This window comes from Schistocerca serialis, chromosome 7 (genome assembly GCF_023864345.2).
Source record: "Schistocerca serialis cubense isolate TAMUIC-IGC-003099 chromosome 7, iqSchSeri2.2, whole genome shotgun sequence".
In the NCBI taxonomy this organism is placed as follows: domain Eukaryota; kingdom Metazoa; phylum Arthropoda; class Insecta; order Orthoptera; family Acrididae; genus Schistocerca; species Schistocerca serialis.
Window position 1 is genome coordinate 69,757,903 of NC_064644.1, and position 72,089 is coordinate 69,829,991.

Below are 72,089 nucleotides of genomic sequence, written 5' to 3' on the forward strand. Positions count from 1 at the left end.
TATTAGCAGCTGAGAACCCAGCGTTGCCTAGGTAGGTATTTATTCCGATTTTCTATTAGTCCATCTCTTCCTTCCTCCCCTCTCTCTATTTCCTCCTCTCCCATCTCTCTGTCAGTCTCCTTCTTTTCCCTTTCTATCCATTCCCTCCTCCCCTCTCTGCCCATGTTTTTCTACCATCTGTGTCCATCTCGTCCCTTCCCCTCCCCATACTCTCTTCACGTTATCACTTCCACGAATAGGAAATAGCTAGAGCATATCCCCACAATATTTATTTCTAAATAGTAATATGTGTACCAAATTTGGTTGACATTGACCCAGGGGTTTAGGGGCAGCTGTATATACATCGCTTTATCCGCATATACGCATCTCACATACATTTCACATACGTTTGACATATTTCACATATACTTATACATGTATCCACCTGCACCTGTAGCGAATTCCACTCTGAACTTGCGTTTTCACGCAGTTCAATGTTTATGATGTCATTTCTCCTAACATGTGCGTTGTACGACGGTATTATTTTGCAGGTACATCCAGTAGTATATGTAGTACACTCTGTTGTCTTATGTATGGGGTCAGCAGTAAATGTACCAAAGAAAATCGACATTTTAACCAGCTTCAAGTAATTTTTTGCCGAAGGTTCGTGGTGAAACTCTGAAAACTCGTACATGGTTTCGGCTGCTGTGGTCCTTCTATTCATCAGTCAGTCGGAAGCCCTACAAACTTATGGTGCGGTCTTTCTGGAAGGGCCTGTGGCACTCTTCATGGAGCCATTGCATTACAACCAACTGTCCCTGTGATCTCGCAGTATGATTCTCCCGTGAACCTCAAGCAAACGATTCGATCTTTCTAGAAAACCGAAAGATGGTGGCTAGCTGCACGACCACTTTCTCTGAGCTTGTTGCGTTGCGATCTCCGCCTGGAGATTTCCAGTATCGTTAGGTACATTCAGTAGCCATCATTTACTCACAAAATTCTTCCTCTGTTGGAACGACATTTTCCTGTGTTCAAAATAAGCTCGCACGAGGATTACATTTAATCTAACGTAGCCCACAGGCAGTTGGGTTGTGCTGGGTCGAAGTGTTAACAGGTTCCAGTGTCGATCCATCTTACATGTAAGGAGTACAGACGTTTCAGGCTATACGGACAAGAAAGGAATGTTCCGTACCCGCTCCGACAACCCTCATGCGTCCAGTGGTTTCATAACTCAGTATGCTATCTCAAATCTCACATGCGAAATATGTAGTGACACGTTTACCAGCAGACTGGCTCTTGATACAACTTCTCATCAGCTTCGCTTTCTACCTCGTTATTTTTTTTTTTTTTTTTTTTTTTAGCAGGGCGCTCCCTTGTTGCCTTCTAACTCTGACCTTCAGCAGTTGTCGTGGAACACTGTTGTCCACGTCCTTCCCGTATGGGTTTATTCGACACGTTATTTCTGTGTATTTCAGTCATCAAAATCTCTAGTGTGTGTTTTTAGCTGGAGCTACGAACAGCTTCTTTTGTTACATATCTACATCTACATGACACTCTGCAAATCACATTTAAGTGCCTGGTAGAGGGTTCATCGAACCACCTTCACAATTCTCTATTATTCCAAGTTCGTATAACGCGTGGAAAGAACGAGCACCTATATCTTTCCGTACGATCTCTGATTTCTCTTATTTACGTGGTGATCGTTCCTCCCTATGTATGTCGGTGTCAACAAAATATTGATGGTTGGAATTTCGTGAGAAGATTCTGTCGCAATGAAAAACGCCTTTCTTATAATGATGTCTAGCCCAAATCCTGTATCATTTCTATGACACTCTCTCGCATATTCCGCGATAATACAAAACGTGCTGCCTTTCTTTGACCTTTTTCGATGTACTCCGTCAGTCCTATCTGGTAAGGACCCTGAACCGCGCAGCAGTATTCTAAAAGAGACGGACAAGCGTAGTGTAGGCATTCACCTTAGTAGATTTGTTACATTTTCTAAGTGTTTTGTAAGTAAAATGCAGTCTTCGGTTAGCCTTCCCCACAACATTTTCTATGTGTTCCTTCCAATTTAAGTTGTACGTAACTGTAATATCTAGGTATTTGGTTGAATTTACGGCTTGTAGATTAGATTGATTTATCGTGTAACCGAAGTTTAACGAGTTCCTTTTAGCACTCATGTGGATAAACTTCCACTTTTCGTTATTTAAGGTCAACTGCCACTTTTCGCACCATTCAGATATCTTTTCTAAATCGTTTTGCAGTTTGTTTTGATCTTCTGATGACTTTATTAGTCGGTAAACGACAGCGTCATCTGCAAACAACCGAAGACGGCTGCTCAGATTGTCTCCCAAACCGTTTATATAGATAAGGAACAGCAAAGGGCCTGTAACACTACCTTGGGGAACGCGAGAAATCACTTTTGTTTTACTCTATGACTCTCCGTCAATTACTACGAACTGTGACCTCTCTGACAGGAAATCACAAATCCAGTTACATAACTGAGACGATATTACGTAAGCACGCAATTTCACTACGAGCTGCTTGTGCGGCACAGTGTCAAAAGCCTTCCGGGAATCCAGTAATACGGAATCGATCTGAAATCCCTTGTCAATAGCACTCAACACTTCATGTGAAGAAAGAGCTATTTGTGTTTCACAGCAACGATGTTTTCTAAACCCATGTTGGCTGTGTGTCAATAGACCGTTTCCTTCGAGGTAATTCATAATGTTCGGACACAATATATGTTCAAAAATCCTGCTGCATATCGACGTTAACAATATGTGCCTGTAATTTAGTGGATTACTCCTACTACATTTCTTGAATATTGGTGTGATCTGTGCAACTTTCCAATCCTTGGGTACGGATCTTTCGTCGAGCGAACGGTTGTATATGATTGTTAAGTATGGAGCTAATGCATCAGTGTACTCCGAAAGGAACCTAATTGGTATACAGTCTGGACCAGAAGACTTCCTTTTACTAAGTGATCTAAGTTGCTTCACTATTCCGAGGATATTTTCTTCTACGTTACTCATGTTGCCAACTGCTCTCGATTCGAATTCTGGAATATTTACTTCTTCTTTTGTGAAGGCATTTCGAAAGGCTGTGTTTAGTAACTCTGCTTTCTCAGCACGGTCTTCGATAGTATCTCCATTGCTATCGCGCAGAGATGGTATTGATTATTTCTTGCCGCTAACATACTTCACATATGACCAGAATTTCTTTGGACTTTCTGCCAGGTTTAGAGACAAAGTTTCGTTGTGGAATATGTTATAAGCATCTCGCATTGAAGGCCGTTCTAAATTTCGAGCTTCAGTAAAAGATCGCCAATCTTGGGGAGTTGGCGCCTGTTTTAATTTGGAATGTTTGTTTAGTCGTTTCTGCAACAGTGTTTTAACCCGTTTTGTGTACCAAGGAGGATCAGCTCCGTCGTTTGGTAATTTATTTGGTATAAATCTCTCAATTGCTGCTGATACTATTTCTTTAAATTTAAGCCACATCTGATCTACACTAATATTATTAATTTCGAATGAGTGGATACTGTCTCTCAGGAAGGCGTCTAGTGGATTTTTATCTGCTTTTTTGAATAGGTATATTTTTAGAGGATTTGGAGTGTTTCGTATCGAGCAACTTAACCTCTTACCCGTGTTTACATTCCGCGCTGACCAGTTGCAGCTGTAGCGGCGCATCGAAAGCTAAGTACTATTTAATTGTTTGTGTATAGTAGATTATTTAGGAACTTTAGTAGTCTTCAACCGGTGTTCTTGGTGTTTTCTGGTGAAATAACTTCAGAAGAAATTTTTGCGAACTGCTTTCAGTTTCGTTACTGTGTCATTAGACGTTTGATTTTCTTTCTGTGTTAGTATTTTGTTATATTCTCATTTGTTGTTGATTAATGCTGACTATAATAGTAGTTACTTCCCTTGTAGAGCAAGTTTGTGATTATTATAGTCAGTTTTTAACATCTTCTTATTGTAGTAGCGGAACTAAGGTAAAGTTGTTTTCTTGTTTCAATAACTGTAAAATTTTACCATGAGTGAGAAGTGTGGGCTTTGCCGTAGGTTCGTGAGTAGTGGATTGCGGTATGAGACTTGTTCGAAGTATTTTCACTGGGGGGAATGCAGTGGGGAAGCCAGTGGGCATTCTGGTGAGATCCTCTCCTGGAACTGCAGGTTATGTAGCAAGCGTAAGTTGATAGAGGAGCAGAAGCGTAAGATCTGTGCCCTTCAGGTGCAGTTGAAAAACGCACAGGAGGAGCTACATAGGATGAGGGGGGAGAAGGGGATTGGGGAATGGGAGCTGGCTGTTGGCAAGAGATCTGCTAGGAGAAGGAGATTTTCAGATAGTTTTACTATTGGTGTTTGTAATAGGTATGACCAACTTTCAGAGTCTAGTGGAGAGGAATCTCTAGTAGCTGTAGATGCAGGAAGTATGCAGCAGACCTCAGCAGTTACGGTGGCTAGGACAGCTGCAAAGGCTAAGAGAAAGAAGAAGGTTCTGCTGTTAGGTAGTTCTCATGGTAGAGGTGTAGGCCAGCAGTTGCGGGAAGTGTTGGGGAGTGAGTACCAGGTCACCAGCATTGTGAAGCCTAATGCAGGATTGGCTCAGGTGACTGTTAACATAGTGGGGTTATGTAGGGATTTTACTAAAGAGGATCAGGTAGTGATTGTGGGTGGGGCTGGTAATAGTATTGACAGGGATGGGTAGTATGGCATAGGTGGTGACCTGGAAAAAATAGCCACTCAGACTGGGAACACGAATGAGCATTTCGTGGAACTGTTTCAGCGTCACGATCGGCCTCATCTTAATACAGCCGTCAGGCGTAATAACATGAGACTTGGGGGTGCGCTGATGACAGAAGGCATGAGTCACATTTCAGTGGTGTCGGTGGAGTCTATCACCAGGACGGGTTTCACTAGACATGGCCTGCACCTCAACAGGTATGGGAAGGGGAGGTTGGCAAAACTTATAGGTGACAGCATAGGTGGGGGTGGTGGGATCACTCATGGGAAAATTCCGGTAGTTGTGGGTGTTAGAGCTGTACCTTTTTTAGATGGAAGTCAGCTGATAGGTATTCCTGCTTAAGGGAAGTCTCTCTAACAAAGAAACCGCTTTCGACAAAGCTTAGGTATCCGATTAATGAGGGAATTAGTATATTTCATCAAAACATACAAGGTATTAGAGATAAAGTTAGTGAACCGCTTATAGATGTTCACTCTGAAATTATTGGTATATCTGAACACTTCTTAACTAAGGAGATAATTCAGAAGCTTCATTTACCAGGATACAGGTTGGCTGGCAGCTTTTCTAAGAGCTCTTTGCGGTGTGAGGGAGTAGCCATGTATGTGAAAAACGGTATCCCATTTGAGTCAATTGATGTTTCAAAGTACTGCACTGAAAAGGTGTTTGAATGTTGTGCAGGTGTGGTTAAATTTAGTGGAGCTAAACTTCTTACTGTTGTTATTTATAGATCCCCAGACACAGATTTCACAATATTTTTGCTAAAGCTAGAGGAGGTTCATGGTTCGCTTTATAAGAAATACAAAAAGTTTGTTATATTTGGTGGCTTCAATATTAATTGTATAAGTGATTGTGCAAGGAAAAGGATGCTGGTAGACCCCCCTTACTTCATATAATCTTATGCAAACCGTATTTCTTCCAACGAGAGTGCAAGGGAACAGTAGAACAACCATAGACAATATTTTTCTTCATTCCTCATTACTAGAACGGCATTCTGTTAGCAAAAAGGTGAATGGCCTTTCAGATCATGATGCACAAATTTTAACTCTAAAAGATTTTTGGGCTGCAACACATGTTAAATATAGTTATCAACGTTTTAGGAAAACTGGTCTAGTTGCTATAGAGACCTTTGTAAACCTTATCAAGGAACAAGAGTGGCAAGATGTTTTTAGTGCTGATACAGTAGACGATAAACATAATGCTTTCCTCAGGACTTTTCTCGTGCTCTTTGAAAGTTGCTTTCCGTTAGAACGTTCAAAACAGGGTACTAGCACAAACAGGCAGCCTGGATGGCTGACTAAAGGGATAAGAATATCTTGTAGAACAAAGTGGCAATTATATCAAAACGTTAGAAACAGTCACAATCTAAATGCAGCAGCCCATTACAAACAGTATTGTAAGGTGCTTAAAAAAGTTATTAGGAAGGCAAAAAGTATGTGGTATGCAGATAGAATAGCTAAGTCTCAGGATAAAATTAAAACCATATGGTCAGTCGTAAAGGAAGTGGCTGGTCTGCAGAGACAGGTCGAGGATATAGAATCAGTGCGTAGTGGGAATGTCCGTGTTACTGATAAGTCGCATACATGGACAGTATTTAATAATCACTTTCTGAATATAGCAGGTGAACTAAATAGAAACCTAGTCCCAACAGGGAATCATATAGCGCTCGTAGAAAAAAGTGTTCCGAGACTGTTACCTGAAATCCTCCTCCATGATACTGACAAGAGGTAGATTGAGTTAATAATTAAATCACTAAAGACCAAGAACTCTCATGGATATGACGGGGTATCTAGCAGAATACTGAAGTATTGTTCTATGTATGTTAGCCCAGTACTTAGCCATATCTGTAACTTTTCCTTTAGGAGTGGTCGGTTTCCTGACCGATTAAAGTACTCGGTAGTGAAGCCACTTTATAAAAAGGGAGACAGGGATAATGTTGACAATTATAGACCTATTTCTATGCCATCGGTGTTTGCTAAAGTTATCGAGAGGGTTGTGAATACAAGGTTACTGGAGCATTTAAATTCACATGATTTGCTGTCAAATGTACAGTTTGGTTTTAGAAATGGCGTAACAACTGAAAATGCTATATTCTCTTTTCTCTGTGAGGTTTTGGACGGATTAAATAAAAGGTTGCGAACGTTAGGTGTTTTCTTTGATTTAACGAAGGCTTTTGACTGTGTTGAGTACAAAATATTACTGCAGAAGTTGGATCATTATGGAGTAAGGGGAGTAGCTTACAACTGGTTCGCCTCTTACCTTAAGAACAGAAAGCAGAAGGTAATTCTCCGCAATATTGAGAGTGGTAGTGATGTTTAGTCCCAATGGGGCACTGTTAAGTGGGGCGTTCCCCAATGATCGGTGCTGGGGCCACTGCTGTTTCTTATTTATATAAATGATATGCCTTCAAAAATATTTCTGTTTGCTGATGACACCAGCTTGGCAGTGAAGGATCTTGTGTGTAATATTGAAACATTATTAAATAATGTAGTTCATTAAATAAGTTCGTGGCTTGTGGAAAATAATTTGATGCTAAATCACAGTAAGACCCAGTTTTTACTGTTTCTAACTCACAATTCAACAGGAACTGATATTTTGATCAGACAGAATGGGCATATTATAAGCGAGACGGAACAGTTCAATTTCCTAGGCGTTCGGATAGATAGTAAGCTGTTGTGGGAAGCCCATGTTCAGGATCTTGTTCTGAAACTAAATGCTGCTTTATTTACCATTAGAACAGTATCTGAAATAAGTGACATTTCAACACGAAAGGTAGTCTACTTCGCATATTTTCATACGCTTATGTCATATGGTGTTATTTTTTGGGGTAATTCCTCTGATTCAAAAAGGGTATTTTTGGCTCAAAAACAGGCTGTTCGAGTTATGTGTGGTGTAAGTTCGAAAATCTCTTGTCGACCCCTATTCAATAGTCTAGGAATTTTGACATTGCCCTCACAGTATATATTTTCTTTCATGTCGTTTGTTGTTACCAATATTAGCTTATTACCAAGAGTTAGCAGCTTTCACTCAGTTAATACTAGGCAGAAATCAAATCTGCATGTGGAATGCACTTCCTTGACTCTTGTGCAGAAAGGAGTGCAGTATTCTGCTGCATCCATTTTCAATAAGCTACCACAAAAACTCAAAAATCTTAGCAGTAGCCCAAACACTTTTAAGTCTAAACTGAGAAGTTTCCTCATGGCTCACTCCTTTTATTCCGTCGAGAAGCTCCTGGAAGAGCTAAAAAATTAAGCAAATTCCAGTGTTATATTGTTGATTTTCTTTATTTAAACTTACGACTTGTCGCCTGAATATGTTTTTGAATTTCATTTTATCTGTTTCTACAGTCGTGTTATAATTTCATGTATTGAATCGTTCCATGACCATGGAGACTTCTCCTTAATGTGGTCCCACGGAACAATAAATAAATAAATAAATAAATAAAAAATAAACAATTTTCAATCTCGCTACGACAACCCTGTGTTCACTAATCCATGAATCGGTTTTGATGCTCCTTATTAATTCCGGATTGTTTGTTGCTAAGAGGTCAAGTGTGTTTTCACAACAGTTTACTATTCGTTTGGGCTCATGAACTAATTGCTCGAAGTAATAACACACACTAAAATTACGTCGTAATTGGGAAGAGTCAGCTGCCCCTGCCTATGGGTTTTATGTAACCTGTAACGTCTTCAAATACCACATGCCAATTTCCATATTCTGTCGTCCGCTATATCCAGACTATTAGTCCTTGAGGAAGCGGAAGCGTATCCCAGAACAAAATTTGTCTACATTAAATTTCCTACAAAAATGCCCTGTTCAGTTCTTCCATAGGACTAATAGTTTTCACATAGTGAGCGAGAGCATATGAAAATCTCGCCTGTGGTCTTTGAAGGCTTTGTGGGTTGTGTTGAGGTAGCTGCATATCTTAAATTCCACTCGTTTCTATAAAGAGTGAGCGTTGTTTTTGCCGACAGATGTTTTCGCTGCTGCTCCTGGTGCTGCCTCTGCTGGCGGAGGGTGCTTCCACAGAAAGTGTGGGCTGTGTACTGCCAGCTGCCTCCACTGAGAAGTTCTATATGACTACCGTAAGTTAGCAGCAGTAGAGGAGAGGCAGCATACAAACATACATAAAATGTCTTTATGGTTAGTTTAAATAATGTTAGAAACAATTCTTAAAGTCTTTATGACAGTAAGAAATAAGGTACGTAGTTTATGTAAGAGAGTAGAAAAGTATTTACAGTAAATTAGCATCACGCGAACCGTCTTCTTAGAAATGTAATCTCTAACAGAACTCCTTAAAATCTTAAGTGAGGAACTTCCCGGGTTGACCACAATATCTTTTTTATATATGTGACATCCAAAACAGAATAAGTACAAAGTATATCTCAATTATTTGTTGTGATATTGCACATATGTCTACTTCAGTTGTACTGGCGTAGATAAATCCTTCCATGTGTTCGTCCGTTGAGTTTGTATTTCGTTCCACTGAACTTCTTGCAAGGAAAATTTCTTCTTTCATTTTAAGCCCGTATAGTTGCACTTGATCATCGTTTAAACCGTCCACTTTGCACACTAGAGTAGTTAGTGTCACAAGCTTTGAATACTATACTTACAAGCTCTGTTTTGGATCCACAGGACGAGAAACCGTGGTATCAGCAGTACCAGTACAAAGTACCCGGCCTGTTTGACCTGGGCTGTGTCACCTACGTCCAGTCGCCTGGAGAGAGCGACACCGAGATGTACCTTACTGGGAACTTCAGCAAGGCGCCACTGTAAGGTACTACACTAACCTGCTTAATGTTAGCTGGCAAATGTCAAGTGATTACAATGGTTAGATTCTGATGGACCGAGTAAATGAGTGATAATTTTCTTGTTTTAAGAAAGTTATACTCGTTACTGTCTGAACGTAACGCATTCTACTGAGAGCAATGTAAATTGATACATGTATTGCTATTAAAATAGTCCGCATATCTTCCAGTACCGGTCCGCAGCTCGTGGTCGTGCCGTAGCGTTCTCGCTCCTTACGCTCGGGTTCGATTCCCGGTGGGGCCGGGATTTTCTCTGCCTCGTGATGACTGGATGTTGTGGGCTGCCCTTAGGTTAGTTACGTTTAAGTAGTTCTAAGTTGTAGGGGACTGATGACCATAGCTGTTAAGTCCCATAGTGCTCAGAGCCATTTGAACCATTTTTTCTTCCTGTACTTCTTGTCTAGTACAGTCTGTGTATTACCGGTTTTAAACTACCAGGAGGTGTTAGTTTGTTTATTAACAGTTTTAATCTGCCACTGGGCTTCAGTCTGGGTATTTAGATTTCTAGTTCTCTCTGTTGTATCCTGCCTACTCCTCAAATGACGGGTGCCTAGGAAATCTGTTTCTCAGATAGCCAGCCAACACTAGACAACTCAAGAAAATCGTATTAATGATTTTTATTCACAGAAAACCAATGGTAGTACTTAACTTTGAGAATTACAGATGTGTCGCGAGTAAGGCACGACAGACAAACAAGAAATCTCTTCAGTATATACAGTTAGTACAGTGAATGCTTCTATCCACGTTGCTGGTCTTGACGCTTCTCGTAGAACTCACAGAACTGGGCCGCGACCAGTCGGGTGCAGCGCTTATGTTCGCTTTGCGTAGAGGTCGCTGCCGTCACGTTGTCGTCCGAGAGAGGGATCGAACCGGGTGCATTTGGCTGACGCCTTCTTCACAGCCCTCTCTGCTCTAACGTCCCCGACCGGCCTGTCGGCGCTTGAATTTACGGTGCAACACTCTCAGTGTATGGAAAATATAACAAATAAGTTGCTATTTGAAAGTTAACCAACAAATAATGAAAGTGAGGCAGACCATTCAAAAGCGCATCGCATAGAAATATGTTTTCTGTTTGTCAGCTCTTGTCATCATGTTCGTATGGAGCAGCTGGTGCTGTAAGCAGTTCTGGTCAGAGAATGGTTGTCACTTATGACTTATGAAGTGTACATTGCTACGCGGCCTACTCCTTCCATTGACTGCCGGCCTGTGTGGCCGTGCGGTTCTAGGCGCTTCAGTCTGGAACCGCGTGACCGCTACGGTCGCAGGTTCGAATCCTGCCTCGGGCATGGATGCGTGTGATGTCCTTAGGATAGTTAGGTTTAAATAGTTCTAAGTTCTAGGGGACTGATGACCTCAGATGCTAAGTCCCATAGTGTTCAGAGGCATTTTTTTCTTCCACTGACTGCGAAATTCTTCCAAAAATGTTCCGAAATGTACGCAGCCTTGAGAGACGGAACTGGTCTTTTCCGGAATTATCAATGTTTACAGCAACTCTAATGTACCTGTGTTTTGGAAAAAAAAAAGAGAACACATATTCTATGACTTCAACCGTACATGACTTCAACCGAATATTCAATGCGAGATGATAATAAGTAGGACGATTGTAAACATTGCTAGTACAGTATCATCATTCTTGTAGTGTTTTATTTGCGTACGTGCTTACTTTGTAATACTTTCCTTTCCTTATTGTTTTGTATTTACTTAACATGATTTAAACTGCGAACGAACCGCCGGCATCTGACAACCGTTGAAGATTGAGAAGCATACTCTATGTGGATCACATTTATGCAGGAATCATGATGTTATACAGATAAAGATACCACCAAAATAGGGTCCATTTTTCTGTTTTTTTTTTTCAAACTTACAACTTGTACAGGCGATATGCATATTACTTAAGTGAACCGACATACGTAACTAAGAACATCATTCATAGAGATAGCAGGCGACGTCTGAATGTACGTTGGAATTACCGAATGAATCTAAGACTCTGCGATGGAGTGACCACATTTCTGAAATTAGAAGGAGAGCAAAATTGAATGCAGGACAGCGTTATCCGTCCTCCAGGTACGCAACGCAAGCATGGTATGTTGCGACGGCTTCAGTGAAGTTTGCATAAAAAATATTGGCAGCTCTATCGTTAGAGAATTATTTGCGAAGGACAAGATTTCGGATTTCTGCTCCGATCCAGTGCGCAATTTTAAGCTGTCACGAAGTTACGTCAGAACTGTATCGTGTTCACATTCATTATCTTACATGATGCGGCACTGTACTAAGCCACTATTTAGTACCTGATAACCGCAATGGCGCTGCCACGCCATGAAGACTACACCTCACATGATTGTAGATTCGCTTCCTAAGTTCATAAACACAATATAATGAATCACAAAAAAGAAATGCAACGCGGCTTTAGTGCAGCACTGTCTTGAAGGATATTGGAGAATGTTAGAGCCGATTTCAACAAAAAGACTGCGCCCTAGAAACATTTTTATATTCTACTATAGAGAATGTCAGTATATTACACATGGGCATGGCATAAACATTTGAACTTACTGGTAATATTCTCTTTTTTCAGCTTTCCCCTCAACAGCCTTGTAACATTCACTGGAAACAAGATGGATAAGGTCTACGAAGGCGTATGTAAGTGAAACTCGCACTTTCATAAACGTTAGATAGTTTTCCGATAGAAGCATAGAGGCCTTTTTATGTTTTTTGGTGGAAGAGAATACACGCGTTGTTTAATGTTATTACTCTGGAGCAACTAGACCTAGACATTGTAGCAAACAGTACTTCTAATTGGTACGATTTGTAGACATGTGCATAAATTGTTACATACTTTTATCTCTTTCCAGGGAACTCTATACTGAGCGGACCATATAACGTAGTGTACTCGCACGAGGACTTCGTCATTGACCACTACTGTTTTCTAGGATATGGTTAGTCTCTGTCATCTTCTTCTACTAACGAATTCTGAAGTATTTTGTGCCTCATGAAGGAGCAATGACGATTGTTTTGCATTGTCGATGTCTGCTATGGAAATTAAGTTTGTCTTTCCATTTCATACTTTGTGAGAGTATTAAGCTAGCCACAACAACAAACGCCTTCAACGTCCGAAACACTCGCTATCCTTACCGACATTACAAGTCACATGTACACCAAAACGGGACAGACATGGGAAATCTGAAATAACCGACACTAACGCTCCCACAAGTCTACCCGAGGTATTCATTGTTCGTCTCACCACTCAGATCTTGCGTTAGAAATGTCTTTCCTTTTACAACATAGTTTTCTCAATCCACCGAGACGCATACAGTCGTAAAAATCCTTGAATATATATATCCCATAATTAGACCAATATTCTATCCTTTTCCTTGGATACTGAAGTTCTTCTCGTTCGAACTTAGTACAATAGTAACTCTATTTTGGTAGGAAACGTCTTTTGTCACATGATTCTGTTAATACTTTCACCTCACTTTCGGTATTTATCTGTAAACTAGCTTCACTGACAGAATGAAGCGGTGGAAACACACTGGATACTCATTAGGGGGCACTCTGGTTCAAATCACCGACCAACCATTCATACTTCGGACATTCAGATCTCCCTAAACGTCTTAAAGCAAATTCCGGAATAACTTGTTTGAAACATACTCTGCCGTTTATCTTTCCAATTCTTCTCCAATCAGAAATTATGCTATATCTCTAACAACCTTGTCGTCAACGAGACGTTAAACTTTAATTTCTATTTTTTACCTTTCAGACCTTTTTTCAGTTAGTGATTTATTATTTCTACGAATGTACTGCCATGGGACAATTTAACTGAGATGTTGGAGAACATTATTGTATTATTGTAGTCAGGTAAACCTGCCAGTGACATCAGTCTGAATGAATATTCTTCAAATTAGTAGTTGTAGGGAAATGTACGACAATATGCCACATCCGATTATTCTGTAAGGATACACGACACGTTTAATCCTGTCTGACAGTTCGTCAGTTCAATATTGCATAAAGCGACCGTTTCTGTTGCAGAAGTGGCACAAATCTTCACAACTGTCAAAGAACCCAGCGACGAATTGATGGAACTGATATGGGAAGTTGTCGGTAATCACACTGAAGTGGACAAGTCTAAATTTCAGAAAGTGGTCTGTTAATGCTGTACTTCTGATAAATAAATATTTACGCAGCGCATTTTGATATCGTCTTTGTTTCTCACCCTGGCGGTAAAATTTCCTTTTTGTAGCAAGAAGGAGTTAATGTTGTTAAATTGAAAGTATAATTCTCTACCATTGAAAGCATACGTTATTAAGAACTATTTCTCACTTCACATATTTCAGACTCGTATGTTGCTTGAGAAAATGATTAAAACATCCAGTACACGGTATGGAAAACTTACTTTTACATACACATAAAGACAATGTACATCAAAACGAACATCTTAAGATAAGGGTGTACATGCGGAAGTGTGGAAACATGTTTTTAGTACGTTATTATTTCGATGCTGCTAGCTTCACTTTATTATATTTGTGGTTCCGCCTGAGAAGTTCACGTATTACAAACCTGCTGAGAATGAAAGGTCGCGTTCCCGCTTTGAGAGAGAGCCTTCCGAAATTGTCTTCCATATTCTAGAAACCTGCGGTCAAGTGCAAAAATTTCATCACAACAAATGCACTTTCTGCTTTAGTGAACAAATGTTGAACTGCGACAGCTTTAACAAAGTGTTAGTAATGAAATACATTGGAAATGTTCTTCATGGCGTTGTCATTTCTCTTTCTCCTATCATGCAGGGATTTATGTAAATATTGAGAAAACAAGGATTTTTGGATTCATGATTTCTGATGTCATGTACTTCCTTTTCATATACTTCATTTTTCATTGTTGGTCTACAGCATAAACATGACTTCATGACTTTTGCAACGTGGTAACTTCTGTTTCCGTAAAATGGAGCTGTAAAAACTGAATTAACAAGATTACTGAAGACTTTATAGTACTTGACACTTTGCTCAGATCTGTAGTTTCAACATGGCTCACTATGGCAAGGGGATCTCACCTTGAGTCTGAGCTTATCCTCTTGCGATTGCACAGCACTTTACTTATCGGCGACAAAGGAATGAGACCAGGTGGAATTTGTTATCTTGTTCGAAACATGAACTAATACAGTGGAGATTTGTAGATGTAAATAGTTCTCGATCTGTTCCCAATTTGAGAGAGATTCACAAACAGTATCATATAGCATCACCCGAATTTCAGAAAATGTGACTGCAATGAAGATTCAGCTAGAAACCAACAGATAAAGAAGCATCCTGCTTTAATGATGTAGGTAACGATGAGACGTTGTACAGTCAACTTACGTTCCTTCTATTTCCTTCGAACTGCTCTTCATGTAAGACATAGAGCCCCATATGCTGCGACCTAGCAACAATTCTCACGACAACTGCAATAAGACCGACCTCCATCACGGCCACGAAACAGTGTTGGGTAATCAAACGTGACGCACTTTAAAATGTTAACTGGCTCCATTTAACCACTGAATCAGCTTCCTCTCGCACAGCTAGTCTATGGCGACAGCCTGGTGGCAGAGTCATCCACAAACCTGAGTGGCAAAATCGTCCTGCTGAAGCTCATCCAACATCATCCTGCAGACACTTATTTAAAGAGCTAGAGATCTTCTCTGTAGCCTCACAATATATATATATTCACTTATGAAATTTGTTGCCGGCCGCGGTGGTCTCGCGGTTCTAGGCGCGCAGTCCGGAACCGTGCGACTGCTACGGTCGCAGGTTCGAATCCTGCCTCGGGCATGGATGTGTGTGATGTCCTTAGGTTAGTTAGGTTTAAGTAGTTCTAAGTTCTAGGGGACTGATGACCACAGCTGTTAAGTCCCATAGTGCTCAGAGCCATTTTTTTGAAATTTGTTATTAACAATCCCAACGAATTCAAAAATAATAGCAGTGTACATGGCTACAACACTAGGAGGAAGGATGATCTTCACTACTCAAGGTTAAATCTAACTTTGGCTCAGAAGGGGCGCAGAAGGGGGTAAATTATGCTGCGACGAAAGTCTTTGGTCACTTACCTAATAGCATCAAAAATCTGACAGATAGCCATATAGCATTCAAAAGGAAATTAAAGGAATTTCTTAATGGCCACTCCTTCTACTCATTAGATGAATTTTTGGATATAATAAGTGGGTAATTTCCCCAACCCCCACAAAAAAATTAAAAATATTAAGTGTCATGTAATATTTTGTGTAATGTCGTATCTTGTATAGACAACCTTTTATTAACGGGACACGTTCCACATCATTACGAAGTGTCGTATTCATGATCTATGGAACAAGTACTAATCTAATCTAACTGGCTTACCTTAGTTTTATGAAGGTATGATTACGCTCTCTTTAACTTACTTTTCTTTCTTTCTCCTGGCTCTTTCTTAGTTTACTTGTTTTCTTTTTAAGCACGATGTGCTCCTTAATTCACATAACTTATGTCTCAAGAAATGGAGAAAATATTTGAATTATGGCCACATAAAGAGTACTGAAAATGTACGTTAAACAGCGATCACTTATTAAGGCATATAACATATTTAGAACATTAACGCCTTTCATTTACACACGTTTAAGAAATGAAAGTCGGGACAATACGTGTTCTGTAACGATAAATTTGGTTCCATGTTCTTCCATGGATAACACACGTGGGTAATATCATCACCCTTAACTTCCAGTGGCTGAAATCACATGAAGTCTTGTGGTTCAAGTGACAATTATGTTATCATAACACATGCGAAATAACCGCAGACTTCGGTAAGAACGTAATGATTCCTGTTCTGAAGAGGCAGGCTGACAATTGTAAATATTACCAAATTTCAGTTTAATAAATAATGATTTTAAAATACTGACACGAATTACCACGACAGAATGGAACAATTCGAAGAATCCGATCTCGTGTGAGACCTGTTTGATTTATGGAAAAAGTGCAGGAATACGAGGAGCAGTACTGATCTTACCTCGGAACGTAGGTTAAAGAAAGAGAAACCACGAGTACAGTATTTGTGGATTTAGAAAAAGCTTTTAACATGACTGGATTTCACTTTCAACACTGCCGAAGGCATAAGATACGGGTAGCAAACGGCTATTTACAAATTGTACAGTACCATACGACAGTTATAGCAGTCGGAGAACATGATAAGGAAGAAATGTACGAGAAAGAAGTGAAACAGAGTTTTAGCGCATCCCCATCATTATTCAATCCGTACATCGAAAAATCTGAAAAAGAAACCAAAGCAAAATTTAAAAAGGAAATTAATGGTGAGGGAGAAGGGATAAAAAGCCTTGATGTTTGCCGGCGACACTTTAATTGTACCACAGACAGCACTGGACTTCAAGGAGCATTTAAGTGGAACCGATATTGTCTTGAAAAGAAGCTATAATACGTACATCGATAAAAGTAATACAAGTGTAATGGAATGTAGACGAAGCAAGTCGGGTGATGTTGAGTCAATCAGATTAGGTAATGGGGCACTAAAAGTAGCAGATGGAAAATGGAAATGAGCGTACGGCAATGTGGGCCGGGAATCCCCCCTTCGGGGAAGTTCGGCCGCCGAGGGCAAGTTCTTGTTGCATTCAACGCCACATTGGACGACTTCCACGTCGGGAATGGGGGTGAAATGATAATGAGGACAACTCAACAACCAGTCCTTCAGATGAGAAAATGTCCTGCCACGGCCAGGAATCGAACCCGGGCCTCTTGGCGTGGCATTCCGCCACACTGACCACTCGGCTGACGGGGTCGGTCGCTAAAAATAGTAGATGGACGATGTAGAGGGTATATAAAATTCTTGCTGGCGATGTGAAGAAAAAAGTTTCTGAAAAAGGAAAATTCGTTAACATGTGTACACATTATACACTCTCACAAAAAAAGACCCACCACGAGGTCTTCGTACTTGCAGAACCCTATCTTGGACAGCAAGGTCGCCGGATCTCTCACCATTCGAGAATGTTTGGAGCATAATTGACAGGGGCCTGCAAACACATCAGAATTTTGACGATCGAACTCGCAAATTGGACAAAATATGGCACGACATCCCTGAGGAGGACACCCAACAACTCTGTGAATCAATGTCAAGCCGAGTGACTGCTTGCATAAGGAGCCAACACGTTACTGACTTGCTCGATCTGTGTAGGTCCTCTTTTTGACTAAACCAATCAGTTTTTTCTGAAATTGTAATCATTTATTGGTCATTTCATATACATCTGATTACGTACCATTCGGATAATATGTTCGTGGTGCGCCGTCCTTTTGCCTTAGAGTGCCTCTCTTCTCGTTTTCCTGTCTGCGTGTGAAGGAACTACTGTAAAGATATTGACATGGTCTTCACTATAAGCGCCGCCGAAGTGGCCGAGCACTTCTAGGCGCTTCAGTCTGGAACCGCGCGACCGCTAGGGTCGCAGGTTCGAATCCTGCCTCGGGCATGGATGTATGTGATGTCCTTAGGTTAGTTAGGTTTAAGTAGTTCTAAGTTCTAGGCGACTGATGACCTCAGATGTTAAGTCTCGTAGTGCTCAGAGCCATTTGAACCATTCACTATAAGCTGACTCACGAGGAAGTGTTTTTGTACACTATGTAATTTATTACCGATACATCAGATAAGATGTGATTGGTTAGCTGAATTAGGGGAGGGGACCAAACAGAAACGTCATCGCTTACAGCGGACTATGGAAGGACAGGGAAGGAAGTCGTTCATGTCCTTTCAAAGGAAACATCCCGGCATTTGCCTGAATCGGTTTAGGAAAATCACGGAAACTCTAAATCAGGACGGCCGGCCACGTTTTCGAATCGTCGTCCTTAAGAACATGAGGGCAGTGTGCTAACCACTCCGCCACCTCGCTCAGAACGCCAGACAGGTCTATGGAAGGACAGGGAAGGAAGTCGTTCATGTCCTTTCAAAGGAAACATCCCGGCATTTGCCTGAATCGGTTTAGGAAAATCACGGAAACTCTAAATCAGGACGGCCGGCCACGTTTTCGAATCGTCGTCCTTAAGAACATGAGGGCAGTGTGCTAACCACTCCGCCACCTCGCTCAGAACGCCAGACAGGTCACTCTCGTTTGCAGCTTCAATATCTATCCCGATGGCTTTAAGTTTCTTGTCTGACGTACCTTATTATGAAACAAGAAGATTGTTATGGTATGGTACGTGGGAAAGAGCTGGTCGCCTGTTCGCTTACTACTGTCGTGAGAATCTCTGGAGAGTCGTCGAAGGACTGTGAAACCACAGGATGGCGACCAGATGTCGGAAGTCCACGTCTTTCTTCAGAAAGTCGGAGGCCTGTCAAAGCCGATAAGGCCGCCCTGACGCAGGGTCTTTGGTTCATTTTCCTGGCAGGGCACTGCACACCATCTACCTCTGTTGTGACCGTAAATATCCCTCCAAGGGTCCGTACGTTTCTCTAAGATCGCGAATCAGCATATGAAGACAAAAAGCTGGCCCATATAAATACTGCGCAATTCCTCCAGCAACATTAATCTGGATGTAGTTATACCTTTCATTCGTAAACGTACAAACAGAAATCCAAATTGTACTTCATCTGAGTTAATAAAATCACACACTCACACAAACTGACACACACGCGCGCGCCCGCACGCGCTCGGGAGCAAGCGCGCGAGCCCCCGCACAGGCACGTTACATGGAATTTATCAGGGACCTTCCCTTTGACGTTCCAGCTTCTGGAACGAGCTTACTTTTTATAGCACCATTCTGTAGTTCACCATTCTGTAAACCCGTCTTATTACCTTTTTAGGGGAAGCCTCCCAGACAACCCGTCTCTCTGCTTGACACAGATGTCTTACTTCAAAACGCAGAAATTTATTTTTGTATAGGGAAAGGGTTTATTAAGCCTACAACCTAGAACGGGATAAAATATAATATTTGATATTTTTTTACGTAGACGCGATGACCAAACGTCTTGCATGAAGTGCAATAGAAAAAACATTGACGTAGTATGAGACTGGCTCCACAGCGCAATCGGTCCTCGGCATAAACCATGCTTAGAATGTGCCTTCACTGAGTTTGCGAGTTTGATATTACTCGTACCAGTCACACTGTGTAGAGATACTTTTGTGCCATATGCTGAGGTCGATACCTCGTACCTGGTGAACTTGACAGACATTGTAACGTCCACACTCGGGCGTACGTTAACTCTTTAAAGCCTGTACTATGATAAGTTGACGGGCTTCACCTTATCGGAAAGGATTTTAATAAATATGTTGACCGCGTGTACCTAAATGGAAGCAAAACCGGACTTATACCCAGTCAGCAACAACAATGATACGTCAAGCAAGTATAAGTGCAACTACACATTAGGACGGATAATAAACAGACACTGCAGATGCTACCAATGGTTAATAATACGGTCGCCAGCCTAATTAGGCATTGAGTGAGCTTTTCCCTTGTACAAGTGGATGTACGTACAAGCATAACCACACGTAGTAATACTGTATTATATGGTGAATTTTAGAACCAGAAAAATCTACTGAACTAAGATTTTCCCTTTCTGTACTAATTTGAACAAGCTATAAACACACAACATTACACTACAATGATTACTACGAACTGCGTTTTGCCTATTGATCCGACTGAAATCGGACATAGGTCACCCTAGAAATGGCACTTTTGACACACACACATACAATGTCAATTTTAATAATGGTAAAACACTGATAAATTTAGGTTTTATTTTGACTTTAACTTTGCTGGTCAAATCAGTGCAATCACTTCAGAATTTAAATGAATAGAAAAGAAAAGAGTGAAAGAGGGGGGGAGAGGACCCTGAAACTGTTATGATCACGGTGTTGAAACCATTAACTATTGGAAACATAAATTACTCAAGATTTACAAAATATGAATTATTATTCTTATTGTCCGATTACTTCCTCATTTAACTACCATTATTTTTGTCTCAAATTAATTAAGCTTCCTTACTAAGCCAATTCCAAAATTATCTTAGTACTTTGTCAGACCTTTGCTCTTTACTTATATTTTCATTAACCATAAAGCTCCATGAAATTCATTCTAGCATAAATAGGTCTGCAGTTAATTCTTATTAACATGAACTTTAAATCTTCATTTCGGGACACTAGGATTGCACAACATGTGGAAAGGACCCTGTCTAGGTGAGTGATTAGGATAATTCATTGATAGAACAATTCTAGTAAAAGTTAAGTTATTATTGAACTGTCAGGAACAAAATTAACACTGGTCCACACTAATACCTGTTCTAAAGATTCAACCTGTGCGAGTCGATGCGGCGGTTGGCGGGCGGTGAGATGGCGAGACGCACAGCACACATACAATCACAGCTATGGCTTTTGCTGTAGCGGCACTTTGCTTCTTCTTGGCGTCGTAATCCTTTTCAATCCAGTGCCATTAGAATATAGCCATGCTGTATAGTCGTCGGACACGGCACATCCGAGGCTCAATGGAACCTCTTTTTCCAGGATAGCCTCCTCGATCCGGTACGTGTTCCTCAGACCGATGCCCAACTCCGACTGTTTTTTACTGAGCTCGTTATGCCGTGCCGCGCCCGTGTGCATTTTCCCGCGCTCGCCTGCCATCCACCCTTTACCGCTCCCCTACAGATAGGGTATTCACCAAAGGTTTTACCTTCCACATATCTTAATACATTGCCTACGCATGGGCCAGGCACACAAATACAACTTTCACATCTTACAATAGTTTCAACATTAGTTACACTTCAATTTTGTTATAACATTGCTTGAGATTTTACATAAATATTAAAATTTACATCGAAAATTGTTTACAGTTTCTTCAACATATTGACATGAAAAGAAAAGAAATGGAATCAGAACATCGATTATATTAATTTATCTAAATTCAGAAGAAAAATTTATTATAATTACTATAGTATAGTGTTGTTGTTGTTACAACATCTTTCGAGTATCTGGAAAGCTAGCGCTCTCTGGTGGAGGAACGTTGGAAGTGATAGTCGGGCCGCTGGTTTGGGTTAAGTCTCGGGACGGAGACGCCCGAGGCAGAGCGTTCTAGCTTTGGGTTAGTGTTGTTGTGTCCTGATACAGGATCACGGGGAGTCATGGGGTTTTAGGTCAGTCTGCAATTTCCGAGCTGTGAGGAGCAAAAACAGAAAGACAAATTCCCATTGAGGGAAGGTTAATGACTTGGATCAGCACCAAACAGTGTCGCAGGGCACCTACGAGAGGCGCGGATTCAGGGACTCGACAGAATGCTTGTAGCAGAAAACTCGTGGAATTCAGGGGTTTAATTAGCACTACTACAATGAAGGCCAATTCTACACATTAGAGAAAGCAAAGGAGGCAAGTAATTGCTCAACAGATGTCAGTTTCTGAAGCCACAGGGTGGGTGCTAACAGAAGTAGCGAACACTGGCAGCATTTTACATTGATAAACTTCAAGTCTGGTATCAGTAGCATTCAGCCGAAAGCTAAACGTCACTGATACTCCTATTGCGGCCAGCAACAACAGTGTTTCACGTCACTTGGCCCCGCCCTTCGACCTTTTGTGGGTCTGACTGCTGTAGTGGGAGTCTAACCCGCGTGCAGCTCTCAGGAACTAGTATCGCTTGCTGCCTCTTCCAAGACGTGCCTTTCTGCGGCAATTTTCTACTGTGACGTCTTACAACGGCGCCTAGGCGGTGGATGAGTTACCAGTTAGTTCTCTGAATCCTATATGGGAGTGCCCTTGGTGGTTCCCAACAGCGTGAAACTAACACCGTAAAAGTCATTAAGTCATCAGTATATGACAGCGTGGCTAGCTATCCAAGTGTGCTACATTCCAACAGCTGGCCTCGGGAGTGGACACTGAGGCTACATAGCTCTATGGTAGCTTGCCAGCCGTTACTAAGGTACACTTTGGCCCGCCTTGCTTCCCACGCTTCGTCGGGGGTAGGACCTGGGATTTCTGTTTACCTGTTTTAATGGTGAGCATTGTGTGATATTTCTGCGACACTAGTTCCGGCCGATAGCTCTTGTTTGCGCTGCACCGGTTTAGTGATTACTGGCTGCTTGGTGTTCGACTCTCCGCCGTCCATTCTGCAGTCCTATTTTTGACAATGTTTGTTTCTGAAGTTTCATCAATTGTGCTCAACCCCCTCCCTCGTAGGCACACTACTGAATCTATTAAGGCTAATTCCTTTTAAACTAAAAAGGTGGATACTGCAAGTAAATAATTTTAGGTTAAAGGTTTGTAGTTTTATTAGTGTCTAATTTCATTTACAGGGTCTTGCGACCTTTGTGTTTTCATCTTCATCTACGTCTACATGAGTACTCTGCAAATCACACTTAAATGACTGGCAGAAAGTTCCTAGAACCACCTTCACAATATTTCGCTGTTATGCCAATCTCGTCTAGCGAGCGGTAAAACCCAACAGTTATACCTTTCCCTGCGAGCTCTGATTTCCCTTATTTTATTATGATGATTTTTTCTCCCTGTGTAGAAAGAAAGATCCTTTATTATTTAGCTACAATATAGCGAGTCAGCAACTGGAAGCAGTTAATTCCATAAATTATCTGGGAGTAGGCATTAGGAGTGATTTAAAATGGAATGAGCATATAAATTTGATCGTCAGTAAAGCAGATGCCAGACTGAGATTCATTGGAAGAATCCTAAGGAAATGCAATCCGAAAACAAAGGAAGTAGGTTACAGTACACTTGTTCGCCCACTGCTTGAATATTGCACACCAGTGTGGGATCCGTACCAGATAGGGTTGTTAGAGGAGATAGAGAAGATCCAACGCAGAGCAGCGCCCTTCGTTACAGGATCATTTAGTAATACCGAAAACGTTGCGGAGATGATAGATAAACTCCAGTGGAAGACTCTGCAGGAGAGACGCTCAGTATCTCGGTACGGGCTTTTGTTGAAGTTTCGAGAACATATCTTCACCGAGGAGTCAAGCAGTATATTGCTCCCTCCAACGTACATCCCGCGAAGACACTATGAGGATAAAATCAGAGAGATTAGAGCCCACACAGAGGCTTACCGACAATCTTTCTTTCCACGAACAATACGATACTGGAATAGAAGGGAAAACAGATAGAAGTACTCAAAGTACCCTCCGCCACACACCGTCAGGTGGCTTGCGGAGTATGGATGTAGATCTAGATGTAGAAAGTTGGTGATTTGAATTTCGTGAGAAGATTCCGCCGCAACGATAAACGCCTCTGTTTTAAGGTGTCCACCCCAAATTCTGTGTCATGTCAGCGACACTCTCCCCCCTATTTCTCTATAATACAAACGTGCTGCTCTTCCTTGAACTTTCTCGATGTATTTCGTTAATCTTATAGGGTAAGGACCCCACACCGTGCAGCAGCACTCCAAAAGAGGATGGGCAAGCATAGTGTAGGCTGTCTCTTTAATAGACGTGTTCCATCTTCTAACACACAAACCTCCAACTGTCAGACATTCAGATCGGTACCAACCGTTTACGTGGCGACTATCAACCAAAACCCGATTTAGTTCGTGACATATACTGTCACCCTGTAGAACATGTATAAACGGTAATAAAATGTAATGCCAGAACTACGAACAAAGAAAAAGCGTAGCTGTGGGTAACAACTGGTTATAGAGGTGACATCCGTGGGTTGGTAGTACGTGAGGTCGTCGTACCAAATATTCCGCCTTTACACTCCACTGATGACAATTTTTTTAACTGTTTACATGTTAGACTGTTGTATGTAATTTACTTCACACACTTCTTCATATACAACCATTATCGTGAAGCCTTTGTTCCTGAATGAGTGACACTGGATGTGTGTGTGCGTGCGTGTGTGTGTGTGTGTGTGTGTGTGTGTGTGTGTGTGTGTGTGTGTGTGTGTCATCGTGTTCGCAATGAATTTTGAACGTTATGTCGTTATTTATCTCATTATTTTGTTTATGATTACTATTATTAGTTTATTATTATTATTTCTTTCCTTTCTCAGACGCTAAGTCTGGTTAAAAATGGAAAGTGACGCGGACCAATTTTTTTAACTGTTTACGTGTTAGACTGTTGTATGTAATTTACTTCACACACTTCTTCGTATACAACCATTATCGTGAAGCCTTTGTTCCTGAATGAGTGACACTGGATGTGCGTGTGTGTGTGTGTGTGTGTGTGTGTGTGTGTGTGTGTGTGTGTGTGTGCGTGTGTCATCGTGTTCGCAATGATTTTTGAACGTTATGTCGTTATTTATCTCATTATTTTGTTTATGATTACTATTATTAGTTTATTATTATTATTTCTTTCCTTTCTCAGACGCTAAGTCTGGTTAAAAATGGAAAGTGACGCGGACCATGATCAAGTGTGACTTCCTTTTAACTGTACGGTATATGTGACATTGTGTTGTGTACATAGTTCCTCGTAGTCAGCGCGTACACAACTTTCCCACTAGAGCGCGCCCCGCTAAGCACAACAGCGCAGGCGTAGCGCTCGTCCATCTCCGCACTACGAGATGGCGCTGTCTTAAGGCCGGTTCCCACTAGGGCTGCCGCGCGTCAAAACGGCGCGTCAGCGGCGTGGTTGCCATGGAAATGGCGTCAGCGGCAAGGCGCGGCGGGCTCTGCGTCGCGGTTTGACCATGTCGAACCGCTTCCGCTGCCGCGTGCCGCGCTCCAGGTGCGCGCCGCCAATCACAGAACGCGCTGAGCGTGACGTCAGGTACGGACTCCCGGGCCACACGAACTTTCGCCGAACCGCTGGCGCGGACGCGGCGGCAGCTATGATATACTTATCATCCGATTCCAAGGAAACTATTCGGTAGAAAAATTTGATTCTTGGGCATGTTACAGCCTGATATCTTCTCTCGATAAAGGACCGAATTTCTTTTCGTTATTCGTCGTGGTTACTTGCTGTATCGCATTTACGTAAACCTTTACACGAAATTTTAATGAGTGTGCAGAGGTAAAAACGCATTGCGTGGACTTTGCGTACAGTTCATTTTAGGTAATACATTATTGCGTATGAAATTTAGTCAACATATCGAAATTGTTTTTAAAGCTGAGAGCAGATCGATAGCTATCACCGTTCTCGAGATATTGTCTGATATGTCGGCGGACGGGCTATGCCGTGACAGCGCGCGGGTTGCTCGGCGACGCGACCGGTACTTCGTCCTGCTCGTCGTAAACCATGTGGTTGTATCAACCGCAAATTTCGTAAACGGTTCAAGAAATCGAAATGTTTTTTTTTTTTTTTTTTTTTTTTTTTTTTTTTTTTTTTTTTTTTTTTGCAAATGATAACTTGTGAAAACTCATGTATTTCGTCGCATGATAAATATCCTAAATCTGTTTATCTACCAAGATATGAAAGTAACTACAGTTTTTCAGAAGGGATAGATGAATTTTTTTAAATGGCATTAATAGCATGTCGAATGAGAAGTTAAACCGAAACTAATTTGCTGGTATGTCATAAGATGTAATTTACTAAATATGTAGACCTATTGATTATTTCCTTTCTTTTTTCTTTATCCAGTGTACTTTACTGATTCAAGACGCGTTTCGCCTTTTACTTTAAGGCATCTTCGGTGGAATCTAGAATGACTCAGTTTTGTTTTGATCTGTGATACTTGGAGATTATAAAACAGTTCACATCTTTGTTTACGTGAATGACTGATTACTTACAGTGAATTGAGTTTTTGGCGGACATATACATTTCCCCTCACCTGCTCACATGCTGGAGGTTGAACTAAAACTTAGATTATGGAACATAAGCACATTTTCATGTTCGCTTTTTTTTTCTTCTGTCACTAGCAGTAGACGTTTTACCGAAAACTCTGATTTAAAGTCGTAACTACAGTGTGTTCACCTCATGTCCCTTCCTGTCTGGTTTGTTTATGTACATGTTGCCAACCTGCAGAATTATATGCTGAAAACTAATGTTTGTTTATTTTTGTTCTCCTTATATCTGTATGTGTGTGTGGCTAGCCAGTGATAGTTATAGAAAGTTGAAAGTGAATCCAGTAGTTGTCAGACAGTGGTTGAAAGATTTGGTGTTCAGCTGATTTCAGTTTTGGTTTAAATGTTTTAAGGAGTGCATGGAAGAGTAAATTCACTGCTTACATAAATAGATAAAATAGTAGAATAGTATTTCAACAGATGATTATTATCAGAATACTATCACCCAACCCCTTTGTCCTCACTCTTTGACGCCCCACAATACGCCCTGTCAGCTAACCCCTATTGTCGTCAAAGTTGTACCGTAATTTCCTCTTCCTCCTCTATTTAATTCCGTACCTCTACTTTAGTCACACGATCCTCGTATCTAAAGTTCAGCATTCTTATGAATCACCACGTTTTGAAAGCGTCCATTGTCTTCTTCACAGAAGTGTTCATCGTCCACGTTTCACTTACATACGAGGCTGCACTCCACACAAATACCTTTGTAAAATAGTATCCAACCATTAGCATTTATATTCGGTGTGAACAAATTTTCTTTTTCAGAACGCTTTTCTTGCTATTGACAGTCTTCAGTCAGGTTTGAGTCTGCACCAGGAAATGCCTTACAATTTAAAATCTGGTTTCGAAAACTGTTCCAAATATATATTATTCTTTCGTGATTCTTAAGCAAGGTGCTGGCGATGATTACATTATGCTCTGTGGGAAATTCTATCAGGTGGCTTCCACTTTCATCCCTTCCACCTAGCCTTTGTGTTCTTACTGTTTTCGTGTACCTGCTACCGTATCACATTTTAAATTTTTGTCTCGCTTAACTATCTGAATAATCTCTTTTGTCGTACATTGTTTCAATGTGTTAGGAGATAGTGAACAATCGTGAACGGTAGTCATGAAATTTGTTTATGGTGAAATGAGAAAACATGAATAATGAAATATGTGAAAGAGTACATTGTACAAAAAATGAAAAATTGGTATGTCTTCACCCAACTTCGTCTTTCCTTCATGTAGGTGTAAGATATAGCTAATCAAACGCACCGCGCGTTTCAGTGGGTCCTGCCCCGTACCTCAGTGGCTGTCCGTCATTGGCTACCGCTAGCATCTGCCGCTTCCAGATGGGAACGCCAATTCCGCGAGCTGCCGCGTCAAAGCGGAAAACGCTTGCCGCTGCCGCTGCCGCTGCCGCATGACGCGCTGCCGCGCTCTAGTGGGAACCGGCCTTTAGAGACAGAGCAAATTCTGCTTCCGCCGATCCGCGTATTAATACGTAATGCAGCCAATGAGATTGCTGCTAACGTAGAACCTTTTCTCCTCGCGGATCACACTTGCACAGTGATACCTGAATGGGCGAGGTAGTATAACGAGTGTACAGACCTCCGATTAGCCAGTCTGCCTTACTCTGCATTAGTCTGCATTTGTCTGTACCAGTCTATAGTCAAGTTTCAGTCTGCGCCTAATAAGATTACCATATCCCTGTATATAGCCATGAAGATAAATGAATAGACACTTTGTCAAGTATCAGAGATATGTGAGAATAAGATTAACGTACCAAGACCAAAGGAACTTCAGATTGTCAATTGTAAACAGCATCCAGAACCATGTTAAATTATTTTTATGCTTGTTATTATTTTAATAAATGTGTTTAAAAATTAATCAAGTTCTGTTTAAAGTTGGTCACCGTCAATCTGCTACTCTAAGCGTGCAAGTGGCATTTCTATCGTCTGACCTAACGGCAGAAGATAAACACGCCGCAATAAGACCACGAGACATATTGCTGACCCTCGCCTACTTCGTTAGAGCGGCAAGTCAAATAATCCGATGGTGTGTGTACTGAAGGTCCTACAGTATGCACACCACACATTGCATTAGGAACTTTTGGGTAATTGAACATGTATCAATAATTACAGATTTCTGTAGTTGTATATATACGTTTGGATATAGTTGTATGGCGTTGATGTACTGGTGGATATTGTGTGGTATGACTCCTGTAGTTGATAGTATAATTCGTATGTCAGCTTTATCCTGATCCCACATGTCCTTGACTTCCTCAGAGCAGTAGGATGTATTTTTCAATTTTTTCTCGTGTTTTCTTCTGTATATTTGTTGTATTGGATATGGATATTTCGATTAGTTGTGTTAATTTCTTCTTTTTATTGGTGAGTATGATGTAAAGTGTGTTATGTGTTGTTGTTTTATCAGTTATAATGGTTCTGTTACAGTATAATTTGTATTCATCATTCTCCAGTACATTTTATTGCATACTTGTATGTGGGAACGTATTGTTTTATTAGTTTGTGTTGTATGGCAAGTTGTTGATGTATTGTTTTTGCTACATCGTCATGTCTTCTGGTGTATTCTGTATTTGCTAGTATTATACATCCGCTTGTGATGTGATCTACTGTTTCTGTTTGTTGTTTGCAAAGTCTGCATTTATCTGTTGTGGTATTGGGATCTTTAATAATATGCTTGCTGTAATATCTGGTGTTTAATGTATGATCCTGTATTGAAATTATGAATCCTTCCTTCTCACTGTATATATTGCCTTTTCTTAGCCATGTGTTGGATGCGTCTTGATCGATGTATGGCTCTGTTAGATGATACAGGTGCTTGCCATGTAGTGTTTCCTTTTTCCAATTTACTTTCTTCGTATCTATTGATGTTATATGATCTAAAGGGTTGTAGAAGTGGTTATGACATTGCAGTGGTGTAGCCGATAAATTTATATGAGTGATTGCTTTGTATATTTTGCTAGTTTCTGCTTGTTCTATACAGAATTTTCTTAAATTGTCTACCTGTCCTTAATGTAGGTTTTTTATGTCGATAAATCCCCTTCCTCCTTCCTTTCTGCTTAATGTGAGTCATTCTGTTGCTGAATGTATGTGATGTATTCTATATTTGTGGCACTGTGATCGTGTAAGTGTATTGAGTGCTATTAGGTCCATGTTACTCCATTTCACTACTCCAAATGAGTAGGTCAATATTGGTATAGCATAAGTATTTATAGCTTTTGTCTTGTTTCTTGCTGTCAATTCAGTTTTCAGTATTTTTGTTAGTCTTTGTCTATGTTTTTCTTTTAGTTCTTCTTTAATATTTGTATTATCTATTCCTATTTTTTGTCTGTATCCTAGATATTTATAGGCATGTGTTTTTCCATCGCTTCTGTACAATATGTAATCTTCTTGTTTAGTGTGTTATCCCATGACTATGCTATTTTTCTTACATTTGTCTGTTCCAAAAGCCATATTTATATCATTGCTGAATACTTCTGTTATCTTTAGTAATTGGTTGAGTTGTTGATTTGTTGCTGCCAGTAGTTTTAGATCATCCATGTATAGCAAATGTGTGATTTTGTATTGGTATGTTCCAGTAATATTATATCCATAATTTGTATTATTTAGCATGTTGGATAATGAGTTCAGAGCAAGGCAGAACCAGAAAGGACTCAATGAGCCTCCTTGGTATATTCTATGCTTAATCTGTATTGGGTGTGATGTGATATTATTTGAATTTGTTTGGATATTAAGTGTGGTTTTCCAATTTTTCATTACTATGTTTAGGAAATGTATCAATTTAGGATCTACTTTGTATATTTCCAATATTTGCAGTAACCATGAGTGGGATACACTATCAAAAGCATTTTAGTAATCAATGTATGCGTAGTGTAGCGACCTTTGTGTAGTTTTAGCTTGATATGTCACCTTTGCATCTATTATCAGTTGCTCTTTACATACTTGTGCTCCTTTGCAGCAGCCTTTTTGTTCTTCATTTATAATTTTGTTCTGTTAGTATGTGTCATTAATTTCTGTGTAATGACTAAGGTTAATATTTTGTGTATTGTTGGTAGGCATGTTATGGGGCGATATTTTGCTGGGATTGCTGAGTCTGCTTGATCTCTAGGTTTCAGATAAGTTATTCCTTGTGTAAGTGTATCAGGGACTGTGTACGGGTCTGCAATGTAACTGTTAAATAATTTAGTTAGATGAGAATGTGTAGAGGTGAACTTCTTTAGCCAGAAATTTGCTATTTTATCTTTTCCAGGGGCTTTCCAATTATGCATAAAATTAATTGCTTGCCTTCATGTTGCAAAATTATTACATGGATCTGATCAGCTAGTCGTTGTTCTGTTAAAAATTTTAATTCTGGGTATCTGGTAATAAATTTTGTGTATACTTGTGATCTGTATCCAGTTGTGTTGGTTCCTAAGTTTGTTGCTTGGTAATAATAGAACTTGAGGTGTCGCCATTAACCACTTTTGTTTTACTCGATGAATTTCCTTCAGTTACTACGAAATATGACATCTCAGACAGAAAGTCACGTAGCCAGTCACATAACTGAGACGATATTCCATTAGCACGTAGTTTGACTACAAGCCACTTGTGAGGTACAGTGTCAAAAGCCTTCAGGAAATCTATAAATATGGAGTCATTTTGAAATCCCTTGTCAGAAGCGCTCAACACATAGTTTTATACTTTAACTGTTCATCTTTCTTTTATGAGGAAGGGAGCACACCTTGGAAGTAGTAACAGCTGTTGTGCGGAGATATTAGTAATCTGGAAGTCTCCTCCCATTTTAGTTAGTAGTTGCACGAGTAATCCTTCGGATGTACTGAAGTGCTTGTTACTTGTTGGCGTGAATAACCCAAATTTGTTACCACAGCATTTATTCACGGTTGAGGTACCCGTGTACTTTAAAAAATACTTTGCATTGTTTGGTACACACGATTAGTTTTAATATGATTTTTTTTTCATGTTAACAGAATCTTCCGTCTGCTCTTGGTACAACAACATTATAATAAATGAAAAGCGCCAGTCTGCTCTTGTTCTACAATATTACTTTTATTGTGTTAACCGGTTTTCCGCTTACAAGGCCATCTTCAGATTTTTACTGAGTATTGTCACCAAAGAAGCTACAAAGTTTGCAATCAACATTAGACGAGAAGTAACACGTCTAGACTGAAGAAGAAACATACACTAAGCAACACCTTTGACAGTGTGGTGGTAATGCAAAGAAAAAGTAAAGCATTGAACAGTAAATACGAAACACATGCCAATCCCATTGACGAAATAGCTTTAACTAGAGATAAAAACGAACCACAGAAAAATAAAGTTCTTGTATGGACATATTTAGGGATTATTTCCAACAAAATTACTCGATATTTGAAGGATACAAAATTATACAGAACCACTAACAATCTAAACAGATTGTTGTGAGACATATCACGTAAATCAAAGCCGTTTTCGCAATCAGGAATCTACAAGATTAACAGTGAAGAATGGCCAAAATTTTATATTGGACAAACAGGAAGAATATTTAGTACACGATTTGAAGATCACCCGACAATGAGCGGCAATAACACATCCACATTTGCTGCACACTTGAAAGACACCAACCACAAAATACCCAATATGGATGGATCACTTCAAATATTACATAAGCTACAGAAAGGAATAGTCATTGATGTAATGGAAGAAATTGAAAACTACATACATCTAAAAGATCAGCCAGACAAAGTTTTAAATGAGCAAAAAGACCTGCAAAATGGGAAATTCCTAGACATCTTTCTACCAGTTCTAGGGTCAAGCGTTACAGAAACATTGAATGTAAAATTATTGCTGCACTTATTAATAAATATAACTGTAATGCGAAACATCAAGCAACCATAACGCAGTTTTTACTAGACTCTCATGGTTCTCAGTACTATTTCATTAGAATGCAGTAATAAATGTGATATATAATATCCTTGTACCAACTGTTCAAATATGATGTGCTCCTACAACAGCAGAACAAATATTTACAAATTATTTTAAAGAAATTGCATACAGTAATATTTACAGGAATGATGAACGATAATTAAATATAACTGACAACGAAAGCATATGCAAGTTAAGTAGAAAAATTCTGTAAAATAGTTATAGTCTTCCTAGTGTTAAGTACCTTGTATATAAGAGCTTTGCAACAGCTGCTCGAAAGTAAGGTGAGCCTAAAATAGCATGAACATCTCGAACTAATTTATGAGCATAACACGATGTCATAGGAGCAACGACGAAAGCTGTTACCAAAACAATCATCCATAAAGTAAGTTATAATGCGCCAAGTATATTTATAGATATGACTTGATCCTACATCGAAATCGAAAGTGTCACTAAAATTTCCAATGTATAAAACTTCCGTTTTGGGTACTAGAAAATGGTCTAAAGCCATTCTATAATCGTACAGGAAATATAGAAAATGGCAGCTGAAGGCTTCAAGAAACCATTAAAAGAAATTACCACATCTGATACCTCTTCAAATGTTTCTAGTATCTCTCTTAGACATTAGCCTCCCACAAGAGATTATCAAAAGCTTTATGCTCATTTCAACGCTCAGAAAAGTAATAATTTTCTATCGCACTATTTTTCCTTCCACTTCGACCCAAGTCAGTTGGATGAGGGCATTACTTGGCTGAGGGGTGCCATCGCAAGATTACTATGTCTTTTAAGTAGACCAAAGAACGACCTACTCATAACGTTTTAGAACATTCATCAACACACAAACGGAAAGAAATTGCAACAACAAGAAGGAATAGTGCGACAAAAAAGAAAATTGTTAGGCGTATTTCTACATCTGAAAGATAATGTCTATTCAGATTTCAGGCCAATCGCTTAGGAGTGGTACTAGTAGCACCGCTACGAGGATACAAATTAGGTTTGTTTCCAATGGATGCTGTGGCGGTCGTAAGAGTTACTTAAGCTTGAGATTGGACGTAGTGGGTAGATGTGAGCCAAGAATGCCTTAGAGGCAACAAAGACGCTACTATCAACATCCCACTGAGTTTGAATGAGTTCATTTAATAGAGCTACGAGAAGCTGAATATTCCTACCGCGATATTGCAGAAAGGCGTGACAAATGTAGCCACTGTGTGTGATTGCCGAAAGCGGTGGTTACGAGAATGTACAGTGGCAAGATGACAGGTCTCCGGATGGACACGTAACACTACCGAGAGGGAAGACCATCGTGTTCGGATGGGGCACTGGCGCATCGTATTGCATCTGTAGCAGCAATCGGAGCAGCAGCTGACACCACAGTGACTCAAAAAACTGTTATAAACCGGTTAGTTCAGGGACAGCTCCGAGCCCGGCGCACTGTAGCGTGCATTACACTGTCCCCCATTCACTGCCATTTGCGACAGCTCATGGGAGGGCAGGTTTCAGGTATATTGGGTTTTCTGTTGAAAGCTACTTTCGCCACGGTGCCAGCGATGGCTGTCTGTTGGACAGGAGAAGGCTAGTTGAGGACCTGCAACCAACCTGTCTGCGTGCTAGACATACTGGACTTACATCTGGTAGTTACAGTCTGGCGTGCAATTTATTACGACAGCATGGGGGCTCTCGTGGATATGCCATGCATCCTGACTATAAATTTGTACATCAGTCTGATAATTCAACCTGTTCTGCAGTCGTTCATGAACAGCGTTCCAGCCGTTGTTTTTCAACGGGATAACGCTCCCCACATACCGCAGTTGTAACCCAACACGCTCTACAGAGTGTTGACATATTGCCTAGGCGTGCTAGATCACCAGATTGTTTCTATCATTGGACGATAACTCCAGCGTCATCGACAAACCGCATTAACCGTCCGTGTATTCACCGACCACGTGAAGTAGGCATGGAACTCTATTCCACAAACTGATATCTGCAACCTATATAACTCAATGCAAATGTTCAAATGAGTGTGAAATCTTATCGGACTTAACTGATAAGGTCATCAGTCTCTGAGTTTACACACTACTTAACCTAAATTATCCTGAGGACAAACACACACACCCATGTCCGAGGGAGGACTCGAACTTCCACCGGGACCAGCCGCACAATCCATGAATGCAGCGCCCAAGACCGCGCGGCTATTCCCGCGCAGCAAGTCAATGCATGCTCGTTTGCATGCTTACATTCAATATATCACCGGTTACACTGGTTACTAATGTATGAACATTTCACATTTGCAATGGCTTATCTCTCGCTTACATTAACCTGTGATCTTGCAACGTTAATTGCTTAATTATGTTACCTAGACAAATGTTTTCGACAAATTCCATTGCACGCATTATTATTTGGTGTTGCGATTCTTTTTCCGTGAGTGTCTATAAATTATATCGAAATATATCTAGCAAACTATTAAGATACAGTATTCTCCGTCTCCTCTTTACTGAAATAGTTTATCTTCTGCTTGATAGCGTTATCCACAGTTTGTCCTCAGGTTCGCTGTTTATAAAATTGTTTCTTTACTGAAAGCAAAGAATCAGTCTCATAGACACTTACTTTGTAAACAAAAGCAACAGTAGTCTTCGGATACCAACCAACAATACTAAATTAAAGGAACTATAGAATCTGATAGCTACAATAGCTACTTTTGTTTGAAGAGGATCTATTTAAAGGTACTGCTGTCTAAATAACAAGCCTCAACAGCTGTTTTGCTTATTGACTATATTGTTCAGGTTGGTCGAGATTGAGCTCATTCATCCTACTCGTTGATTGACTTATCTGATGATTTACCTAGAACTCAAACAATTCGATCAGTCCTTACGTAAACCTCCCGCCGTTTGTTAGTGAGCAGTAACAGAGCTCAGATGTTCATTGGATTTCGATCATCATCATCATCATAATCATCATCATTTAAGACTGATTATGCCTTTTAGCGTTCAGTCTAGAGCATAGTCCCCCTTATAAAATTCCTCCATGATCCCCTATTCAGTGCTAACATTGGTGCCTCTTCCGATGTTAAGCCTATTACTTCAAAATCATTCTTAACCGAATCCACGTACCATCTCCTTGGTCTACGCCGAGTCCTCCTACCCTCTACTGCTGAACCCATGAGTCTCTTGGGTAACCTTGCTTCTCCCATGCGTGTAACATGAGCCCACCATCTAAGCCTGTTCGCCCTGACTGCTACATCTATAAAGTTCATTCCCAGTTTTTCTTTGATTTCCTCATTGTGGACACCCTACTGCCATTGTTCCCATCTACTAGTACCTGCAATCTTCCTAGTTACTTTCAGATCCGTAACCTCAACCTTATTGATAAGGTAACCAGAATCAACCCAGCTTTCGCTCCCATACAACAAAGTTGGTCGAAAGACTGAACAGTGCACTGATAACTTAGTCTTGGAACTGACTTCCTTCTTGCAGAAGAGAGTAGATCGTAGCTGAGTGCTCACTGCATTAGCTTTGCTACACCTCGCTTCCAGTTCTTTCACTATGCTGCCACCCTGTGAGAATATGCATCCTAGGTACTTAAAACCGTCCACATGTTCTAACTTTGCTCCTCCTATTTGGCACTCAATCCCTTTACATCTCTTTCCCACTGACATTACTTTTGTTTTGGAGATGCTAATCTTCATATCATAGTCCTTACATTTCTGATATAGCTCTGAAATATTACTTTGCAAACTTTCAATCGAGTCTACTATCACAACTAAGTCATCCGCATATGCGAGACTGCTTATTTTGTGTTCACATATCTTAATCTCACCCAGCCAGACTATTGTTTTCAACATATGATCCATAAGTAATATGAACAACAGTAGAGACAGGTTGCGGCCTTGTCTTACCCCTGAAACTACTCTGAACCATGAACTCAATTTACCGTCAACTCTAACTGCTGCCTGACTATCTATGTAAAGACCTTTAATTGCTTGCAAAAGTTTGCCTCCTATTCCATAATCTCGTAGAACAGTCAATAACGTCCTCCTAGGAACCCGGTAATATGCCTTTTAAAGATCTATAAAGCATAGATACAGTTCCCGGTTACACTCGTAACACTTCTCCTTTATTTGCCATAAGCTAAAGATCTGGTCCTGACAACCTCTAAGAGGCCTAAATTCCTTTTTATCATTAAGAAATTATGTATACAACAGTTACTATACTTCTAAGAAGTTTACTTTCAAAGACGATTTGACCGTGCAAGCCGCAGGTTTCCACGGAGTTTCCAATACACATGTGTCCGTTTTATTTATGTGAGTCATAAGAGTACATGAAATTGGTACTTACTGATCAGTCAAATGAAACTCGAGAATACTTTTTATTCCATTAAGTATTCTTCCCTATATTGCCTTAGTTGTTTAGATTATAAATATTCCTTTGTGGGGCGGCGGGTGGAATTGAATGTTGTTATTTAATTTTGTAGAATGTAGAATGTAGAAACAGGTTACATCAGACTGGACAAAAGCAGTAATCACACCAATCTTTAAACATGGAAACAGAAAAGATTGTAACAACTATAGAGGTATCTCTTTAATCAGCGCTGTGGATAAAATCTTCTCAGATATTGTTGAAAGGAGTGTGAGAACCAATTGGATGAAAATCAGTGTGGGTTTAGGCCTCTTAGAGGTTGTCAGGACCAGTTCTTTAGCTTACGACAAATAATGGAGAAGTGTTATGAGTGGAACAGGGAATTGTATCTATGCTTTATAGATCTAGAAAAGCCATATGACCGGGTTCCTAGGAGGAAGTTATTCTCTGTTCTACAAGATTATGGAATAGGAGACAAACTTTTGCAAGCAATTAAAGGTCTTTACATGGATAGTCAGTCAGCAGTTAGAGTTGACAGTAAATTGAGTTCATGGTTCGGAGTAGTTTCAGGGGTAAGACAAAGCTGCAACCTGTCTCCACTGTTGTTCATATTATTTATGGATCATATGTTGAAAACAATAGACTGGCTGGGTGAGATTAAGATATGTGAACACAAAATAAGCGGTCTTGCATATGCGGATGACTTAGTTGTGACGGCAGATTCGATTGAAAGTTTGCACAGTAATATTTCAGAGCTACATCAGAAATGTAAGGACTATGGTATGAAGATTCGCATCTCCAAAACGAAAGTAATGTCAGTGAGAAAGAAGTATAAACGGATTGAGTGCCAAATAGGAGGAACAAAGTTAGAACAGGTGGACGGTTTCAAGTACTTAGGATGAATAGTCTCACAGGATGGCAACATAGTGAAAGAACTGGAAGCGAGGTGTAGCAAAGCTAATGCAGTGAGCGCTCAGCTACGATCTACTCTCTTCTACAAGAAGGAAGTCATACCAAGACTAAGTTATCTGTGCACCGTTCAATCTTTCGACCAACTTTGTTGTATGGGAGCGAAAGCTGGGTGGATTCAGGTTACCTTATCAACAAGGTTGAGGTTACGGATATGAAAGTAGCTAGGATGATAGCAGGTACTAGTAGATGGGAACAATGGCAGTAGGGTGTCCACAATGAGGAAATCAAAGAAAAACTGGGAATGAACTTTATAGATGTAGCAGTCAGGGCGAACAGGCTTAGATGGTGGGCTCATGTTACACGCATGGGAGAAGCAAGGTTACCCAAGAGACTCATGGATTCAGCAGTAGAGGGTAGGAGGAGTCGGGGCAGACCAAGGGGAAGGTACGTGGATTCGGTTAAGAATGATTTTGAAGTAATAGGTTTAACATCAGAAGAGGCACCAATGTTAGCACTGAATAGGGGATCATGGAGGAATTTTATAAGGGGGGCTATGCTCCAGACTGAACGCTGAAAGGCATAATCAGTCTTAAATGATGATGATGATGATGATGATGATGTAGAAACATTCCCTGCCATTTTAACCATATGTGGGGTGGCGAATGGAATTAATTGTTATATAAATGTTCCTATTATTTATGCTGTCTTTTGCCATTCTCAACACTGGCTCTCTAACTACGATATTGGCAACCAGAAAGTGATTAGCAAAACGTGAAGCCTGTAATTAGAATTCCTAGTGCCCACTTCATCTGAGAAATACACTTATAGTTGCAGCTTATAGCTCTGAGAAATTAGGAGATTGTCTGGGTCTCATAATGAAAATACGATTTTCTAAAAATTCTCTGTGTTTTGAAAGTCACAGATCAAAACAAAAAGAAAAATAATCCACACAATCTAACAGAGCCGTTCAGAGTCTAATGCGCTGATGCAACTATAACTGTCCAAATTAAATGTTTAAATGAATGCTCGACATAATTTGATGATAATGTTCATCAAACGCCACGCTAAATAATGGTAGAATGTTTGTCCCACGACGGCATGTGACAATACGACATACGCAAACTGAAGCTAGATAATTAAAATCATCCCAGAATTAACACTTCACTCGAGTAACTTAATACGGCATCCGAGGCTGTTTATAGCAATGATACCAATGCAACGCGACTCCCGACACAGATGGCGTGCTATTCAGCGTCTGGAGAGAACTGGGGCCTTTCTTCCTCTCGCAGCGTTCTTATATATAAAGCCGTGGTGCGGACGGCTAAGGGAACGCCTGATCAAATTGGCTCTCCCGACTAGCCGCTGGGCTAGTAATGCACCACATTAAGTTATTGAATAAATCATAGCTTCTTTTTCTGATGGCAAATGAAGCTCTCAATTTAAATGTGCATTCAGCACACAGGTAAGTAATCATAATAAAAGTTTGACGTGGCTAAGTTAAATATTTTGGGCGAGAGAATTAATTTAATTACACTGCACGCAGTAGACGAGCTCTGAACCTGCCCTTTGGAGATACGCTATCGTTATGGTTTTATAGTTACTCAATTGAAAATTCTCACATCTTTGTGATTATAGCGGTTCTCCTTTCTACTTAAATTTAAACATCCTAGCCTTATTTATTCGCCTACTTAATCTATCTTGCTTCCTTAATTTTGAAGACAAAAACCAGAAGATCATGAATTTCAACTAAAATTTTAATTTGTGAGATCCAGAATACTGTTTCTACTAAATTATTATGCAAAAGGAATCTAAATATAAAGTTTTAAGTTTCTAGCTCTTTTCTGTTGCGCCAATGATTTTTACAGAAAAACGTCCAAATTTCGAAAATGGTTAAAGTTATTGAACTGATACTCAACACATATTGATTTAGTATTACTCCTGACAGGCTAGAAACGTTTCAGGTTATTTACTTGATTTTTAAAGTATTGCGCAACATTTATGACGTCAGAGCTAGTTACAGCGGACTAGGCTGGCACACAATGGAAAGACTGATGTGAATTTACTATGGCGTGAGTAGGCTGCTTCCCTACACTTTCACAGTCCTAAGTTACTCTTCTATCTTTATATGTGTTTCAATACGAAGATCTCAGTAATTGAAAATCACACCATGTGTGCCGTTAATAACCCATGATTCATTTTTTCACGTAACTATAATACTCCCACCTCCTCTGACATCTCATAAAGAAGTAGTTTAGTATCACTATTCACTCCGCGACTTGTAGCACCACGGAATACTCATGCTCACAACACTGATTATTGGCCTTTTTACACAGTTGTATCACAAAAACACAGTCTCGGTCAGTGACCTGTCTTTTCCTCTCACACGTACGGAAATTCCGTTACACACACAGTCTCATGATATACTGTAACTAATGGTTTCTTGGCCGGGGTTAACATTAAAGCACATATTAACAGAGTACATATTTAATGAGTTTTCCTCGGGGAGTAATAGTGCCATAGGTCAATAGCCATTGAAAATTATTTGACTGAAGTGTGAGTTCGAGAAGAAGACAATATGGGTGACATTTACAATTAAAAATAACTACTTTCCCCGCAAATACAAGTGTATAAATAATTTCTTGATGAATGTGATTCCTTTTCATCGTTCGCACAGAGCGTGTTTCCGCCATTAAAATCTTCCGGTAATGTATTTTTTATGAATTACTACTGTTTCAATGAATCTATATTACTCAATTCATTATTAACAAATACAGGTCCTCCTACATGTTCGAGTGCATGTACTTTGAAATCCTGTATGCACTACAGCAATCACTCTTATATTTGTTGTAATCAAAATGATGCAGTATGGTACATGTAGAGCATCACATTTCACATATGTTAGTCCAGTTCAGGTTTATGAAGAACCCATGAATCCTAGCGTGCCAATATGAAACGTGTCCTCCTATTTGGAAGTAAACAACACTAGTGTTCCTTGGTACCCGTGACTGAGAACTATATACAGGGTGAGTCACCTAACGTTATCGCTGGATATATTTCGTAAACCACCAAACCGATTTCACAGACCGAACGTGAGGAGAGGGGCTAGTGTAATTGTTTAATACAAACCATACAAAAATGCACTGAAGTATGTTTTTTAACACAAACCTACGTTTTTTTAAACGGAACCACGTTAGTTTTGTTAGCACATCTGAACATATAAACAAATACGTAATCAGTGCCGTTTGTTGCAGTGTAAAATAATAAATACATCCGGAGATATTGTAACCTAAAGTTGACGCTTGAAACCTCCGACGTTCAGTTGCGTGTTGTAACAAACACGGGCCACGGTCGGCGAGCAGCATCTGCAGGGACATGTTTACGATGACGACCGTGTTTACGAGTGTGGCTGTAGTGCACTGTTGTGGTTTGGTCTAGCTGACGCAGTGTCCGCATGTAGCGTTTGCTGCTATTGTTATTCTGCATACGTTTCCTCACGCAGACCAACTGTAGTACACCGTGTTACCAGACGTCTGTGATAGTGTAGTGTTGTAGGAACTGTGACCATGGTGTATTCGAACTCTGAAATGGCGGAGATGATACTCATCTATGGCGAGTGTCGGCGATATGCAGCTGAGGCCTGCAGGGTGTATGCACAACGTTACCCGGACAGAGAGCATCCAACGTGCCGCACATTGCAAAACATCTACCGCCAACTGTATGCAACAGGTATGGTCGTAGCACGCAAAGGGGTCCGTAACAGGCCCGTCACAGGAGAAGCGGGTGCAGTTGGTGTGTTAGCTGCTGTTGCCATGAACCCACACATGAGTACACAGGACATTGCGAGAACCGGTGGACTGAGTCAAAGTAGTGTCATGCGCATACTGCATCGTCACCGCTTTCACCCGTTTCATGTGTCGCTACATCAGCAATTACATGGTGATGACTTTAATCATCGAGTGCAATTCTGTCAATGGGCATTAACAGAGAATGCGTTGCACTTCTGCCTGTTTACCGATGAAGTGGGTTTCACAAACCACGGGGCAGTGAATCTACGGAACATGCATTACTGGTCCGTGGACAATCCTCGCTGGCTCAGACAGGTAGAGCGACAGCGACCGTGGACTGTAAATGTATGGTGCGGAATCATTGGCGACCACCTCATTTGTCCTCACTTCATTGCAGGGGCCCAAACAGCTGCAACATATATCGCGTTTCTACAGAATGATCTGCCAACGTTGCTCGAAAATGTCCCACTGGAACCGCGTCGACGTATGTGGTATCAGCATAATGGTGCACCTGCACATTCTGCAATTAACACTAGGCTGACCCTTGACAGGATGTTCGACGGGCGTTTCATAGGACGTGGATGACGCATAAATTGGCCAGCCCGTTCTCCTGATCTTACACCTCTGGACTTCTTTCTGTGGGGTACGTTAGAGGAGAATGTGTACCGTGATGTGCCTACAACCCCAGAGGATATGAAACAACGAATTGTGGCAGTCTGCGGCGACATTACACCAGATGTACTGCGGCGTGTACGACATTCATTACGCCAGAGATTGCAATTGTGTGCAGCAAATGACGGGCACCACATTGAACATCTATTGGCCTGACATGTCTGGACACACTCTATTCCACTCCGTAATTGGAAACGCAAACCACGTGTGTACGTGTACCTCATCCCTCATGGTAATGTACATGTGCGTCAGTGAAAAAGACCAATAAAAAGGTGTTAGCATGTGGGCGTAATGTGCTGTTCCAGTCTCTTCTGTACCTAAGGTCCATCACCGTTCCCTTTGGATCCGTACGTAATTCGGTGCTCTCCGATACACACGATCGAACAGCGGAGGAGTGGTACTCAAGCGTATATCCGCTGTATATACATATATACAGCGGATCGTGACTGGGCCAATTATCTCACGAAATAAGCATCAAACGAAAAAAACTACAAAGAACGAAACTCGTGTAGCTTGAAGATGGAAACCAGATGGCGCTATGGTTGGCCCGCTAGATGGCGCTGCCATAAGTCAAGCGGATATCAACTGCGGTTTTTTTTAAATAGGAACTCCCATTTTTTATTACATATTCCTGTAGTGCGGAAAGAAATATGAATGTTGTAGTTGGACCACATTTTCGCTTTGTGCAACCTACATCCTTCTGAATCTGCTTGGTGTATTCATCTCTTGGTCTCCCTCTACGATTTTTACCCTCCACGCTGCCCTCCAAAGCTAAATTAGTGATCTCTTGATGCCTCAGAACATGTCCTACCAATCGATCCCTTCTTCTAGTCAAGTTGTGCCACAAATTCCTCTTCTCCCCAATTCTATTCAATAGCTCATCATTATTTATGTGATCTACCCATCTAATCTTCAGCATTCTTCTGTAGCACCACATTTCGAAAACTTCTATTCTCTTCTTGTCCAATCTAATATTGTCCATGTTTCACTTCCATACATAGCTACACTCCATACAAATACTTTCAGAAATGACTTCCTGACACTTAAATATATACTCGATGTTAAAAAATTTCTCTTCTTCACAAATGCTTTCCTTGGCATTGCCAGTCTACATTTTATATCCTCTCTACTTCGACCATCATCAGTTATTTTGCTCCCGAAATAGCAAAACTCCTTTACTACTTTAAGTGTCTCATTTCCTAATCTAATACCCTCAGCATCTCCCGACTTAATTCGACTACCTTCCATTATCCTCGTTTTGCTTTTGTTGATGTTCATCTTATATCCTCCTTTCAAGACGCTATCCATTCCGTTCAACTGCTCTTCCAAGTCCTTTGCTGTCTCTGACAGAATTACAATGTCATCGGCGAACCTCATTGTTTTTATTTCTTCTCCATTGATTTTAATACCTATCCCGAATTTTTCTTTTGTTTCCTTCACTGCTTGCTCAATATACAGATTGAATAACATCGGGGAGAGGCTACAACCCTGTCTCACTCCCTTCCCAACCACTCCTTCCCTTTCATGCCCCTCAATTCTTATAACTGCCATTTAGTTTCTGTACAAATTGTAAATAGCCTTTCGCTCCCTGTATTTTACCCCTGCCACCTCCAGAACCTGAAAGAGAGTATTCCAGTCAACATTGTCAAAAGTTTTCTCTAAGTCTACAAATGCTAGAAACGCAAATTTGCCTTTCCTTAATCTAGCTTGCAAGATAAGTCGTAGAGTCAGTATTGCCTCACGTGTTCCAATATTTCTACAGAATCCAAATTGATCTTCCCTGAGGTCGGTTTCTACTAGTTTTTTCATTCGTCTGTAAATAATTCTTGTTAGTATTTTGCAGCCATGACATATTAAACTGATAGTTCGGTAATTTTCACATCTGTCAACATCTCCTTTCTTTGGGATTGGAATTATTATATTCTTCTCGAAGTCTGAGGGTATTTCGCCTGTCTCATACATCTTGCTCACCAGATGGTAGAGTTGTGTCAGGACTGGCTCTCCCAAGACTGTTAGTAGTTCTAATGGAATGTTATCTACTCCCGGGGCCTTGTTTCGACTCAGGTCTTTCAGTGCTCTGTGAAACTCTTCACGCAGTATCATATCTCCCATTTCATCTTTATCTGCATCCTCTTCCATATCTATAATATTGTCCTCAAATGCATCGCCCTTGTATAGACCCTCTATATGCTCCTACCAGCTTTCTGCTTTCCCCTCTTTGCTTAGAGCTGGGTTTCCATCTGAGCTCTTGATATTCATACAAGTGGTTCTCTTTTCTCCAAAGGTCTCTTTAATTTTCCTCTGGGCAGTATCTATCTTACCCCTAGTGAGATAAGCCTCTACATCCTTACATTTGTCCTCTAGCCATCCCTGCTTAGCCATTTTGCACTTCCTGTCTATCTCATTTTTTAGATGTTTGTATTCCTTTTTGCCTGCTCCATCTACTGCATTTTTATATTTTCTCCTTTCATCAATTAAATTCAATATTTCTTCTGTTACCCAAGGATTTCTACTAGCCCTCGTCTTTTTAAGAACCTTCAACCTCGTCTTACTACATACTTGATCGTCTGTTGCCTTCACTACTTCATCCCTCAAAGCTACCCATTCTTCTTCTACTGTATTTCTTTCCCCCTTTCCTGTCAATTGTTCGCTTATGCTCTCCCTGAAACTCTGTACAACTTCTGGTTTGGTCAGTTTATCCAGGCCCTACCTCCTTAAATTCCCACCTTTTTGCAGTTTCTTCAGTTTTAATCTACAGTTCATAACCAATAGATTGTGGTCAGAGTCCACATCTGCCCCTGGAAATGTCTCACAATTTAAAACCTGGTTCCTAAATCTCTGTCTTACCATTATATAATCTATCTAAAACCTTTTAGTATCTCCCAGCTTCTTCCATGTATACAGCCTTCTTTCATGATTCGTGAACCAAGTGTTAGCTATGATTAAGTTGTGCTCTGTGCAAATTTCTACCAGGCGGCTTCCTCCTTCATTTCTTACCCCCAATCCATATTCACCTACTACGTTTCCTTCTCTCCCTTTTCCTACTACCGAATTCCAGTCACCCATGACTATTAAATTTTCGTCTCCCTTCACTATATGAATAATTTCTTTTACTTCATCATACATTTCTTCAATTTCTTCGTCATCGGCCGAGCTAGTTGACATATATACTTGTACTACTGTAGTAGGCGTGGGCTTCATGTCTATCTTGGCCACAATAATGCGTTCACTATGCTGTTTGTAGTAGCTTACCCACATTCTTATTTTCTTATTCATTATTAAAACTACCCCTGCATTACCCCTATTTGACTTTGTATTTATAACCCTGTATTCGCCTGACCAAAAGTCTTGTTCCTCCTGCCACCAAACTTCACTAATTCCCACTATACCTAACTTTAACCTATTCACTTCCCTTTTTAAATTTTCTAACCTACCTGCCCAATTAAAAGATCTGACATTCCACGCTCCGATCCGTAGAACGCCACTTTTCTTACTCCTGATAACGACGTCCTCTTGAGTAGTCCCCGCCCGGAGATCCGAATGGGGGACTATTTTACCTCTGGAATATTTTACCCAAGAGGAGGCCATCATCACTGGCCATACAATAGAGCTGCATGCCCTCGGGAAAAATTACTGCTGTAGTTTCCCCTTGCTTTCAACCGTTCGCAGTATCAGCACAGCAAGGCCGTTTTGGTTAGTGTTACAAGGCCAGATTCGTCAATCATCCAGACTGTTGCCGCTGCAACTACTGAAAAGTCTGCTGCCCCTCTTCAGGAACCACACGTTTGTCTGGCCTCTCAACAGATACCCCTCCGTTGTGGTTGCACCTACGGTACGGCTATCTGTATCGCTGAGACACGCAAGCCTCCCCACCAACGGCAAGGTCCATGGTTCATGGGGGGAGGCTACATTACCCGTGTTAAAATGCACCGTTTACCAATTGCGGGAAAGGTCAATATCGTGTTCATATGTGGCTGTTGTCATCAAAATGCACAACGGGCGTGTGCTATGTATGCTGCTCGGTATCCTGGACATCATCCAAGTGTCCAGACCGTTCGCCGGATAGTTACGTTATTTAAGGAAACAGGAAATGTTCAGCCACATGTGAAACGTCAACCACGACATGCAACAAATGATGATGCCCAAGTAGATATTTTAGCTGCTGTCGCAGCTAATCCGCACATCAGTAGCAGACAAACTGCGCGAGAATCGGGAATCTCAAAAACGTCGGTGTTGAGAGGAATGTCGTTACACATATTGCCAAATGCATTGAGGTTGACAGATATTATTTTGAGCATTTATTGCATTAATGTGCTATTTACAGGTAATCACGCTGTAACAGCATGCATTCTCAAAAATGATAAGTTCACAAAGATACATGTGTCACATTGGAACAACTGAAATAAAATGTTCAAACGTACCTGCGTTCTGTATTTTAATTTAAAAAACCTATCTGTTACCAAGTGTTCGTCTAAAATTGTGTGCCATATGTTTGTGACTATTACAGCGCCATCTATCACAAAGCGAAAAAAGTGGTCCAACTAAAACATTTGTATTTCTTTACGTACTACACGAATATGTAATAAAAATGGGGGATCCTATTTTAAAAAACACAGTTGATATCCGTTTGATCTATGGCAGCGCCATCTAGCGGGCCAACGATAGCGGCATTTGGTTTACCCCTTCAAGCTAAACAAGTTTCGTTCTTTGTAGTTTTTTCGTTCGATGCATATTTCAATTTCGTGAGATATTTGGCACGCTCACGATCAATGGACCACCCCATATATATATATATATATATATATATATATATATATATATATATATATATATATATACAGGGTGTTTCAAAAATGACCGGTATATTTGAAATGGCAATAAAAACTAAACGAGCAGAGATAGAAATACACCGTTTGTTGCAATATGCTTGGGACAACAGTACATTTTCAGGCGGACAAACTTTCGAAATTTCAGTAGTTACAATTTTCAACAACAGATGGCGCTGCAAGTGATGTGAAAGATATTGACGACAACGCAGTCTGTGGGTGCGCCATTCTGTACGTCGTCTTTCTGCTGTAAGCGTGTGCTGTTCACAATGTGCAAGTGTGCTGTGGACAACATGGTTTATTCCTTAGAACATAGGATTTTTCTGGTGTTGGAATTCCACCGCCTAGAACACAGTGTTGTTGCAACAAGACGAAGTTTTCAACGGAGGTTTAATGTAACCAAAGGACCGAAAAGCGATACAATAAAGGATCTGTTTGAAAAATTTCAACGGACTGGGAACGTGACAGATGAATGTGCTGGAAAGGTAGGGCGACCACGTACGGCAACCACAGAGGGCAACGTGCAGCTAGTGCAGCAGGTGATCCAACAGCGGCCTAGGGTTTCCGTTCGCCGTGTTGCAGCTGCAGTCCAAATGACGCCAACGTCCACGTATCGTCTCATGCGTCAGAGTTTACACCTCTATCCGTACAAAATTCAAATGCGGCAACCCCTCAGCACCGCTACGATTGCTGCACAAGAGACATTCGCTAACGATATAGTGCACAGGATTGATGACGGCGATATGCATGTGGGCAGCATTTGGTTTACTGACGAAGCTTATTTTTACCAGGACGGCTTCGTCAATAAACAGAACTGGCGCATATGGGGAACCGAAAAGCCCCATGTTGCAGTCCCATCGTCCCTGCATTCTCAAAAAGTTCTGGTCTGGGCCGCCATTTCTTCCAAAGGAATCATTGGCCCATTTTTCAGATCCGAAACGATTACTGCCTCACGCTATCTGGACATTCTTCGTGAGTTTTTGGCGGTACAAACTGCCTTAGACGACACTGCGAACAACTCGTGGTTTATGCAAGATGGTGCCCGGCCACATCGCACGGCCGACGTCTTTAATTTCCTGAATGAATATTTCGATGATCGTGTGATTGCTTTGGGCTATCCGAAACATACAGGAGGCGGCGTGGATTGGCCTCCCTATTCGCCAGACATGAACCCCTGTGACTTCTTTCTGTGGGGACACTTGAAAGACCAGGTGTACCGCCAGAATCCAGAAACAATTGAACAGCTGAAGCAGTACATCTCATCTGCATGTGAAGCCATTCCGCCAGACACGTTGTCAAAGGTTTCGGGTAATTTCATTCAGAGACTACGCCATATTATTGCTATGCATGGTGGATATGTGGAAAATATCGTACTATAGAGTTTCCCAGACCGCAGCGCCATCTGTTGTTGACAATTGTAACTACTGTAATTTCGAAAGTTTGTCTGCCTGAGAATATACTGTTGTCCCAAGCATATTGCAACAAACGGTGTATTTCTATCGCTGCTCATTTAGTTTTTATTGCCGTTTCAAATATACCGGTCATTTTTGAAACACCCTATATATATATATATATATATATATATGTGTGTGTGTGTGTGTGTGTGTGTGTGTGTGTGTGTGTGTGTGTGTGTGTGTGTGTGTGTGTGTGTGTGGTTCATGGTGTGGGTTCCTGTAGTCATGTCCTAGTTCATGAACTATGGGCAACGTATGAGTGGCCAAGTAAGTAGTCCCGACAGTCGGGATACCAGTTACTTTGGAATAAGGCTGGGCATCTCGGACATATTCTGAGGCGTGGTCACCTTTGTGCTCATACGGCAAAGACTACCAACTCCACCGGTTAGTCCCTCAACCGTTAGGGGTAAAACTTAATGGGACTCTTGGCAAGTAAGGCTAGCAACCTGCTTCCCTGGTACTTTAAATATGATGCTGGCAACAATCAGAGCAAAATACCTCGGACCTTTGGAGGTGACGGAGTCCCACCTCTAACTGACAAACCAGGCGCTCCTAAGATACGACTTGGCAAACAAATGGTAATGAGATGGGGAGCTATTAATATCAATGGGGGCCACTCTGGGAAGAAGGTAGACCTGGCAGAGGCTGCAAGTAAGATGGGGCTGGAAGTTTTAGCTGTTAGTGAGAAAGAAGAGGAAGTGGAAGAAGGCAAGGTCTACCTGTCAGGAGTCAAAGCAGGAATAACACAATGGGGTGTAGGGCTTTACATCAGGAAAGAAATGGAACCCAGCGTAGTTGCAATAAGGTATGTAAACGAACGACTGATGTGGATAGATTTGACAGTGTCTAGCAAGAAAATTAGGATTGTGTCAGCATATTCGCACTGTGAAGGGACAATCAAGATAAGATGGATAGTTTTTATGAGACACTCAGTGATGTAGTTGTTAGAGTAAAGGACAAGGACAGTGTTCTGCTCATGGGTGATTTTAATGCCAGGATTAGAAATCGAACAGAAGGCTATGTAAAGGTCATGGGTAAATTTGGAGAGAATAGGGAGGCCAACAGGAACGGGAAACAACTCTTGGATTTCTGTGCCAAATGGGCTTAGTAATCACAAACTCCTTTTTTAAACATAAGAACATTCACCGGTATACTTGGGAGGGCAGGGGAACCTGATCTGTCATTGACTATATAATAACAGATCAGGAATTCAGGAAGGCTGTGAGGGACACACGTGTATTCAGGGGATTCTTTGATGACACTGATCATTATTTAATCTGCAGTGAAATAGGGATTGTGAGGCCGAAAGTGCAGGAGGTCAGGTCCATATGTAGGAGGATAAGAGTGGAGAAACTTTAGGATAAGGAAATCAGGCACAAGTACATAACAATGATCTCAGAAAGGTACCAGTTAGTTGAATGAAGTCTATTACAGTCATTGGAAAAGGAATGGGCAAGGTACAGGGACACAGTACTAGAAGTGGCTAAAGAATGTCTTGGAACAGTAGTGTGTAAAGGTAGGATGAAACAAACAGCTTGGTGGAATGAGACAGTCAAGGCAGCCTGTAAAAGGAAAAAGAAGGCGTATCAAAAATGGCTACATAATAGAACTCAGGTAGACAGAGAAAATTATGTTGAAGAAAGAAACAAAGCCAAACAGATAATTGCAGCATCATAGAAGAAATCTTGGGAATACTTTGGAAAAGGTTGGAGACTTTGGGTCAAGCTGCTGGAAAACCATTCTGGAGTGTAATTAGCAGTCTTCGAAGGGGAGGTAAGAAGGAAAAGACAAGTATTTTGGACAGGTCAGGAAAACTGCTGGTGAATCCTGTGGATTGCTTGGGCAGATGGAGGGAATATTTTGAAGTGTTGCTCAATGTAGGTGAAAATACAATCAGTAATGATTCAGATTTCGAGGTACAATGGGATAGGAATTATGATGGAAGTAGGATCACACTTGAGGAAATGGAGAAAATGGTCAATAGATTGCAGTGCAATAAAGCAGCTGGGGTGGATGAAATTAGGTCGGAACTCATCAAATACAGTGGAATGTCAGGTCTTAAATGGCTACACAGGATAATTGAAATGGCCTGGGAGTCGGGACAGGTTCCATCAGACTGGACAAAAGCAGTAATCACACCAATCTTTAAACACAGAAACTGAAAAGATTGTAACAACTACAGAGGTATTTCTTTAATCAGCGTTGTGGGTAAAATCTTCTCAGGTATTGTTGAAAGGAAAGTGCGAGTATTAGTTGAGGACCAATTGGGTGAAAATCAGTGTGGGTTTAGGCCTCTTAGAGGTTGTCAGGACCAGATCTTTAGCTTACGGCAAATAATGGAGAAGTGCTATGAGTGGAACAGGGAACTGTATCTATGCTTTATAGATCTAGATAAGGCATATGACCAGGTTCCTAAGAGGAAGTTATTGTCTGTTCTACGAGATTATGGAATAGGAGGCAAACTTTTGCAAGCAATTAAAGGTCTTTACATGGATAGTCAGTCAGCAGTTAGAGTTGACAGTAAATTGAGTTCATGGTTTAGAGTAGTTTCAGGGGTAAGACAAGGCTGCAACCTGTCTCCACTGTTGTTCATATTATTTATGGATCATATGTTGAAAACATGTCTGGCTGGGTGAGATTAAGATATGTGAACACAAAATAAGCAATCTTGCATATACAGATGACTTAGTTGTGATGGCAGACTCGATTGAAAGTTTGCACAGTAATATTTCAGAGCTATATCAGAAATGTAAGGACTATGGTCTGAAGATTAGCATCTCCAAAACGAAAGTAATGTCAGTGGGATTGAGATACAAACGGATTGAGTGCCAAATAGGGGGAACAAAGCTAGAACAGGTGAATGGTTTCAAGTACTTAGGATGCATATTCTCACAGGATGGCAACATAGTGAAAGAACTGGAAGCGAGGTGTAGCAAAGCTAATGCAGTGAGCACTCAGCTACGATCTACTCTCTTCTGCAAGAAGGAAGTCAGTACCAAGACTAAGTTATCTGTGCACCGTTCAATCTTTCGACCAACTTTGTTGTATGGGAGCGAAAGCTGGGTGGATTCAGGTTACCTTATCAACAAGGTTGAGGTTACGGATATGAAAGTAGCTAGGATGATTGCAGGTACTAGTAGATGGGAACAATGGCAGGAGGGTGTCCACAATGAAGAAATCAAAGAAAAACTGGGAATGAACTCTATAGATGCAGCAGTCAGGGCGAACAGGCTTAGATGGTGGGCTCATGTTACACGCATGGGAGAAGCATGGTTACCCAAGAGACTCATGGGTTCAGCAGCAGAGGGTAGGAGGAGTCGGGGCAGACCAAGGGGAAGGTACGTGGATTCGTTTAAGAATGATTTTAAAGTAATAGGCTTAACATCAGAAGAGGCACCAATGTTAGCACTGAATAGGGGATCATGGAGGAATTTTATAAGGGGGACTATGCTCCAGACTGAACGCTGAAAGGCATAATCAGTCTTAAATGATGATTATATATATATATATATATATATATATATATATATATATATATATATATATATATTACATGTTTGAACACGCAGCTAATTAGCACTTCAGCACAATACCACCATCAAGGTAGGAGCAACGCCATATGTATTTGACACAAGTTGTGATATTTATTAGCTTTTAAAAACGCCAGAAGCGATGTAGGTATCACTGAGACAAGTAATTAATTATAAGACACATTCTATGTATGCATCTACATCTAGGTACTTCGGATGCCACGGTGAGTGGCGGAGGGAACCCTGCACCACTACCAGTCATTTCCTTTCCTGTTCCACTAGCAAATAGAGCGAGGGGAAAACGACTGTCTACATGCCTCCGTATGAGCGGATCTTACATTCGTGGTCCTCAAGTACAGTGTATGTTAGCGGCAGTAGAATCGCTCGTCAGTCAGCTTCAGATGCCAGTTCTCAAAATTTTCTCACTTGTCTTTCTCGGAAAGAACGCTGCCTTCCGTCCAGGGATTCATATTTGACTTCCAGAAGCATCTCTGTTTCACTTACGTATTGTTTCAACCTTCTCGTTAAGAAATCTAGCACGCAAGCCTCCCCACCAATGGCAAGGTCCATGGTTCATGGGGAAGTGGGGGGGGGGGGGGGGTGTTAACACACAAATGTTAATACATAAATATGTAAAATAATGCAAAAAATACTACTCTTCAGGCGCAAGAATCAAACCATGAGCCTGTCACGTTGTGCCAATTGAGGAGCTACTCGACCGAATAGTAGCGGCTCCAGTCAAAGAAAACCATCATAACGACCGGGAGAGCGGTGTGCTGACCACACCCCCTCCTATCCGCATCCTCAACTGAGGATGACACGGCGGTCGGATGGTCCCGATGGGATACTTGTGGCCTGAATACGGAGTGCTTTATTTTTATTTCTTGATGGTGACTAGTTTCGGATACTCATGTCCGCTTTCAGACCTTCCGTGTTCTAAGTGTGACAAACAGACGACAGCCCATGTACAGTAACTGCCCGTGCAGCAATCAAAGCGGCATTCGATCGAATTAACAACAGCAAACTACTCCACGTAGGACAGGCCCATCCTACTTGGTGTAATTTGTTGTTGTTAAGTTGGCCCAATACAGCTTTTATTACCGCAAAGGCAGTTCCTGTACATGGGCATACATACAGCACGGATTGTTTGCACAGGACAGGGGTCAGAAACCAGTCACTATCAAGAAATAAAAAATAGCTACTGCTCAATGAAAATTATGACGAAGCTACAACCATTTGTTTCAAACTTGTTAAGACAATTTGCAGACCTATTTTTCACCTGCAGCACGCTACAAGATCGTAACTTTGTCATCTACTTTTGGGGTATTTCCCAACATTTGTGGCCCCACGTGTCTCAGCGTTGTCTACGGCGCTTCGTAGATTTTTGACCATGTGGTCACGGGTCATCGAGTCACATGCACGCCATCGCTAGCCAGCCGCCACTATTGTTGAATTTTGACATAGAGTCGAAGCAGCATGAAATGACGCTTTTTTGACCTTATTGGCACTCAGCGTAGAGGTCATCAGGTCCCTGACAGATTTTAAAACAACCAATTGTGGATAAAACCTCTAAAATTGTTGCACATTGTGAGAAAGGGCCCTACAAAACGACACTCATCCATTTATTTCCAACCCACTTTCCTTCGCTTTTACAATCACATTATCTCACATGCCCTATACAATTGGAAAAGAGTGAGACGTGCTTCTTCAGGTATTAAAGCAGAAGTAAAATGACAAAGGACCTAAAACGACTGTACAGTTATATGTGACTGGCTGATCACTTGCGAAAACCATAGCTGCGGCAGTCACCCTGTTAACACAATGGAATGACGCACCCGTATGTGTCATCTCAGAGCCACTGTAGATGCCGGAGGAGGCAGCTCTGAGTACAAAATTTCGCACCCTATTCAGCATCAAATCATCTGCAAATTTAATTATGTATTCTTCCTATTCTAATATTTGGTTACAGGCTATCCTTCCTGACGTTGCTGTTTTAACGGGCGGCAGTGTACGTTGCGCGCAATAGAAATACGTTACTTCAACTTCAGTTATAACTCAGAGTTATTCCAGTGTACGGGAGTCCATCTGTTACTGACCTTAAACGTGCACTTGAACTAATAAGCAATTAAATGAAATTATAATACAGAATTCGGCCGGAAAAAGTATCCAGTACTTGCGAGACTATTTACTACGAGTGAATTGCATTACTTTTGCTACAAAGCAATTTATAAATGCTAAGTTCAGTGATTAGTTAAGTATCACTGGACCTCCCGTGAAGCAAACAGGTGATTACAGTATCATTTTAAGACGGGGGCGTTCGCTGCCATTTCGAGTAGCAAAAGGTGCTCGCGGTGTCACATCGAATCGCACCCGCGGATTGCATCTTCGGTGCTGCCATCGAACCGTGTTTATTTTAGCTTTGTAGTATCTGACAGAAAGAGGAACCATTTCTTACTCGCGACCCGTCCAATCTAGTTTTCTTTCTGGGTGACCTGCCTTCTGGCTGTTTTGATTGCCTCTTCTGTGTCTTTGCTACTGTTTGAGCCTGTGCCAACACGACAACATATCGTTAAGTTAGCTCAGAGGCCATATCGCTGCTTAGCTTTTACTGTTTGACTTTCTTAACTTTTCCAAGGTCAGATAGCGATGAACATTTAACATTCTTACCTACCTCATTGCTACTGCCACATGGAGCTGAATAATATTTCGAGAAACATTACATCATAAATATGCCGAAACCTAGTTCAGTCCCAAAACGTTACTTAATGTGCATTCTCGGGACAACAGCTGTCTTTGGATCTCATTAAACGCAAAGTCCTACTAGACGATGGACATAACAATTTAAGCATGGAGAAACACAGCACCCTAAACTTTCGCGGCTGCACCTAATTTCGCATCTGGTGAATCATTAGGTTCCAACAAATGGTAGACGTACAAAGCTGTCATGGAGCAAAAAGGCACACTGAACTTTGCTGTGTGCATGTCTTTGCCCTTGTGAACCACAGAATTTGAACAAATAGAGGTGTACTCAATTACCATAAAAACCACAACACAGTTACCTCAGTACGTGTGCCCGGCTGCAAGGCTGTTGAAGTGTGAGTTTCCAAGAAATAGGGGATGTAATCAATTATCATCGAGTATCACAGCACAAAAAACTTCAGTAGAGGTGCCTGCTTCAAGTCTGGTGAACAAAGAGGCTTCAAGAATCAGTGGGTGTACCATATCAGCATGGAAGATCACAGCAGAATGATCTTCTGTACACTCACCCTACTTCTAATCCGGTGGAACATGAGACTCCAAGTAACTTCGGACCTACCGAGTAGCTACAGACGTGAACAGCATCCTGAGTTTCAGTTCAGGAGTTGGCTCCAGATTTGGTGATCCAAGCGATTCCAAGACATGCGTGACGGACACAATTCGTCATCCAGGAAAAACAGGACCTCTGAACACCAATACCTGCACCTTTCTTCTATTATAGTGGTTTCTGAGATCCCAGTAGATAGAATACCACAAAACTCTTAATTTCTATGTGTGAGCGTTCCTTCAGATATGCTGAAACTCAAGCTTCCAAGAAGTGGGTGCCATATACTACTACCATGGAGGAACACAAGCACCCTAAACTACAATACATTTATACCGCTTCAGTTATGGAGGAGCACCAAGTTCCATTAACGTAGGACATACACAGTTACTAAGCCGAAAGACATTACACACAATTCCTGTACGTGTGCCTAGCTTTGGATCTGATGCACCCGTAGGTTCTAAGAAATGGGGGACGTATGCCATTACCATGGAGTAATACTGGAATCCTCAGCTTCATTGCCTGTGCTTGACTTCAGATTAGGTGAACAGCAAGATTCCAAGATACAGGCTCTTACCAAGGAGCAACATAGCACCCTGACGTAAGTACGTCCATTTAGCTTCGGCTCTGAGCAACCGTGAAGTTTCCATGTGGGAACATAGCACAGTGAGCTTCAATATGTATGCCTGGCTTCAGATGTGGGGAATCTCTAGATTCCAAGAAACAGTTGGTGTACCAAACGGCCTTAGTAGAACGCAGCGCGCTGTACTTCAGTACATGATGCATTACATATACAGCTCTATCCTCACATTTAGCAAATTTTGAGATGCAAAATAAACGAAATGATGAAATCATGGGCAATGTACTTGATGTAACGAAAAGGAGTAACACCGATTTTACAAAAGATAAGTAGATCCTGATTCAGTTCATCAGTTCTATAAGCATATAAAAATTTAATCAATGTCTCTGTTATTCCTAAGTACATTGTTGCCGTAGTTAAAATTAAGGCACATAAAGGACAACTCGAACGGTTAAAATAACACACTAGAGTAACTCACGGAATCTTCATGCGTGCGTGAATTGTCCTGCAAATTAGCTAACATGGAGTGAGTGACATGAAGCTAAGCTTCTCGCATTCGTCAGTTTAAGTTGTGCTTGCAACTCGCTATTCACACTTCAGAAGTATTCAAATAGTCGTTATCCGATGATACTCTGCTGAACAAGCTATTTTTGTAATCCTTCATACCAATATTATAATGTATAGAACCACAATTAGCCTTCCCCCTTCTGAGTGTGATAGATGAAGGTCTATTTCCTTCTTCCAAGTACTCCTTGGAGTTTTAGGCACTTCTCCTATTTCAGTTCTGTATTTATAATGACATAAAATAGACAAATTTATGACATTTGTAGCACTTTTTGTAACATAACCTCATACAAAACTGTGTTCTGACCTTTTATTTACGCGTATATGGAATTTCATGTTTTATCTTCTACTTTTTATGGTATAAATAATTTATGTAAAATGAGGTATTCGGATTGTGGAGTAGTAATTCTAACAGAGTTCTGCAGGAAACCCAACGCATATACTCTCTTCTGGCATTGCGCCGCCCTTGCTGTACGGTGCTACTAGAGAGGAGCGCCTCGTGTAACTTGCTTTCTGATCTATCTATGTATGGATGTGAAATCATTGCATTTACGCGATGTAAAAATGGAACCTTTGAATAATAATAGATACTAGCTTTTAAACTGAAGGGTCTGAGAAACGACAGGTGCAGTTTGCAGCAAAAAGAGCAACAAACGTAATAGGAGAATTGTTGCTTATTCTATGTACATTCTTAATATTCATTAAATATTCCGTCAGTCTTTGTAGGAACTGAGACGTATTAAGTACTTAAACACACAGTAGCAATGTTCAGCATAAATGTAAAGTTAATAGTTCGTTATGAACAAGCTCTCGGCTTCCTAGACTGTAGTGTAGGCAACATTCAGGGGTGATAGTCAAGACCAAAACAAGAAAAACAAGTTCCTAGTAAACAAGGACCCTAAAATTCATACCTTAAGAGGTATGAGCGCATGTTCGTCTTAGATACCGAGAGACGCATTTTTCTACCGCAAGATCTTTGCTTCCTATGTTTAAGAGGACTTAGTATGAACCACAATAAGGATATCCATTGACTATGGACTTTAAAATGCGCATCTTGAGAGCTATGGGCATTTGTTCAGTGGACGTTACGTGTTTCATAGCATGGAAACTGAACAAGTGACCATACCCCTTAGAGATGTAATTTAGAGTCGTTTACCTGACATTATTTTCTTGTTTTGGTTCATACTACCACCTCTGAAATCTCCCTCCCCTACAATGTTAGTACAAATAGTGCCAGCGCAAGTATTGCAGTCAGTGACATCAGGACGATTTTCACTTATAACTTTCAATTCGGTTGTTTCATGACGAGGGTCCATAATCTCAGATTGGTACATTTATCTTCCTCCATCATCCCTAAAAGTTTGTAGTACCATGTGTAAACACAGATAATGGAAGTATACGCCTTGACCTTCATTCAGCTGCGCAATAGCAACTACGTCTACGACTGTATAGGAATTTTACTCCTTACACAACGCTTCACTTGTGGAGTATGAACTGAAAACGTATTAATTTCACTGTAACAATTTGGGCAACACACAAAAAATGGTTTTATTTTGGATAATAATCATGGGAAATCGTTAACAGCTACGTTCGAAAAATAATCAATAAAATACCATTAGGGTGCAAATGACAGAGTAATTTTACATAAGGTTCGAGTAGCCGGAAGCGTAAATTTAGTTGTTTATAGACATCAGCAGTTTACTACCTATAGCATCATCTTAATGTCAGTTATGAAAGTGACGACTTCAAATCTCAGTGCATGCGTTATAACAGCGCTCAAAATTTTGCCGCACTCTCTAATATTCCTGTTTCCTGTGACACAATGAGGGATGCCGCTAGAACTCAATTAATCTGTTCCTCTTCTTTTTCTATTGGTACTGATACGCCAGCGGCTTTAAGCAATGCCTTATAAATTAATCTGCCGTGGACACATCACAGCCGATTATATATATTTGTTTTCAAGGTTTCATCACCAGCGTCGATGCAGAGACACAGCCAGTTCAGAAACCCATACCTGATATCCATTGTTTAGCCAAGATCACATGCAGTGTGCTTCTCAGACAATCCTACCTTATGTCAAATAAACCAGGTTCTGACAGTGAACAGTCTGTACCGTTACGACCCTCTAGAAGTGAGCCAGTCTAAGAAAATCACATTAATTGCTGAGTACTGGAAAGGAAAGCCATTAGAATATCAAATGTTTCCACGAACCTTACTGCAGTAAGTCACTTCTACGACAGAGTCTTCTGCTTACTTGAGACAGTACGAATATCAGTTAACAGCAACAATATTTCAAATTTCAATATTTCTGTTCTGTTTAAGCTCGGCTGGTTGAGCTTGCTAAAGTCCGAAAATCATCTAGCATCGTGTTCTCTAAGGATGCTATCCAGGATTAGCGGAAGGAACGTTAGTTATTGGAACACGCCCTACACAACGTCCCAATTGTCATCAAATATTTATCACCAGATATCTGTTTTATATTAAGATGAAGCGACATATGAAATATAACTAGATGCACTCAAAATTCCTGTGCAGTGAATAGACTTATTTCCTTCAATAAGACCTTCGTTAGTTGGAAAAACTACGTTGTTTACCGTTGAAATTATATGCTTTTTACTAATTTTCAGTTACATAAGAAACACTAATCAAATGTATTTTGTCATTGGCACGTGAAATTAATTAACTTGCCTTGTGACTCGCTTTTTTATTCGACTTTCACATGTGCGAATATAAGAAAGCTGTCAGATGTGTCACATGTCGTTGTTTGTTCAGCAGATTAGCAGCTGGTTCTACGTATTAAGAAGTAATTAAGTATCACTTTGTCTACTCCTTTCACAGTGTACATAGGTGCCTCTGATATAAGTCGGCTCCCAGGCAGCCTTGAACAGAATCATATTTAAGGGAGACGCAGTTCTAGATTGTCACATAACGTCATCCCACACGGAACAGCTGTAAGTATCCAAACATCTAACACATACTCCTTCGATTTTTGAAAAAAGTAGCATTTTCTGTACCCTCTGTAGAAAGTGAATATTAAGTACTAATTGGAAACAGGGGGTTATCTGTTATTTAGAAGAGTAAACTCCAACAATCTATAACTATTTACCGTGTGATAGTTAATGTTTGCAAAGTAGAATATTTCACAACTATAGTTAATGTTTGCAAAGTAGAAAATTTCACAACTAGTAAATCCCACTGCCGACTATTTAAGGAATCGTGCTCCTATACATAAATTGTCGTATCTCCTGAACCATAAGTCGCATAATGATAGCACATGTCACCTACTTTGCTTGGTACATGTGGTTACCATCTGCAGAATGTGTTGAGAGCAGAGGTAGTGATAAAGAAGTAAAAAACTAAAACGTCATGCTTGAGGCTGCTGTTTTAGCACACCAGTGGCAGAAATGTGGAAATCAATAAGTGTTCTGATATCACAGATACTGGATGAATGTCGTCTGTGTAATCTACGCGCCGTGTGTTACCTCGGCTTGAGACATATACATATTTTATAACTTTTTATTTGACTCAGGCAGTTAAGCCCTTAATGCAAGATTATTCCTCTCATAAGCACTGTGAGAAACTCTGGTTGCCATTTACGAAGCGTCACTGATAAGTAAGATCTTATTCGAAGCTGAATGAATACTCATATAGCATAACAGTTCAGACTGCTGCTCGTAAAACGCGACACATCTAGGTTAAGACCAGCCACGACGTATTCCCTCCAGGACGCAGTGATATGTAACGAATTCTCTAATACAAAATGTTGCTTCTCTTAAGCCAACGAGAGCATTTAACGGATCTGCAGCTTTTGTATTTTGTGGGCAGTGGACAGTCGTGCAATGATTTCAGTACCTTTCGTCCACTCCTCAACAACGGGCTTTGCACTGTCGGCGGAGAAAGCTCCACAACCAGTACTACAGTTCAGTGTCGTACCGTCTTACATATGACGAACTCGGACGTTTCAAGCTCTGTGGTTAAGAATGGGATGTTCCAATACCCGCTCTGAACACCATAATATGTCCAGTGGTTCCACAGACTCAGAATGCCATCTGAAACCTCTTTGCTAAAGACGTAGTGACTGATGTTTACCAGCGTACTGCTCTTCTCAGTTTAATTTTGCAGCTCGTTCCTAATTTAGCACAGCGTTCTCTTGTCGCAGATAAGACGGCACTACTTTCATTCCGTGTTGACCTTCTTAATCTAACTTTAATCACTTGATGTGTAAACATATTATCCACGTCCTTCCAGTATGGATTTATTCGAGACGTTATTTGTTGGTATTCCAGGCATCATAAACTCTAATATCTGTTTTTACCTGGAGCAAGGAACAGCTTCTTTTGTTGCGTAATGACAAATGCTAAAATTACAACATACACGGAATGATTCAGCTGCCCATACCCATGAGTTTTATGTAACCTGTATCGCCTTCGAATATCACGTATTCGAAGGAGGTTTCTTTTTAGTAACTGAAAAACTGTGTCTTCGAGCGGAAGCGTATCAGAACACAAAATTTTCCGGCATTAATTTCCTACAAAAATGTGTTGCTCAATTTTTCCGTAGGAATAACAGTTTTCGCGTAGATAGCGAGGGAATAAGAGAGTCTCGAGTGTACTTTTTGAAGGCATTGTGACTCTCATAAAACCCATAGGTAGGGACAGCTGAATCACCAGGTTTATCTTATATTCCATCAATTTCTATAAAAAGTGAGCGTTGCCTTTGCCGACAGATGTTTTCGCTGCTACTCCTGGTGCTGCCTTTGCTGGCGGAGGGTGCTTCCTCAGACAGTGTGGGCTGTGTACTGCCAGCTGCCTCCACTGAGACGTTCTACATGACTACCGTAAGTTAGCAGCAGTAGAGAAAAGGTATCATGCAAACTTACATATATTGTACATATGATTACTTTACATCTTGTTAAAAGCAGTCTTTTAGTGTCTTTATGGCAGGAGGAAATAAGATTCATAGATTACGTATGACAGTAGAAAAGTAATTGCTGTAAATTAGTGAAACGTATTCTCAGAAATCATCTCCGTAACAGAACTAATTAAAACCTTAAGTCAAAAATTCACTAAATTGACAGCAATATGAAACTGAAATTAAGATTTTTTTTTAATATCTATGATATTCCAAACTGAGTCAGTGTAACGTATACCTCAACCTTGCTGTAACGTTACATATGTACTTACAAGCTCCGCTGTGGAACCATAGGAGGAGAAGCCGTGGTACCAACAATACCAGTACCAGGTACCCGGCCTGTTTGACCTGGGCTGTGTTACTTATGTCCAGTCGCCTGGGGAGAGCGACACCGAGATGTACCTTACTGGCAACTTCAGCAAAGCGCCTCTGTAAGTTACTAGGTTAACCTGCTGTAAGTTAAATATGGTATCTACACTGGTTACAGTGGTTGGATTCTGTTGGATCACGGTAAATAATTGCAATTAACCTCTTTTCTTGGGAGAGCTTCATTCGTTACTGACGGAAAATAATGCATTCCACTGGAAGCAATGGAGACGGAAATCTGTACCATTGTAAATAATGTCTGTGACTGGAAATTTCGAAGCAGACGTTGACAGTTATTCCTTCAACGTAATAAAATCATTTTGAATACAAAAAAGGGTTTTAGTCACTACCGAGATATACATCTACCCGGTAGGATTGGCCAAATATTATTGTTTCGTGATGAATGTCATACTTTCTAAGCAGTCCACATATTTTGTAGTAGCAGCTATGTAGTACAGTTATAATATGCCAGGAAGTCCCAGTTTGTGTATAAAATATAAAGTTTTAATCTATCAGAAATTTTCAGTCTGGGTATTTAATTTTCTAATTCTCTCAGCGATTTGAAGTTATATGGTAAGGAATATGCAGCTAATCGCAAGTTAAACACCAGAAATAAGAACGAGGCAATCCTTTTACTAGGGTATTGCGTGTTAATATTTAACATGCCTCCGGTTTTTCAGCTCTTGTCATTATGTTCCTATGGAACAGCCTGCATTGTAAGTAGTTCTGGCCAGGGAAAGGATGATACTTATGACTTGCGAAGTATACTTTGCTAGAAGGTCTACTGCTTCGATTGACTCCGGAATATGTCTAAAAATATTCCGATTTATGTGAAGACTTGAAAGACCGACTTGGTCTTCTCCCGGAATTTTCAATCTTTACACCTGTAATGTAGCTGCTTGGAAAAAACAGAGCACATACTCTGTGACTTTATCCGAATATTCAGTGAAAGATGATAATAAATTGTAAAATCTGTGAAGGTAAAGTATCTTCATTCTTCTGATGTTTTATTTGCATGCGTTCTTCACTTTGTAAGACTTTTCTTTCGGTACTTTTTTAATATGATTTACTGACTGTCGTCTAGCTCTGTTTGTTAGAGGATTACTTGCGAAGGACAAGATTTCGAATTTCTGCTCCAGTCCAGTGTGCAATTTTAAGCTGTCACGAAGTTTCAGTAAGTGATATCCGCTGTATCGCTGCTTCACCATGAAAATTGCACGTGACATGACACAATACTTCATTTGCTTCGTAAAATCGTAAACACATTACAACGATCATACAAAAAGAAATGCAACACACGTTGTGTGCAGCACTGGCTGGAACGACTTCGGAATTCACTAGTGCTGATTTCAATGAAAAGGCTGCACCCTAGAAACATTTCCAAATTTTAGCACAGCAAATGTCAGTACAATACGCATGAGGAAGGTATAAACATTCAACTTACTTGTACTGTTCTCTGTTTTTCAGATTTCCTCTGAACAGCTATGTGTCAGTCACTGGAAACAAGCTGGACAAGGTCTATGATGGCGTTTGTAAGTGCAAATTCATACTTCCAAAATGTAAAAGCTAGTTTTCGAACACACGTGTAGAGGCATATTTTTGTTGGTAGAAGAGGGCCCACGCATTACTCTTACAGCGGAACAAACTAATTTTTCTTTATCTTATTCCTCTGGAGGAGCTAGACATAGATGTTGCAGCAAACAGTAATTCTAACTGGCACGATCTGTAGACATGTGTATTAGTTGATATGTATCTTCTTCTCTTTCCAGGGGAATCTCTACTGAGCGGACCATACAATGTAGTGTACTCGCACGAGGATTTCATCATGGACCACTACTGCTTTCTCGGATATGGTTAGTCTGTGTCATCTACTTCCTCTAAAAACCAATGCAATATTTTGTGGGTCATAATCGAGCAATGACGATAGTTTCTCATTTCGGTGTGTGAGGGTGAAGGGAAAAAAAGATTGCTCGAGTGATTCTGTGTTCGTCTCACTACTCAATGTTTTAACTTGTATTTGCAATAGATGTTTCTATCTTTTTACAGTACATTTTTCTCAGTTCCATAGAGACGAACACTACCAAAAAACAAGTCCTTGAACTTATACATATATATCCCATGATGAGCCAAACTGTGTATTATTTTCATTGCCTGCTGAAGGTATCCCCATTTAAACTTAGTATAGTAGTACCACTATTTCCAGTTGTAGCATATACGCGGTAGGAAGCGTCCCTTGTCTCTTGATTTTGTTAATACTGTCATGTCACATTCGGTATTGATCTTCCGACCAGTTTCACTGATGGAGAGGAGCAGTGGAAACAAGTGGACACTCTTCTGCAGCATGCTGGATCAAATCGACATCTTGCCATTCATATTAAGGACATTTAGATCTCCCTAAATCTCTTAAAGCAAATTTCTGTGCTTATGCTCGGACTCTAATAAACCTGTCGTCAACAAGACGTTAAAATTAAAGTTCTACTTTTTACCTTCCAAGCCCATTTTCAGTTAACAAACGTTGTGGTATAATTTAGCTGAAATGTTGGAAAGCATTATCGTGTTATTCTAGTGTATTCTACCCGGCATTAACTCCAGTCTGCGAGCTAATTCATTAAATTCAGAGCCGGTCGGTGTGGCCGAGCGGTTATAGGTGCTACAGTCTGGATCCGCGTGACCGCTACGGTCGCAGGTTCGAATCCTCCCTCGGGCATGGAGTGTGTGATGTCCTTATGTTAGTTAGGTTTAAGTAGTTCTAAGTTCTAGGGGACTGATGGCCTGAGAAGTTGAGTCCCATAGTGCTAAGAGCCATTTCAACCATCAAATTCAGTTGTTGTAAGGAAATCTACGATAATCTGCAAAATTTGCATATTCTGTAAAGATTCATGATACTTTTAATCCTATCCGAGAATACGCCGGCGCAAAATTGCGTAACGCGAACATTTCTGTTACAGAAATGGCTCAAATCTTCACAACTGTCAAGGATCCCAGCGACGAGTTGATGGAGCTGATATGGGAAGTTGTCAGTAATCACACTGAAGTGGACAAGTCTAAATTTAAGAAAGTGGTCTGTTAATGCTGTACTTCTGATAAATAAATATTAATGAAGCACATTTTGAAACAGTCTTTCGTTCTCACCCTAATGTCAAAATCCATTATTCCTAGCAACAACAAATTAATTATGTTAAATTGAAAGTACAATTCTATACCGTTTAAAGTATATTATTAAACATAATTTCTGCCTTAAGATATTTCAGTCTCGTATGTAGAAAGACGTTAAAACAAACGGCATCCAGAACAGGATACGGAAAATTTACTTTTACGTACAGATAGAATGTATGTACGTCAAATCGAACAACGTAAGATAGGGTGCTTTATGCAGGAAGTGTCTTAATACATTTTTTTAGTACGTTATTATTTCCCTGTCGCTAGCCTCACTAGCCTTGTATCTACGGTCCCATCTGAGAAGCTTGCGTATTACAAACCTGCTGAGACAATGAGAGGTCACGTACTCGCATTGGGAAAACTTCCGAAGTTGTCTTCCATAATATACAAATCTTCGGTCAAGTGCAAAAGTTTCTTAACAACTAACGTGCTTTCTGATTCAGTGAACAAATGTTGATCTGTGGCAGTTGTAATAAAATGTCAGCAGCAATGAGATATGTTAAAAGTGTACTTCATAGCGTTGTCATTTCTCTTTCTCCTACCATTCCGAGACTTAGGTACATACTGAAGAAACAACGATTTTACGATTCCTACTTCCTGGTGGGGAGTACCTTCTGTTTATGGGCTTCATCTTTCATCGCTGCTCCAACACATAAACTCGATTTTTGCAACGAACTATCTTCTATCTCCGAAAAACTGTCATAGGAGTTGAGTATTCTGATTACTCAAGACAGTTTACATCTGCACAAATCTGTACATCTTCTATAGCATGGGGATTCGTCTTCGGGTGGGAGATTATCCTCATTTGCGATACTTACACTGAGAAAGGAATCCGACAAGATGCAATCGGTTATACTAAATGAAACATGATCTAAATACCGCAATAGAGATGTGTAAATGTGAATAGCTTTCGATCTGTTTCCAGTTTGATAGAGATTCACGATCAAAATCATGTAGCATCACCTTTATTTCAGAAAATGGGACTGCAATACAAATTCAGCTAGAAATCCACCGATAAAGAAGCGTCCTACTATAATGACGTCGGCATCGATGGGACGTTATACAGTCAACATACTTTCCTTCAATTTTCTATGGATTGCCCTTCACATAAGACACATCCGCTGTGACCCAACAACATTCCTCTCATAATCTGTAATACTAACAACACCGATCGTGGCAATAAAATAGCGTTGGATAATCAAAAGTCGGCCCATTTTCAGATGAGAACAGTCTCCAGGTAATCAGTAAATCATCTTCCCCTCACACCTCTGGTTTCTGGGGACCGTGAGGTGGCAGAAATCACCCACAAACCCGGGTGGCAGTATCGTCCATCTCACTTACTAACTGGCTACCTTAGTTTCTTAAAGAAATGATTATGCTCTCTTTAATTACTTTTCTTTCTTTTGAATGACTCACTTTCTTACTTCACTAATTTCTGTTTAAACATGTTGTGCTCCTTAATTCATATAACTAGCATCCTAAGAAAAGGAAAACATTTTTGAATTATGCAGACTTTTAAAAAGTCTTTTGAATGTAAGTTAAACAATTATCACTTGTTAAGGCATGTAACAGTTTTAGAGGGCTACCACCTCTCATTTACACTTTTTCACGTCAGGACGGTATGTGGCCTGTAATGATAGTTTTGAAAGGAAAATTTACGAATATGGCATTTGTAGCTTCTGAGAAAGCATCTAACAAAGTTGACTGGATTTCACTCTCGGAGATGCCCAAGATATACGGCACAGAGACCTAAAGGTTATTACAACTTGTACAATACCGGACGGTGGTTATCATCGTTGGAAGACATAAAAGGGAAGAAATAAATGAGAAGGCAGTAAGGCGGAGTTATAGCCTGTTCCCTTTGTTATTCAATCTGTACATCGAAGTATCTGAAAAGGAAACCAAGGAAAAATTTTGAGGTAGAAGGGAGGAAAAGTTTTGATGACTGCCAATGACACTTCAATACTGTCAAGGGCAGCAAAGGAGTTAGAAGAGCAATTAACTGTAAGTGACTGTGTCTTTGAAGGAAGCCATAATCTGAACAACTATAAAAGTAAAAAAAGATGTAATGCATTGTAGAGGAAGTAAGTCATGTGATGCTGAGGGAATTAGATTAGGGAAGCGAACATTAAAAAAGGCAACGAGTTTTGCTGCTTAGGTATCAAAATAACTGGCAATGGACGATATAGACGGGATATAAAACTGCTTGTTGCGATTTGTTTCTGATAAAGGAAATTTTGTTAACAAATATGCAGGTTATACACTCTAAGACAAAGAGAGAGAGAGAGAGGAAAGAAAAGGATACACAGCAAAGGAATTACCTGAATTGGATGGAAATACGAAGGTATGATATCCACGTACACGCCAACAGATAATTAGTTTAAAAAATATTGAATGGTTTATTGAAGAGAAAGTGCTCCACAAATTGAGCAAGTAGCGTGTGAGGTAATGGGCGAGTTGTGGCACCTTGAAATTATTCGAAGTTCAGAGCTGGCATGGCCACAAGGGCCGCTTGGCAAGCCAGGGCTCGTCAGCGACCAGGTGGTGCCCTACGTTAGCCAGAGCAAGAGGGGTAGCCCCAGAGCGTAGTCCAGGCCACGTGGCTGGGAATTAAATGTTAAAGCTTCATCGCAGAAGGTACTTTGTGTCAATGAACGGAGTGCCAAACATGGCGGACTTTGCGAAACCACAATAGCAGACGTTTCACAGCTCTTGTAGAAATTAATAATAGCCAGAGGAATTACAATACCTCAAAAAGAAACATGTACACTAGCATTATTTGCACGTCGATTCTGATGGTGTAACCAGATTTTCAATATCTTTATTAGTTTAAAGTTTAGTATCTGACTGTAAATTATACAAGTAACACTCAGGAACGAATTCCCAAAATCTAAAAGTTTCATCCGATTTTGTCGATCGGCATGTCTTTAAAGCTATTAATGTAATCATAAATTGGTAGGAATTACAGGCATGTAACTTGAATAGTATATGACTTATTGTAGGTCAAAGTGGCCGATTACTGTTAATCATGTCAGGCCATCAGTACTCCACAGTTACACGAAAAAGCGGTAGCAGTGTGCCAGTAGTAGAGCAACCTATGTTTGACGCCACTCTGCATTGTTGCAAAACTTATTCAAGATTGCGCCGATGACGTCATCCATGATGACGGTATGTAGACTTGGCAACAGTGCATGACGTCATCCAAGATAGTAGCTTTTGGCGGGAAGATAGGCCAATTGTGCTACATACACTAACCAAACCGTCAGATAAAATGGCGGGAATTTTGAATTTTGGTGGGAAAATAGGTCAAGTGGGCTACCTCCCATTACCTAAGCCTCCAGAAAAAATGGTGGCACATTTGAATTCCTATACGTAAATGCCTGCAGAACCTTACCTTTCTTTATTATTATTCATTACCATTTATTATTATTATTCATTATCATTTATCATCATTTATTATTATTATTATTATTATTATTATTATTTATTATTGGCCTACCTCCACTAGAAAATTCACGCCAAATTCAAATTCCAGCACAATAGTAGTTGCAAAACCGTACTTGTCTTTATTATTATTGATTATTATTCATTATCATTAATCATTTATTACTATTTATTATTATTATTATTGGCCTACCTCCACTAGAAAATTGCGCCAAATTCAAATTCGAACACGATTATGCCTCCAGAAATTAACTATTTTTTACTGTCATTTATTATCATTTATTATTCATTCAAGATGTCCGATTTCGGTGGGAAGATGGCCATTTGCGTTACATCCATAACAAAAAATCTTTCACAATTTCAAATTCCATCACCATAATCTATCACATGTACGAAATAGCCCACATCCTACGAACTTTCGCGCTCATTTATCCTTTCACTGCTAAGCTATGAAAATCGCGGCAAATAATAACGTGCACTTATAGTAACCTAATTCACATTCTTTGATTTTGTATGGGAAAAAAGAGCTGATGTCTTTATTTGAAGCAGTATGGTCGTCACTTGTTCTACAGCACAATCTGTACACATCTTCGAGATCCCAGTGCAGTCGCCACGACGTCCACGCTGCAAATGAATTAGTTGAAATCGTCGCCGCACCTGGCCCCGTCTCCCAGGCGCCACAGTCGCCGAGCGGCGGCCGCATAGCCCTATGTGCGACAGGTAAGGGAGTGGCCACATCGCCCTACGTCACAGCCAGTCCAGCGCTCTTTTCAACAACATGTTTTCATGGACAGGGGAGTCTGCCCCCACCGACCAGGTGGCGCAAAAGATGTTCGCTGGACACGTTCAAACCTGTCGATCATAACGATTCACCATCCACCTCATGGCTTTATGAGACCGAGAACGTCGTCCTACACGTTTGGCGCCAAAGTTGGCTTGACAGTGGAAACCGCTGTGACTGTATAACAGCTTGTTTAGTCGCCACGAGACCTCTCGCTAAGTTAATTGACTCTCTCTCGCGCGTACGATATAACCGGACTTGTGCCACGCCGCCGCCCCGCTGACGTCCGACCGTTTACGTCACACACCCTCGATCGCCCCCTCCATACACGCGATGGACAGAATCTTCTGTAAATATACTCCCACATCGCTCATCTAACCTATCAATTACCTAAGTACTTAATTCCACTTCAATTTTAATCATATTAAATAATTCAATTTAAAATCTCATATACGTTTGCAAAGGGGTTCAGCTACCTACTTTCAACTACTTTTCGAGGACCAGACCGCCACCTCTTCCTATGAACCCTCGCCGAGATTGAATTCTGTCCGTAAAGAAACGACACTTGCGCTGTCGCTACCAACCTACGAAAATTGCACGTAGAGAAAGGGCACTTGTACTAACCTTATCCTTCTGACCACCACTTCTTCCTAGAATCAGGCACCAAGTGTGAAATCTGCCAGTAAACAATGCTCACTTCCGTCTTCGCTACCAATGTAAGAAAACTGCTGAAAATGAAGCGTACCACCACCACCACTTCCTAGGGGACGGGTGGTAAAACGACTCAGGCTACATTAGGCTGATGGAAGGAGGAAGGAGTGTACTTTATTAATTTGGGAGCAATTTATTTAGGGATAGAGTATATGTATCACAGAACACACGCTCTCACATGCCCCCACACCATACAGACCTGCAAACTACTCCTATATAAGTCATGTATAAAACTCTACACACAAGCATGCTAACTGTAAACCGTCAAAAAAGTCACTGCACAGCCTACACACATGTAATGCACACCTACATAATTCAAAACATTCACTCCCATAGCACCGAACTATTCTTAATTTCTCTAAATAGTTATAAACCTACAAAAAAGTCACTGCACGGCATACAGACATGTGAAGCACACCTAAATAATTCAAAACATTCACGCCCAGACAGCCAAACAACTCTTAATTTCTCTAATTAATAATCCATCTAAAATCCCTGCCCCCTAATCGTCAACTTTTTAAAATCACTGCACTTGGCATCACTCGGGGAGGTAAGGAAGGACTTCATTCTATTTATCTCGAGCCATTTTATTTGGTCATGGAGTATATTTGTAACAAAACACCTCCACTGATCTGATTGTGGTCATCTGACACAGCCCACAAACACGTAAACAACGCCTAATTTCACCACACAATAACAAACTGCTCTTAAATAATGCGGTACACAATATCCACAGATGAGCTCTGTACTCTTAAAATCTCCAAATAACGCACAGCACAGGGCACTCACATGATCGCAAAATAGCGGAACAGACGAGCACAAACACCCTCACCCAATACCCTGCCCCCAGTTGCCAAACCGGCCAAAAGTCTCTGCTCGGCCTTCCCCAAACATGACCTCCTCACAGTCGCATTCGCGCCTAACACCGGAGAAATTCATATCACCTATGCGCCTTAGATTACGCTCCAAGGCAGGCTGCGCGCACGTGCGATCGGCGGGAGTGGGGTTCCAGAGCCTCCAGCCAAGTTCAGCTTCCGCGCGGTCGTGACAGCCGACCAGAAAGGGCGATCTCCTCTGACACATGTGAAAGATGCATTGTTCTTCTCATGAATACCGTCGGCGTCTCAGGTCTGAACCTGCCTTCACGTCTATTGTCGCAGTAGCCCATAGTTTGTTGACACACACGATTAACGCAGCTGCGAAAACACTTACTACTCGCCTGCGACCGAGATGGTGATGGAAAACCAAGCACTTTGACCTGTGCTGCAGGGGCGTGTAATGATTGACAGCACTCTATTTATTTTTTCAAATAACTTATTGAACCGTACAATATATCTATCACACTATCACAAAACATCCACCCAGATGTGGTGACTGGAGGTGACTGGATACACCTGGGTTTTATTTACAGGCAATTTAGAACACAGAACGATACGTTATGTCGCAGTCACATGGATGGATCTGACATAAAATCAATAGAAATGCGAAAACTGATTAGGGCATACGTATAAACTAACCTAAAACACACCGAGATGCGGTGAAAATGAGGACGTACTTGCTTATCTTGTCGTTCACATGGAGCAATTTGTACATGGAGTCAAGCATGCGGCAGCAAGAGGAATGTAGGAAAACGATGACATCGGAGGGAGCGGGATCAGGAAGATAGTCAATTTTTTGTCGTTGAGTTCGTGTTAAAGTGTATGTCTACTGAGGTAGCAGTGATACACACGAGCTGATTACTGTATTTGATGCTTTTCAGGAGGACAGAGAATCATTCACGTCTAAACTTAATCACGTGTGTATTAAAAAATAACAGAGAGTGTAATGATCTATTGAGATAGACCTGTAACTAAGTACGATTTAAACGTTGACTCAATTATTCTAGAGAAGGACAAGTTGCTAGAGGTTAATTTTTTTTTTCCAGAGTTCTATCTGGATGCTTTAGTCACGTGATATAGCCTGCGTTCTAGTCGTATGCAGCTACAATACTTCACATATGGTTGATTGGATGATTTATGTAAAAATGTGTCAAACTATGTTGCAAACTATGTTGCATAAATATCACTCCGTTCTTGTTCTTCTTAACTGTATGCTATTAAATTAACTCCGTTCTTGTTCTTCTTAACTGTATGCTATTAATTTAAGGTACTTTTAGATCTGTTACTATAGACTGATATGGTGTGCTAAGCTCCAAGACTTGGTTATATCTCGAGAAATGTGGTGCACTTGGAGCGGTTAGGACCAGGAAAGCTCTATTCAGTCAACAGAGGTGAATTGTAGCTGTATTCATCTGCTCGGTTGAGGATTAATTGGGTAGCGATATTGTGGGGTAGGTTGGTCAATTCCGAGGTGAGGTTGGTCTTTTAACGTAAGGGGGCGAGATTGCTCTGTGAGCGCCATACGCAGAGACATTGATTGAGTACTGTGCGCAAGGTTTTAGAAGTATGTATAGCTTTGTCTGGTATACTTTGATTGTTTTTATGTGTTCAAGAATTAAGTGTGAATGGACTTACTGAGCAGTCCTCTATCAATGCTCGCAATGATACTTGCAAAGTAGAGGGGGTATGGTTTAGCTATAATACTGAAATTAGGAAAACATGCTGTCACATGAATGGCC

The 72,089-nt window shown here is 40.7% G+C and overlaps 2 protein-coding genes across 4 annotated transcripts; both read left to right on the forward strand.

Moving 5' to 3' along the window:
• Positions 1–8,318: 8,318 nt before the first annotated feature.
• On the forward strand, positions 8,319–13,685 carry LOC126412839 (uncharacterized). 2 transcript variants are annotated; one of them, XR_007575356.1, is made up of 5 exons: positions 8,319–8,804; positions 9,355–9,496; positions 12,100–12,164; positions 12,377–12,460; positions 13,551–13,685. XR_007575356.1 is itself a non-coding variant. In XM_050082681.1 (5 exons), exons 1-5 carry the CDS (start codon positions 8,694–8,696, stop codon positions 13,670–13,672), a joined length of 519 nt encoding a protein of 172 aa, XP_049938638.1. In that variant the 5' UTR covers positions 8,319–8,693; the 3' UTR covers positions 13,673–13,685. The 2 variants fall into 2 exon arrangements, 1 of the variants encoding a protein (XP_049938638.1); XM_050082681.1 differs by having other exon boundaries at positions 9,355–9,491.
• Positions 13,686–58,913: 45,228 nt separating this feature from the next.
• Positions 58,914–64,484, forward strand: LOC126413325 (uncharacterized). 2 transcript variants are annotated; one of them, XM_050083232.1, is made up of 6 exons: positions 58,914–59,051; positions 60,827–60,937; positions 61,306–61,442; positions 62,845–62,909; positions 63,147–63,230; positions 63,669–63,836. In XM_050083232.1, the coding sequence occupies exons 2-6, from the start codon at positions 60,827–60,829 to the stop codon at positions 63,773–63,775; spliced, it is 504 nt and encodes a 167-aa protein (XP_049939189.1). In that variant the 5' UTR covers positions 58,914–59,051; the 3' UTR covers positions 63,776–63,836. The 2 variants fall into 2 exon arrangements, with proteins under 2 accessions (XP_049939189.1, XP_049939188.1); XM_050083231.1 differs by lacking the exon at positions 63,669–63,836 and adding an exon at positions 64,326–64,484 and having other exon boundaries at positions 58,925–59,051.
• The last annotated feature ends 7,605 nt before the right edge of the window (positions 64,485–72,089 follow it).

Excerpts from the sequence above, each read along its gene's own strand:
- LOC126412839 (XM_050082681.1), top strand. The coding sequence starts at position 8,694 with ATGTTTTCGCTGCTGCTCCTGGTGCTGCCTCTGCTGGCGGAGGGTGCT. Across the intron at positions 8,805-9,354 it reads AGAAGTTCTATATGACTACC|GACGAGAAACCGTGGTATCA; the intron begins GTAAGTTAGCAG and ends TTGGATCCACAG. Across the intron at positions 12,165-12,376 it reads TAAGGTCTACGAAGGCGTAT|GGAACTCTATACTGAGCGGA; the intron begins GTAAGTGAAACT and ends ATCTCTTTCCAG.
- LOC126413325 (XM_050083231.1), top strand. The coding sequence starts at position 60,827 with ATGTTTTCGCTGCTACTCCTGGTGCTGCCTTTGCTGGCGGAGGGTGCT. Across the intron at positions 62,910-63,146 it reads CAAGGTCTATGATGGCGTTT|GGGAATCTCTACTGAGCGGA; the intron begins GTAAGTGCAAAT and ends TTCTCTTTCCAG. Across the intron at positions 63,231-64,325 it reads CTACTGCTTTCTCGGATATG|AAATGGCTCAAATCTTCACA; the intron begins GTTAGTCTGTGT and ends TTTCTGTTACAG.